The 72,089-nt window shown below is 34.8% G+C and overlaps 2 protein-coding genes across 2 annotated transcripts; one reads left to right on the forward strand and one right to left on the reverse strand.

Moving 5' to 3' along the window:
• The first annotated feature begins 2,845 nt into the window (after nt 1–2,845).
• Nucleotides 2,846–54,451, forward strand: LOC129810382 (uncharacterized). The gene is made up of 3 exons (XM_055860817.1): nt 2,846–2,942; nt 46,659–46,860; nt 49,127–54,451. Exons 2-3 carry the CDS (start codon nt 46,665–46,667, stop codon nt 52,441–52,443), a joined length of 3,513 nt encoding a protein of 1,170 aa, XP_055716792.1. The 5' UTR covers nt 2,846–2,942; nt 46,659–46,664; the 3' UTR covers nt 52,444–54,451.
• Nucleotides 20,450–21,465, reverse strand: LOC129810383 (uncharacterized). Its single transcript, XM_055860818.1, has 2 exons — nt 21,219–21,465; nt 20,450–21,071 (listed from the first exon to the last, which is right to left on the reverse strand). Exons 1-2 carry the CDS (start codon nt 21,408–21,410, stop codon nt 20,802–20,804), a joined length of 462 nt encoding a protein of 153 aa, XP_055716793.1. The 5' UTR covers nt 21,411–21,465; the 3' UTR covers nt 20,450–20,801.
• Nucleotides 54,452–72,089: the final 17,638 nt, after the last annotated feature.

The raw sequence follows: 72,089 nt of genomic DNA on the forward strand, positions 1-72,089 counted from the left end.
ATTTTTTATGTTTGATCTTGGTAATAAAATGAAGAAAATATGCTTAAATTCGCATTGGCTTGCCTTAGTTAAGATATGATTTTGCATTATTAAGGGATTTTTATGACATTTACAATAAATATGAGTATGTAGACTCAATATGTGTATGCAGATGAATAAAAAGTCGTTGCATTTCAAAAAAAATTGTCGCCCGAATTTATCTAATTCGGGTGACATTTTGATCCCAAATGCCCGAATTTGAGAGAGTGTACTGTAGTTCACCACAGCTAAATAAGACTGAAGTAAACACAAAGTACTGTCATATTTCTCGTAAGCAATTGCTCACACTGAATTTTCAACAAAGCAATATCAACTCAAATTATATTCAAAATTTAACGTATTTAGTGTTAAAATCTTCCAAAAAAAAACAAATATTTAGAATTCATTATTCATCAAATATTGGAATAAAAATTCATAATTTGAATCAATTTATTTTTAGTGTCCAATTTTATCCTCAAAGTGTCCAAATTTAGTTGTCCAAAATTATGAGCCTTTCCCCTATATATTTTTTTTTAGGAACCCACAGTCATCCCGTGGACACAGACGGACATTTGGCCTTATAAGAAAATACCGTTGAATAATTTCTAATAAACAAACAAAAGAAATCTCCTGTGGGCCTTGTGGGTATGCAAATTGCCCAATGTATTCGAAAATTTAAACTTAAACATAAAGAGATGACAAAGCGTCCCAACTTTGCGGAATGCTAGAACTCAGGAGATAGAGCTCTCCGTGAATTAATTTTTCGCATGATCTTTTAGTGCTCACTGGTCTACTATAGATCAAATTCCTTCATAAATCACAAAAGTATTTCAAAATCAAAAAATGGGTAAAGAAACGATCATTTTAGAATATTCTGCCATCAGTTACAAGCATGGACAAACAAAAAATGTAAAGACGAGAAAGATAAGTCATTCTCGGATATCTAACCCGTACCGATTTCAAGACCAGTTAAACTTTGACTTTCGAAAATTCAAATTGATGATTTTTTTAGGTTATAGGTATGTTTGGGCGAAATATTCGACTGGAACATCTTCAAAACATGTCCAAAAATAAAAGAAATCGTAGGAGCCGTTATCGATAATAATCAAAAAGAATATGGTTTTGGAGGGAATGGAGGGGGTGGGGGGAAATAAAAATCATAATAATGTTCCTTGAGCCGACTTATAGGGGGTCTTCCGAAGATCGGAAGTTCGTATCTCTTACCGTTTCTCCTCTATTTGGGTAACAAATTTACGGACAGAAAATAGCATATTTAGAAAAGATTGGTCATTTACGGGTACTTAACCGATTAATTACGGATTGCGACCGATGCAATCAGACTGGAAGGTTCAATACCTTTCCAAAAAATCCAAATTTAATCGAATCGGTTGAAAAATAGAACCTCTAAAGTAGTAAAAACTTTTTTCCTTAGAACGATTGATATAGATTTATTGATATTATCGATTCGATAGTATTGAAAAGTTATCATTCCAACTCAGTTTCTTTCCTAATAAGGATTTTATTAATTTTTAAATATAAACTCAAAAAATTTATAGAAATTGGATTTTTTTTTGCAAATTTTTGAGTAAACTCTTGTTCTTTGCGTTCGAAAAATGGTTTCTTTTATGGCCTCTACACACTAGAGAAATTTATGTTCATATTGATTGAAGAGTTTTTCCTAAACAAGCGTAGGGGTAGGGAATTTGCTTCAATATGGACATATATTTCTCTAGTGTGTAGAAGCCTTTAGGTATGATCCTTCAATTTGGCCTCCCCTCTTACTAAAATTCTGGCTACTCTGCGGACATTGTCACGTGTGATAAAAAGTAATAAAATGCACCGCCTTTGGCCAAAAACTATGGAAATGCGAGGAAACGTTCCTGAACTTGAACTGTCTACAATTCTAGATAGGTAGATTCTTCCAACACCTGATACGACATTGTTAATTGGGTTTTGTCGATACGATTAGTATAATAATAATAATGTTTTCAATGAATTCTTCATATGAAAATTAAAATTTAATGTGATGAAATATTTTAATTCCATCGTGCTCTGTGATTGGCTAGGCGCTAGAACTTTAGAAGCTTTTAATTATAGCTTTAATTAAATATTTAATAACGTGTGTTAAAGTGGTTAAAGCTTATAAAAATGATTTTCTTCACAATGCTAGTAGGGGAACGTGCCCATGCTTGATCCCATTGAAAGCTTCGTAATGACCAAATTTTCTATGTTTCCACAATGTATATGTGACTCATCGCAACCATTTTTTAAAAGTATAGGAAAATGGCCAGTTTTTAAAATATATTGCGGAGTCACGTTTATTGAGAAACATAGGAAAAATTTAGTCATTACGAAGCTTCCAATGGTATCAAGCATGGGCACTTTCCCCTTGGTATCTTATCTAGAATAATTTTGCAAAAGGTGTTTCAGTGTTTTGAGTTAAAAGAAGAGTAGATCACAATGGACCTTTTCCTGCGCTCTCTCTCTCTCTCTCTCTCTCTCTCTCTCTCTCTTACTCTTTTTCTTGGTGTTTTAGGCACAGTCCTCTCCTTAGTACATCCTGACAACGAGGTGAACAAACCGATACCAAGTGTGTGAGCGATAGGGATGCACAACAAGTGCGTGAGCGGGTGGAATTTTGAAAGTTAGACAGGGATAGCGTAAATTGGGGTGCGATAGAGAAGACTATTGCACTTAGACGCCGGCGTCACATACACAGAGAAAGTGGCGAGTGAAAGTGATTCGGGCCGGAGGGTGGATGACTGCGAGGGTGGCCGAAGAAGGGCAGATTCGGCTTGTAGTGAGCTCTCGTCAGGCTCGACGATTCAGTCAGAAAAATCGCGTCCGCGAAGTAGCCAGCAGCTACATCCTTAGCGCGCGTTTTGTGTCGGAATGATAAGGTGGTGAACATCTTGTGAAGTTCTGTAAGTTTTAACTGCATTTTTCATTATTTTCTAACTTTTAACTATTTACATTTACCCTTAAGAGGGGTTAGAATTACACGTTCGTGGGATTTAATATGGATATTGCAGAGTATTTTTAACCCCTAAAATGTGCGTCAATTTCTGTGAGATTTTTTTAAATATTTATATCGAAATGGGGATTGGTTTATTTTGAATTAGAAATTTCAAAAAATTTTAAGTTTAGTTGTATAGATGAGGTGGAAAAGGAAAATCAGAGAACCAACCACATCAATTTTTCCTGAAGGAAAAAATTTATCTTTTCATCTTGAGTGAGCCAAAAGGGAAGAGAAAAATGGTGGAGAAAAATCTTGTATGTGGAAAGGAGTGTGAGTTGGTTGATTTCACAGGCCCCCTTCCTGCCAAAGTTCTCAACCCCCTTTCGAAGAAGAAAAATCAATACATTTTTCTTTTAATATTTTTTCATTATTCCTCGAAAGTGAAGTTGTGTGTCTGTCCGACTCAGAGAAATTCTCTTTCCTTCTCGCTCTAGCCCTGCAAAATTTTTCGATTCCGTTGAGGGGGTGGTAGGTTGTGTGAGGGGTTTCCCGACCACTTTCCACTGTGAAGTTTGAAAGAAAAAGTGCGAAAGGGAGAGTGAAAAGTGAAAAACGACAAGCAAATGTGAGGAAAAAGGAGTGACATAGTGATAGAAAGTTTCTCTCTAAACCACCCCACTTTCAAATATCTCTCCATCTCGCTCTTTCACTTTCATCTTCATCATCCGGGAGATTCGAATTTTCCAATGGATGGACTCTGACCAAGGATTTTCCTTTCTCTCCTCAGTTTTACTCTTCAGCGGCCCCAGTGGCTCTTTTTTTTTAATGCACACATACTTACGGAGAAAAATCTCTTGTCCATCCGACTGCTTCTGTCCCTGTGTCAGAGAGAGAGAGATAACTTATAATTTTCCCATATAAGTTAAGCAATAGACAAAGATGGAGGGATGATCGAATTTTCTTTCGAAAGTGATTTTTTAGGGGGAGTGAAATTCACTTGTGTTGGTTTTTGGTCACCCTCGATGGCCAAGCAATTTGAAATTAACACAAACCATGGAATTTATTAAATTCTTTAAATTACTAAGTTCAATGACTAATTATTAGTTTTTACATTATCAATTTTGTCATTGTTATTCTTCTTTTTTTTTCGAGGTGATACTGAATATAAGAATTTATTGAGGGGGATTCTATTGTTGCCCATTAGACCATTTTCACGCAATTCCACCGATTTATGCACTCATTCCGTGAATGGGAATATTTATTGCAGGTGTCCTCTAGCACCTGGATTATTTGTGCCTTCACTGATAACACGAGTTATGTAGACCTTTTAGTCTCAGTATTGAGAAATAACCTTTTTTAATCATTATAAAATTCACCCCAAACTGTTGTTAAATTTATAACATAATAAGTTTAATTCCCTCGTAATTCTAAGATAAAGATTTAAGTTAAATATTTTGTATCAAATTTAAAGATTATCAATTCTCAATTAAAGGCTAATGATGCTTCATCCATTTCAATCTCCAATTTAAAATAAATTAATATTTAAAGGGTTCAAAGACCTCCTCGACCAGTTTTGAAATTAAAGAAAATTAGAAAAAAATATAACATTTACATTTCAACTTACAGTAAAGTCAAATTTGGGCATTTCAAATTCGAAGTCAAAGCTACACTAAGAAAAAACCTAAAAAGTTGAAACAACTCTATGGCAGAGTTGAATTAACTCTACGTTCTACGAGTATCGATGTAATTGTTACTCTTTTTCGTTGTAACATTTAGTAAATAGAGTAAATAATAGAGTAACATTTAGTAAATAATAAATTCGTGCGAATTGAATTAATTCGTCGGATATCGATGTAATTATTACTCTTTATCGATGTAAAATTTCATCTCGACTGAAGTATTTGCTTAAGTGTTTTCGTTTTAAGAATATACTTCAGTCAAGAAGAACTTCGTGTGACAATGTTCATATGGAACATCAACTAGAAATATGCCTAACAGTGTTTCATGAAGACATGTGCGTGCATCATACGTGGTATTTCACTCGGAGTATAGGGAACTTGAGATCAAGAAAATGTTAATAAATAAAATGATAAAATAAAAAAAAAACATAAAATTGCAAAATCTATCCATTTTGGGATTTGAAAGACTTATTTTAACTCCAAAAAAGATTTTTTTTTGACTCTTGGAACTAGTTATTTTAAATCTTAAAACGAGTTATTTTCAGTCTTAAAAAGAGTTATTTACACTTTTTTGTCATGTAAATTTTAGGAAAAAAAAGTTAAAACAACTCTTCCGAATATTACACCTAAATAGATGTAAAATCAACTCTAAAATATAGTTAATCGAAAATCACAACGAAAAAGAGTCAATTCAACATCGATTCGAGTAAGTTTTATTCTATTATTTTTCTGAGTGTAGTAAGGTAAGGTACTCTCTAGTCGGCCGTTTAACAAGTCGGCCACTATGTGTTCTTCAAGTCGGCCGGTGGAATTATTTATTCATATTATATAATTTTGCAATAATATTCCAGGAGTTTTATAACATCATAAGATCAATAATTGTATAAATAACACAAATGACCGAGAATACAAATGAAATTAGACACAAAACATTAAAAAAAATTATTAAAAGTCAGAGGATTCAAATTTACCTTAAGCAATATTGGTCATTTTTCAGCATATTTTGATGTTCTTTATAATATTCACGACATTTTTTCACAAAGAGTTATTCGATTTATTACCTGTACAGATTACTTTAGCAGTCAAATTTTGAGTCAAACCGCAAGTTGAGAACTTTAACTAACTCACTGTGCAATAAATTTATTTTCATTATTGATAAAAATATTAATTTTCTGTCTTAAATGTGAAGATGTGAAATTTTAAAGCCATGTTTCTCAATTCGGCCGGCTAAATAAAAGAATGAAAAGAATTTTTCCCTTACAATTTTTTGTTTTCTTAAAATTACTATTCTTTAAAGGTTTTCTTTCTTTCTTTCTCAATATCCTTTTCTAGTCCGTAAAAACGTTACGGGCTTTTAAAATTTGAAAAATGGGTGGCCGACTAGAGGAACCCCAGGTGGCCGAGTAGAGAAACGCTTATATTGAAGTGGCCGAATTGAGGAACACTCTACATTTTTAAAACATTTTAATTTTTTAATAATCTAAAATTATTTTATCTCCAAATAAAGTGTACAATCAGATGGACAAAGATCTATACTACAACTTAGGGTGAAAATTTGATCAAAACAGGCAAATTAAATGTCCTTTTACATAAGTTTTTCATAAAACCCATCCTTAAGTGGCCGACATACAGCCCCTTACCTTAATAAGCCTAGCTAGATCGGCTTATTGTAGGTCAGATTTTTAACGTGAGCAAATTCGAATTGCATGCAAATTCGATTTGGAACTAAAGATGAGAGATATTATACAGCAGAGGTGAGCAAGAACCGTTTAAAACCGAACAAATGTCAAATAGGGTAGAGTAAGCCCTTTTCGCCACCTTAAGGTTTTGTACCCTTGTAATTCTTACAATTTTTGTCGAAATAAAAAGAAATTTTCTGTACAAGTGCTTTGAAGCATTGTCTCTCTAATGAACCAGGAGACTTTCCGGGAATTTTTGGGCATTTTGTTGAAAAAATACATTTCCTGCAACAATGCATGTTTCAGTACTTTTCGCCACTTTGTAAACACTTTTCCGCCACTGTGTAAGCACTTTTTCGCCACTTGTTTTTAATTGATTTTTAAGAAATAGCAGCTTTCGAAAACCCCCAGAAGTACATTGCACAGTACTTTTCTTATTTAACACCGATATTAGACAATTATTAGAGTATTTCGAATGATTTTTTGCACATTTTTTGTTTGCGACAAAAATCAATTGACAATTACGTCTATTTCAACTAAATTCCGCGAGGTGCGCCACTTGTAAAATGCTTGGAAAAATGAGTGGCGAAAAGTACTTACACAACCGAAAAAAGTAAGCCCTATTTCACCACATCCGTATTTCTTTATTTTTTTGGAAAACATTATTAAATAATGATATTAGAGCGAAGCTTAGTTAATAACAAAGTGACTTTCAGTGAAAAAATATCAAATACTGTACTGCAAAAACATAAAATATTGCAAGACAATTTGTCTGAGCGTTGACAAGTTTATTAAGAACTCCATATTTTTTTGGTGACTGTTCACCTTGTCGACAATTTCTTCAATTAACTTGCAAATAATCTAGTCGGTGGGGCACCAGTTATAGTTTTCTGATTCGTTGGACTAGAGGTTACGAAGTAATAGTCATTTCGTAGTTCCATGAGCACATAATTCCCCGAAAAAGTGATTTTATTTGTAGGTGGCGAAAAAGTGCTTACTGGCGAAAAAGTACTGACTCTACCCTATAAGTAGTACATCAATGTTGAAAAAACTACTTGGACAAGACAAACTTATTTTTTTTATTATTTATTTCAATGTACGGGGCTTTTATTGCCTTTTTGTACATTGTTCACTTTACAAGTTTATTATTCAGTTTACAATGTTTGGTGAAAAATGTCCATTCAGACGCTTCAATCACTTGTACCGGGCGGGACTCGAACTTACAACTGTGACAGTCGAGCCGGAGGTCACATGGCCCAAGAGCCGAAAGCTCTTACCAATTGCACCACGCACCCCCCCCCCAAGACAAACTTATTTTGGCGTTTATTCAGTTTCAAACAATTCTTGCTCACTCCTGTTATACAGCAATTTGGAATGAAATGTCTGAAAAATTGCAAACTTTTTATTTAAATCAGAACATCTAGGATGCAAATGAACTGACAGATAGATGATAATGGAATATAGACCAGAATCTCTCCTATAATTTTGCCCCAAAACTTGATTCTATCGGTTGCTCGGTAGCCGACATAATTCAATTCATTTTTTATACAGTAGAATCTCTCTCAATTGGGCGTATAGGGCAAAATGTCATCCAAATTATCGAGAGATTTTGGCATCAAAATTATTATAAAATCCAGCGCTCAAATATAAAGAATCACGATAAAACAAGAAGAACTACAGTGAATTTGAACAAATTTGCTTTAAAATCAAAAGTGAAAATTGTTTATGAAATTTTGCGCCCGATTGAAAAAGAGCCGATTGAGCGAGAGTCTACTGTAGAACTCGTTTTTTGACCACTTTTGATATTGCCCTGGATATCGATTTTGATTAGTTTTGTAGGCTAAGTTAACAGTTTAAGTCTAGCTTAAAGTGAACTTTTGACTTTTTGAGTAATAAAATTTGGATGGCGTCCGGATTTGTTAATTTTATAACTGGATTAAGCATGGATATGTAGTCTGATCACTGTAATATTAGCCTACGCAATGTTTTTTTTAACCATTTTGTTGGAATTTTTTGCATATGGGAGAGTATTTTGATTAAATTAACCATAATATAGGATGTAAGGGAAAAATACCGAAAGTGATAATGAAAAATGCTTTTATAACAGCCGGATGCCATGATATTGCACTCCTATTAACCTAAATAATCCGTAAAATAAAATTTTAGACCAAAAAGTTGCGTTTCAGAACAAGGGACAAAATTGTGCCAGCGCATCCTTTCTTTAAAAGGCTATAAAAAAACATATAAGTCCTATTGCCAAAAAATTCTTATCAGGCATATTTTTTAGCTTTATAATTTATTTATTTTGAAGCTTTACAAGGAAAAAAGTTTGGTGGCGAAATATGAAATATATCCTGTGATATTAATTATTTTTTATAGAGAACCGTGAAACATTGATACAATTTTGCCACGGTCTGTATTTTGGAAAATTTGTTTGATAAAATTGTTGCCTCCTGTAAAAAGAGCTAAAAATTTAAAAATTTGTGACTCCATATTCTTTCTTGGTAAAAATTTTAAGGTTTAAGGTTTTAAGTTTGTTCTCATAAGAAGATATCCAAATCCAAAATTTGACTGAATAATGACATACGGAAAATTTTGATACAGTAGATTCTCGTAAAATCGGTTCTTTTCAGATCGGAATATTTTTTATTCAGGTGAGAGTTAAACTTGAATAAAAGTATATGTATCTGTTCAAGTGTTGTTGTTCAAGTTTACGGCTTTTAGATCACCCTTTGTAGGTATTTCGTGAAGCTTTCACAAAAAATACCATGTTAAAGACTTAGATCACCTAAAAATTCACATGATAGTGTTTACATAAGCTTGACAAAACGCTTATTAGATACCCAGCTTATAAGGCTTAGCCATAAGGTTTACCATCATTTTAACTTGAATTTAAAGGCAAAATTCTTTTAGATAATTTTGAAAAGGATTCAAATATTAAGAATTAATGACTAATAAGATTTTGAAAAACCACTAAATTGCTTATTATATATTAAAATTTCGAGACCTTTAGGAATAGGGCCAAACTTTCAGTCTCTTGACACACATTTTACATTAATTTTCGGAGATCTCTAATTAAAAATAAGCAAATCCAGTAAATTTTAATTGATTGGTAGGGTTAAATTATTTTTTATCATAATAAGTTAAAGTTCATCAAACAACCTCGTTTTAACTTTTCAATTAAACGAGAGGGGGAAGGAAGTTCATCATTAATTTTTTACTGCTTGAACTTCACGGAGAGAGCAGTATATAATCCCTCGATTTTTTCACCCTTCCCGGAGACCACTTTTCTCAACAAATCTTCACGTTTCAGACGATTTCTGAGAAATGTCGTCACGCTGTTTGTCTCTAGAGGCCAAACGGTAAGAGATAGCGGCTTGAGATCTTCGGGGGACCCCCCTATAAGTCAACCCAAGGATAATTAATATGCCCCTCATTTTCCCCCACCCCTGCCCTTCCCCTTCAAAACCATGTTTTTTTTGGGTTTGCTTGAAAACGCGTCGTGCGATTTTTTTCATTTTTGGATATGTTTTAGAGATGACCCAGGCGAATATTTCGTCCTTAGACGAAAATACCGTTGAATCAATTCCAACGATGTTTCAAGGTGAAAAGTTACAAAGGCTCTAGAGAGCGCTTTTATCAAGCGAATGGGGTCATGTTTGGAATCGTTGGAAAGGTCTTGAAATTTCCTATAAAACTGATTCGGTTCCAATCAGTTTTGAACCGGTAATGAACAGGTTCATAACCGATAACTAATTTTTATCTGAAAATCAATTCTATTACTTTTAAAACTATTTTGGGGGATCTTTTGAGTGATTTATGAATCAGTTCAAATCGGTTGGGAACCGGTAAACGGTAAATGATGCGAAAGTGCTTTAGCGGTATAGCATCTAAGTTACGAGTTCGAGTATTTCGCAAAGCCTGGGACACTTTGCCACCCCTTTTGATCCAATATAATCGCTGAAATGGATATTCAATAAATGAAGTTGTATAGAGCGTTCATTATGTAACGCAAGTATTCCGGGTTCGAGTGAGTTGCACTACACTTAATTCAAAGAAGCATGGAAATGATAATCCCATCCTGGTATAAGGAAAAATTAATGTTGTAGACATATAAAAGCTTTCCTCTATGGGATGTTTTATTAATCTTATTTAATTATCACTCCAAAGATCATATTTAAACGTCCTCAATTCTACAAAGATTAGTAATACATCATCTCTACAATAACTTTAACTTAATGTCAGTGCTCTTTCTTGATGTCGTATAGGAAATTACATTAGAAAATATAGGAAAATTGTCACAAGGACTTGATTGAAATGGAGACACGGCATTTGATGATCCATCGAGCGATATGAAAAGTCGTTGAGAATAGTAGCAGCGGAGAGTATTGTTAAATTGAACTACTCACATACTTTTTCTACTTTTTCCCCTACACCTTCAACAATGCCCATTTATAGAAGAACAAGGGGGTGAAATAGTAGTAAAAGAAGAGAAGGAGGGAAATTTGTTGGTCTCCTATAAAAATATAAAATTTCATATTACACGCAATGTGTTCGAGCATGAAAATTTTAATTTGAATCCTAAAAACGCCCAAATCGACCAAGTTTCTTCTCTCACGCCGACACCACAAGTCGCTCCTACAACAGGAAAAAAAAATTGGTGAAAGGGGTGGGTGCTGCTTGTCCCTTTTAAGTATATGTTGTTGTTCTACGAGGGTGGCTCGTGCCTCAAAATTACTGTTTAAACACCCTCCAAGGAAAGTTTCCATCAAAGTGTAAAATATTGACTGATTTTCATCTTGTCGATTGAATTATTTAGTGGACTCAATGAGTGAAATTATCCACCCCTTTTTCTCTCCTTCTCCCCCACATTTCTCTGTGGTTTCATCCACCCACCAATACGGTAATTGTTGGCACATTTTGGTGGTTTTCTGTGGAAAATCGAACGAATTATTTTACCAATAAGAAAATGGAATAAATTATGTAAATTCTGACGCAAATATTGCGGAAAATCAAATTCTAAGATTATAAATTTAAATTTGGATTTGTAGACTAAGAAGTTTGCTTTATCAGATAAATTATATTTAGAATTGTTTGGTAGGGTTGAAAATGAACATCATCAATTGAACCACGAACTAATTTTAGAAAAAAGTGCCATGCTTTTCAGTTGCAAGATTAAAATTCTTAAAGGATTGAGGAACATAAATCTACATGTAAATCAGGATAATTTAAGAAATTCAATCATGGGCAATTTCATTTGCAATTATGCTAATTCAATTCGTGTCTATATGTTAGTTTCCTATTTATTCAGTAAAAATTCCAAGGAAATTACTTAATAGAATTCACATTTCTCTCGAAATACTTTTCCTACACGTCAGTTTTTATTGGCTCAAGAATACAGAGTTGCTTTAAATCATCAAATTTCAACTCCTTTTTCTTTTGACCTTTTTCTGCCTTCAATTTTACCTACAGCATAGCAATAAAATTTTTCATTTAAATATTTAACACACGAAAATATACAGCTCCCAATTGCAATAATAAAATCATTATAATATTGAAATATTTTTATTAGCTCCCAAAATATTTTTTTGAGTCAAAGAAAAGAGAAAAAAAAGAAAAACATTTCATCACGCAACTTTTCCCGGTATATTTTTTTCATCATTTTTCCATCTTTTCCACCGTGTGTGATGGTTAGATGGAATTTTTGGCTTTTTTTTGGCGCTCTCACAGTGAAAAGAATTGAGTGAAAAAGAAGTCAGAGAGAGGGAGGAAAAATAATGAAGGGAAGAAGTGAATCATAAAAGCAAGGAGGGATTTTTGAGATAGCAACAGCAGTATTGGAAAAAAGCAAATAATGAGGGTTGCGACCAACCCTCAGGGGGTTTTTGGAGAGTGTCCGGTGAGCAATAAACGGATCGCGATTGAGTTCTTTATGGTACAAATTTCGAGGATGGCCTGCGATGATATGGCAATTTTATTATTTTCCACCCAAAAGAGAGAGAGACAGTCGGAAAATTTTGGGGGTGGAAGTGAGAACGATGGTGAATTTCAAGGGTTGGGAATGACAGAGAAAATTGCAATTCAATATACTTCCACTTTTCATGTACCTTTCATCGATTTTGAGAGCAAATTTCACCAATTTCTGCTCTCAGAAAATTGACACGACTTGGCAAATATTCCAACATGTTTTTGCCTTTTCGGGAATAACCAGGGATATTTCACCCTCAAAAACGGACAAATTCTTAGCATAAAGACATTGGAGTTAGCTTTTGGTTTGGGCTTCCAAAAGGAGTGATTGCATATTTTCACTTTCATTGAATAAGGGGTTTGCAGTGGATCAATGTCTAGGCTTTTAGTAAAATAAATAAAAACAATAGTTTTTGTTGCAATTCGAAATATGAATGCTTTCTCTAACTCAATTCATAAAAAGTCCCTATAAAATTTAATATATTTCCAAATATTTTGAGTTATTATAAATCAACGATTTATCTTCCGATAGATCACACTTTCTAAGAATTTTGCAACTAAGAGTTTAAAAAGTGACAAATCACTGTTTATCAATATGTTAACACACGTAAGAAGAAAACGATAATAGATAACCACTTGAGGTCTTCAGGAACATTTAAAAAATAATATCCTTAGAGCTAAATCCCGGCAAAGTGTTTTTTTTTTATATATGGAGCTGTTTGAAGCCAACTCACAAATTAATCAGAAACTCAGCTTCCACTTCTCAAAACAAGACCACATTTAGACAGAATATATAGTATATTTATCCCTCTTTACAAGGCCCAGAGTCTTGTAGACAAGGTCCACCTCAATTTTGACATATATTGTGCAACGGTCACTAGTGCAGAAAAAATCCTATTACGCATTTATATGTGTAAGTAAGAAATTGGCTTCAACTTTGAAGGCCACTCGCCGGGGACTAGTTTTTAGAGACATAAGATGCAAACACGGGGCTTAACTCCTTTAAATTCGCAATAGTATCCAAAAATGTTTTAAATGAGAATTATTGAAGGTAATTAATTAATTTAGAAATTAGATACACACTCTTTGATATTCGAGTGACACATGTCAAATACGAGAAAAAAATCCCTTTTGTCGAATGGGTTTTTATCTGTCATTTTCGGACCCTATTCCCTATCACCTGAATATCAGAGAGCTCAAATATAAATATTATAATAACATAAAATAGTATTATAAATAAATATTATTTTAATCCATTTTGCATATTTATCGTGTCGTGCGTCCGTTGCTGACTTATTGTCGCTTGCAAAGTTTACTTCAATATATTACAGGAATAGAGCATAAGCACTTTGAAATAAAATAAAAGGCTGTAGGTTTGCAAAATTCGTAATAGATGGATTAGATCTAAATAAATCTCAACTCCTGTTAAATCCTAACATGGGGAACTTGAGGGAAATTATAGGAATTTATGGTGCTATTCCAATGAAAAAGTGACCATGTTTTTTAGCACATTACTGTTCTCAAGTACTAAAAAAGACCATGTCTGTTCCCATACGTCATTTCAAGGAAAATAATGAGTGGAGAATATTAATAGGGGTCTCGGTAGCTCAATGGGCAAAGTGTTGGCTTTGTGACGCAGAGGCCCTCGGTTCGATCCTTGATCGAAGCGCGTCCGGTGAATAATTGGAAAACAGTTTTTCACCGTCCTTAAAAGCTACAAACTGAACGCAAAAATATCAAGAGGGAAGTATGATAAAAGATAAGGGAGCAAAAAAAAAAAAAGGATTTGTGATGGAGCAAAAAGAAAAATGATAAGGAGAGATGAGTAAATAAGAGTGAGCGAAATGGCTATATGGACCTGATTGAGTCTGACAGCCAAAAACATAAAAAGAAGAGAGAGAGAGGAGAATATTAATGCTGCTCGTCGACTTTTCACCACTGAGAATTCACGGGAAAACTCATGAAAAACCTGGGAAAACTCGCGGTTGAAACTATAGTTGTCAACTCCCGGCCATCCAACTGCATTACGCCACCAAGCTATGACAGGTTACTCCACACTGACTGAATGTCAGATGGCATTGTGATCAGGTGAAAACTTGCTCGGAGGGAATATTTAAATTCGGATTTCGGTTGAACTTTTCTTTTGTGTCGGTTCCTGTCATGACTATTTCGTGATTTTGAAACAGGACGAGAACTGGGGAAAATATAAAGTTTTTGTGTAGAGAGAAGAACCTTACATCTTGTCAATCATGATAAAGAAAGTGTAGAAAATACTATGAAAGTGAAAACATTAAATTATTCTTGTCGATTTCCCAATCGAAATCCGAATTCGAATATTCCCGCCGAGCAAGCTTTCACCCGATAACAATGCCATCTGACATTAATTGAAATAACATGTGGGAACAGTCATTGTCTTTTTAGTACTTGAGAACAGTAATGTCCTAAAAAAACATGCTCATTTTTTCATTGGAATGACACTATTACACAGGACACTGGCTCAATTCACATCTTTTAAAGTTGAGTGTAGACGTTACCTCAATTTTCAGAGGTTATGGAGAGTCTGGAAACAGTAAAACACATTTTATTACAAATCCTCAAGCCAGGAGAATTAAGATCTTTAAGAAAGAAGTTCTGACTTCTTTCATGTCAGAAGATGTTAAAAGAGCAGCAGCTCAGAACGTTCTACAGTTCAACCAGTTTTTAAAAGAATTGGAGTAAGATTTTTAGGTAAACACAAGGGGCTTAAAGAGGAGCCTCGGTGTTTGCAGCCCACAGATCGCACCATGCTCTCTACACAATCCATCTATACAAACTGTCTAGTGTCGATATCCAGTCTAAGAAGGAAAACGAATGTTCTGAAATGTAGCAAGTTATCAATCATTATTGTACCGGGTGGGTCTCGAACTCACAACCGTGACAGTCGAGCCGGGCATTACACCGCCCAAGAGCCGAACGCCCTTATCAATTGCACCACGGATCCCCTTGATAAACGAACTTCTTTCTAGAAAGTAGAAAACTCTTCGAAAAATTCAAAAACACACAGCGAATTTGTGTTCAGCAGATCCATATTTTTTTAAAAAACACACACTAGGGGAAAGCGCGTTACTTTCGGACGACTGAAGCTTCGGACAATTCAATTTTTTTCTTCCTTATGGATATCACACATAGTTCTTTTCTAAAAATTTGATTCATTGGTCTAGCTGTTAAAATAGAATAGTATAACGGGCCAAATTAATTTATAACACATTGAAATAAATGAATTGTTCGAAGCTTAAATCGTCCGAGTGTAGTGCGCTTTCCCCTAGTATTTATTTTTTGAAAATAAGTTGGTCAAAATGGATATCTGTGCTAAGAAAACAATTTTAAAAAGAAAACTCAAATTTTAAAAATGTACCTTTTACATCCATTGAAATCGTGAACGTTTAAAGAAGTTCACGAAAGCTAGTTAGGGGAAGGCTGTCAGGCTTCGCACATACTGTGGCTTCGAACACTTCTTATTTTTTTCACATTCCTTCAAAAAATCTGACTTAATTTTTTTCAGGAAATGTATGACTTAATATGAGCTATTAAAATATATTGCCATAGGTTAAGATTCATAAAGAGAATATGGGAAAAATATAAAGTGTTCGAAGCCAGAGTACGTGCGAAGCATGAAAGCCTTTTCTTATCTGTGGTAAAAATTTAAAGCTTTGGTTTCTTTCATTTTTGAATTTTCGAATCGGATCGGATTTTGAAACTTTAGATTTGCCCATTTTGCCGGAAATTCTCTTTTATATATTTTTTTTTATTTTCTTCTTATATTATTTCTGATATTTTCATTTTACACTTCATTTCAGTTTGTTAGGATTTAACACAAACTAAATTACGAAAGTTATGAAGAATAAGAATATATTACACAATTTCGTAATATAACATAAAATAAATCTTGTGAGAAATAATTTTATCTTTCTGAAATTTATCATGGGATTTTCTCAAGAAAATGACAGGGATGAATGAAACATTTCGAGTGGATTTTTGCGCTCGGTTCCAAGAAGAATTTTTGACAAAGAGAAAATTTCCGGAGGCCACAACGTGAGAGTGAGTGTGGGTCTTTGTATGTCTTTATTGCAAAGTTTGATAGATTTTTTATAGCTACGATTTTCTTCTTCGCCCTCCGCTCATTTTCTCCGCGTGGATTGTGGATTTTGGGGTGGTTTTTCACGACCGCACGAGTGAGCGAGAAGGCGAAAATATTTTTATTTATGGCTTTATAGCGAACTGTACGGAGGCCTCCTTTTGCCTTGGTCTCCTCCATCATCCATATTATATCCTTCAATATGGGCCATGTGGCTGTGTTGGTAAAATATTTTTCGATTCTGTCGTGGAAAATCGTCAAAGCAACTGAATTTTCCCCTTACCTCCTGCCTGGTGAGAAGGGTGCACGAAGAAGAAAAAAAGGGAATCTTCGTAGAATGAACGAGAAAGTTGCGAATCAAACTCACCCTTATCGGGTGTTTCAGTCTCTCATGCTCATTCCTCCTCACATGAGCTTATATGTACCTTCCTGTACATATTTTTATATAAATAAAAATAATATATGTTGAGATACACACGAGAGGGACGACGAATTCGTTCTCCGGCACATTAATATAAGAAGCTTCTTCCCAAACCCGCGCACAGACTCACCAAGAAAAGCTCTCGTCTTCTTTGGGGCCTCTCCAATGTATGACAAAAAATTTTTCCCTCTTCTTGTCCACCCACCACCAAAACCACCCTCTAATGTGGGAAGCTCTCAATTTTTCGGACACTTCTCCACAGGCTGAAATTTTTCCACATTCTTCTCGACATTTTCCTTTACTTGTCACTTTAGTTACTGGGTGGTTTTGAAATATGACGAGAAGAATTACTCTGGGAGTTTCTTTTACTTCTCCATTATCGCAGATTTTTCCTTATTATTGATTTTGAGGAGTCAGCGGAAATCTTGCAAATCTATCTCCTTATTTTGGTTTATTATAAAGTTTGTCGTAAAAAAATATCGTGAAATATATCAAGATATGAAATGAAGGAAAATACTTTGGTAGAGGAAAATTACCTCAAAAATTCAAAATTGATTGAAGAAGAGAAAAAAGTTTAACATTGTGACTTAATTTTTTAATTTAGGGTAACCTGGGGCAAGGTGTCACTAAATGAGTAATTTATTTTTGCACATTCTCTTAGACGATTTTCGAAATTCTAACAAACTTAGCTTAGCTTAAACTTAACTTTGATAGGGGAAAGTGGGGCACCTTTGGATTGGGATACCTTTGACATTAGACTTTTCTTTCATATTTGGAAAGGAATTAAAGTATATCATAATGTAATTTAGCTTAACTAGGGGAAAGTGCCTATGCTTCGTACGATCCCTAACTTCGTTACTAAATTTTTCCTATATTCCATCGTACCCACATTAAAAAAAACTATGTGAAAATTCCCAGTATTTAAAATATTGCGGAATCACATTTATTAGAAACATAGAAAAAATTTAGTCATTGCGAAGCTTGAGATCGTATAGCATGGGCAGGCACTTTCCCCTATTAGTTTGTGGAGTTAAATTGTAACACGGTAAGGCCCAAAGTTGCTCCAACTTAAGGGTACCACACTTCCCCCTACTGATAATTTTCTTGTATTTTGAAGTGAAGCTTTCGAGCCATTTTCTAAAAGTTGATGTTATGAAAGTTCTCAAAGATGCTGGGACAATTATTGATAGGAATAATCTATTTTGTGCTTTGAAAAAACAAAATGTCTGTCAAAATTTTGTTAAAAGAAGATCATTCTCACATAGAAATAAAGTAATGTTGGTAAATAGTGCGCCAATTGAATATGTTTGTTTGTCCAGTTTGGCATTTTCATTTGGGAAACCTTTGACAAACGAGTTTCGGAAGGTTCTTTAAACACTTGGTTACTTCCAATTTAATATTCTTTTTGGCAATTTTTTGCCATTTTTTGTTAGTATCTTGTTAATATATAAATATCTTATTAATGTATAAAATACTCTTCGTGTAGAAAAGTAAAGTAGAGGTGGGTGGGGTAGTTTCATACCTGAATTGCAAATTGTATTATTTTGCAGGAGTTTTATATAAAAATAGTGAAGAGGAATAAAACTTAGTATATACCTTGATTTATAGTTAGCGTAGGGGGAAGAGGTACCTTTAAATGTGGGGCAGCTTTATATAGTTATGTGAAACTAAGCCATATCAAAATGTAGTTTACCTTGTCAATCTGTTTGTGCAGCTAAATTTTAGCATGATAAGGCTTAATTTTATTTAAAAATAGGTAAAAAAATCCAAATTTCAAAGGTGTCCCACTTTCAAAGGTGTCCTTCCCCCTAAGAACAAAAAAAAAATGGAACAATTATCCTTTAATTTCACAGGTCTTTGTGGGGAACATGAGTTTCATACACATAATGCGTGAAAATTCCTCAATGCGAAGCAATTTCAAGCAAAGGATCGGTTTATAGAAAATAGAAAAGTGCGTTTATTTAAAATTGGATAGGGGAGACTGGGTCAAAAAGTCACAAATCGAAAACTTCAAAATTCCATATCTTCCAAGGTAGAAAAGACAGCGGCTCAAATTTTTTTCTATACATAGCCTCTATAGACCTTCTGCAATGTCGTAAGTTTCTTAGAATTCGAACAAGGAATTTAGAAAATAAAATATATCGAAATTTTTAGCCCTGTTTTTGAAATATTTTCTTTGCAGAAGATAACAATTTATTAATACCTACTTATTTTCCAAAATTGATGGACTGGTGAATATTTTCTAAATAATTTGGATTTTTTGAATACGAATCCGCTATCTATTTTAGAATTTAACAAAAGTCTTTTCTCCAGAAATCCTTTTATTACAAATGGTCATTTGGGGTAAAAAGTAACAAAAGGTATAGAGCAAAAAGTAACAAAAAAGTGAAGCAATTTCTGATGTCTCACGGCGAAAAGAAACGTCATTATCATGTCTCGCCGCTTGTTGTTTGCATTGGTCAAACGATTTGCAGTCTTTTGTGTTTTTTTCTAAAATAGTTTGAAAAGCGCTTTTCTCGTTTTCTCACTTTTCTCGCTTTACACGGTGTTTTACAAAGGTGTAGATGAATAGATTTTCTATGAAAATATGTCCTCTAGGTATTTTTTGTCAAATTTACGGAAGCCTGTAATGAAGCGAATCAAAATATGATAATACCCAATGTCTGGTACTATTTGCCCCAGCATTTTTGAGAATAGTCACAAAATTACCTTTTAGAAATCGGCTCGATAAATGTATTTCCTTACAAAATAGAGCAAAATTACTTTCACAAAGTTGTAGAGCGGTAAATTTCCTATAAAACTGCGCTAATTAGAAATTTTTGAAGCGCTCGAGTAGCTTGTAAAAAAATAAAATATCCGTTTTGTGACTTTTTGCCCAAGTCTCCCCTAGTGTTTTTCTCTATTTTACCTTTTCCTATAAAAAAAATGTTCAATTTTCATATTTCAAATGGTACAGAGTAGGGTGTCAATAGGTCCTTAGTTGTTAAAGTGTCAATAGGTGTCTCTTTCACCCTATATGTACTATTTGGGGGAAACTGCCCATGCTTCGTACGATCCCAAATTTCGGAAAGATTAATTTTTTCCTATGTTTCTGATTAAAATGTGACTTCGCAATGCATTTTAAAAACTGGGCATTTTCCCCTAGTTTTTAAAAAGTGGGTGCGATGAGTCACAATAATTTAGAAACAAAGGACAAAATTAGTCATTGCGAAGCTTGGGATCGTATGAAGCATGGGCGCTTTCCCCTACGCTGCTTTAAACAAATATTTTCGCAATTGTGCATGAGATATGACTGGATTTTCGGAATGTGAAGAATCTAGGGGGAGTTCTTTGTTCATTGAATTTGCATTGGCAGATGATACGTGCGTCTTATTCAACTCCTTCTTCTCAATTGAGAGCAATACAGGATATGAGCAGTTGATTATCTTCGTAGAGTACTCCTCTTGACTCCTGATCGCGATAGATATCTTTAATAAACCATACTAGAGGACGGTATGCCTTAAAGCCAAAGCTAAATTTGAATTTCATAAGATTGTTTTTTTTTTTGTTTTTAATGTTTTAAAAAATAAAGAACTTATGTAAAGGAAATAGAAACCTGCTTTAGGTCAAAACTTTTATTCGCAATGTATACATTAAAATTTTGTGAAAACTATTAAAATTTCCAGTGAGTAGTTTTGGCTGAGTCGTGTGTTTTCACTGACTGTCAATTTTCCCTCTTTCGTCGATCAATATAGTGAAGGCGAAATAGAATAGAATTTGTGGGTAAAGGAGAGGGTGAAGGGAGGGACAGAATAATAAAGTTTATTTATTTATTTTACTTTCCGGGGAAAATTTTTCACAACTTTTAGCCTCCCGTTGTTGCTCTGTGGGTTTTCAGATGGGGGCGGGCGGCTGAGACTCCAGCGGAAGGAGGAATTGTGTTTTGGGGTTGATTTTCTCTCTCTGGCTTCTTCTCGCTCACATTTTATGGGGTGCTGTTGAATGCAAGAGTGGCTCGTGCGTGTGTTCGAGATGGTGGAATGTGGATAAATTTTCCTTCCTTTTTTTTCTGCCCTTGCTTCCAAATGCCCCCCTTTGCCCCTCCGCCCGCTTGACATCTGGACGTGTTCTGAAAACGGAAAGTTGATGTCCAGAGAGATGAATTGTGGGCCGAGGGTGATTTTTTCTCTGCTCTTGAGAGGGCATCTGGGGGCGGGGGCGGTTTCTTGCTTTGCTCGCCACATTCATCTCTTGCCTAGAAAAGAGATGAAGAAGAACAGAACAAATTAACCAAATAGGTGAGTAGATCTGACTGATTTTGCACTCCCTGTGAAAATATCAACGCAATCCACCCTCGAGCTCTTTTTTCTTTTTTTTTACGTCCTGCGCCAAATTCACTCACCAGTATGTGTAGGTTGAGGTCCACAGCTGGATTGGACACTGGTACTTTTCCATTTGACATTGCTTGTAACAAAGCCATTAAAATTATTATTTTTCCAATCCGATCTACTGATTCGCAACACATTTTTATTACACAGAATGTTGAAGTGATGCTCCAATCAGTTTCTAACAACTTCATGTGGGAACGCGTCATTGTGTAATCACTGATAAAACTTATATCGCCGAATGATTATGAATATGAGTAGCTTCTCAGTATAAAACAATTCAGAAAATTAGAATAGAAAGAAAATTGTATTTTATTTTGAATTGGACCCTAAGCTCAAAGAGAACAATATTGTTGCAATACCTAGTAATTTTCTGATCTATATTTATACATATCGTTGCTTGTATGAAGTATCGTCCTATAAGCATTCTAATGTTTTTTTAATCTAATTAAAATCAGTTTATTCAGATTCATGTGTTCTAAAAAAAATATTATTTCAGAAAATTTTTGTCTTAAAAGTGAATTAGGGTAAAATGAAGTAATTTGGAACCATTTACAATTTGGGACACTTGAGATTTTCTCACTGATTCAGATAAGCAAAGAGAAAACAAAGACCGCAAAATAGAAGAAAAAGACGATTAAAAAGAAGAATCTCTGGAACAGTGTGAAAATCTCAAATGTCCCAAATTGTAAATGGTTCCAAATTAACTCATTTTACCCTATCTGTCGGATTTCGCCGTTTTTAATTTTTCTGCTTAGACAGTTCTGATAGCTAGACGTTTTGATAGGATATTTTATGGTTGGAAAGCCTGGCTGCTTAGTGTCCAATTAAAGTCGGGCTGGTCTTCGAGAATATTTAGCCTGTAAAATTTGGCAGTAAAGGATTATACGGGCTTAAGACCTAAGGCTTAGCTAACTTCTCTAATATCTTATTAGTCAAGATTTTTTGGAAAATTTTGACTTAGACTTGGATTATTAAGGGCAAATGACCTATTACATTTTGAAAAATCAATACAATCGGTTGCTGTTTAAAGTTTTGAGACCCTCGGGAACTGGGCTAAACCTCTAGTCTGAAGACGGTCTTAGGTAACAGAAGTTTATGTTAATGACTTAAATCGATGATCTTAACACTTGGAAGGACCCTAGTGGCAGCCGCTGCCAATTTAGTTTTCAATTTAATTTTTTATAGTGAAGAATATATCATTTCGCCTGGAGGCCTGATTGAATGCGTGCAGAATTTATCTGGCTATTTTTTCGTTATAAAATTTTTAATAAAAATTAAATATTAATGTAAATATGTTGCAAAAACAAAAAACTGCACTCGGAAGGACCAAGTGGCAGTTACTGCCATATGCATTTTATATGGGAGTTTGACGTTCTGCAGATGTAATTTTCTTGATTGATAAATGTGTAAAAGCCTTAAAAGAACAAATTGAAAGTGTTTTTGCAAATTATTGAGAAGAATTTTGGGGGAAAGTGACATGCCTTTGAATGCGTTGATACGAAAATCATTTTAATTTCCACATCTTCCTTCTAAATCCTAAACATTCCTCATATCAATTCCTCTCCCTATTCCCAATCCTTCCTTCCTTCCATGGTCCTTCCGTCGGGGGCAGGGACTATGTCCCACGCTCCCCTGTGCCCTCCGGTGAGGGCACTCCATCGGTGGTTGGGTGCATGGGATTGGGGGAGGCTTCCAAGTTTGAAGGATGATCCAGGCAGCTCTGGTGTATAGGGAGACCCCTGGGTGGCTCAAATGGGTGGCTGTGGTGCTGGCGGTGGAGTAGCCCACGGACGGAGATGTTTTCTCCTCGAAGGTCCGTGGTGGAAGAGATGGAGCTGGGCAAATTTTTCTCTTAGCACTCCGCAAGCCCTCCAATTCTCTCCGCTTTAGGCGACCTCGTCGCCTCGTCATAAAATCACCACCAATACACTCCGAGAAATTTTGCACACGCAACACACACCCCGGAGTTACCAAAAAAAAAGAAAAAAAAAAAGATTTTCAAACCCCTAAGGGGACCTTGTCCATATACAAATAACTCAAGTTTCTTGGTTAACAATTTTAAAGATTTTACAATTAAAGATCTTGATAGATAAAGAACAAGGAAAAGAAAACAAAGGGAGTAGCATTGGTGAGCAATTTGTTCCAGAGAAAACGAGTAAAAACAAATAAACTAGCGACTTAGCGATCTCAATCTTAAATAGCCGACTAGGCAATAAGGAATCTCGCGATTAATGGCCGACCTAAAACTTTAGCGCCCGCGAAAGAATTCCATTATTCCAATCGTCCAATTTCAGACAGAACAGGCGCATTCAACCAGACTTAATATTTAATTAAGGGAAAGAAAGGGAAAACAGACTCCTGATTCCAAGTAAGTGACTAGAAGACATCAAGGATTTCGCCTTAAGTGGCCGTCCTAATAATTTAGCGCCAGCGATAAAACCTGCATGTTCCAATCGTATCACCCAAAACAGAAAATCCATTTTAAAGGAGAAAAATTAAAGAACTTGAAGATAAATATGCTATTTTGTGTGCTAAGATAATAAATATTTCGAACATAAAGGCCGTCCTAAAATTTTAGCGCCATCGAAATTTCCTAATTATCTCAACAATTATTTTTAAAGTGAAAGAATTCATTAAGAAATTAATTTAAAGATGGATCACCTCAAAATCCGATCACCAAGGATCTAATACGATCTACAAGAAAATTAATAGGACAAATAGTCGCGGCCTAATTCCCCAGTCATCCCGCCTCGGCACCATTATAATTAGAACAGGTACTCAGCTATTCCGCTGAGAAACACACCGCGTACCGACTTCGAAGCGGAAAGGGGAATCTCAGCCGAATTACAGTGTTGGGGAAAAAGAAAGCCTGAAGGGCAAAGAAAAAACCCCTCTTTCCACCGACACTGCCCTAACTGCCTCGAACAATAAATAAAAACGTTCTATTCGAGATTTACAACCTGCTCCAAGGAATGTGGCTGCCTGCAACTGCGGAGACGTGGGTAAAAATTCGCGACCATTAAATTCATTCTAGTCAAAGAATTAAAAATTGATAATCGTTTCGAGGTGTCCAAAATATACGTGACGTCAAATGACGTAGGAGGAGAAGAATAAGGTGTTGGTCAGAAAAAAAACTGATTGGTATGGCTCTAATGGCAGATACCTAATCAAATCTGCATGTAACAAAAAAAAATGTCACTACAAATTAATTTCCCACAAGAGACACTAGCGCGCGAAGATGTCCTAAGAGGGATAAAAGGATTTAATAATCGAAATGGACGAACTAAGTTCGGTTCAGCTTAAAACTGAATCCATTTAGGTCGATTATCGACGATCAAAATGAACACCCTAAAGGTGGAGGACTTTATTTTAATTAAAGTCTTTCCAAATTGATCGGTGGCCTACCTAACTAATCCTCCGTTCACGAACAAGAAAGTGATGACAAAAAATTAAAAAAAACAAAAATTAAATTTTCTCTGTTCTTTGCTCGCCCATGCTCTCTTACAAATTGTAAACTACGTTAATTACAAAATACTATGAAAATTATTTTTGGAAAAAGAGTTGAAAAATTAAATTATTGACCATTACTTTATAATAAGTGCAAGTATTTCTTCTGGATTTAGAATTATAATATTTATAGAATTTAAAAAATTGAAAAGTACCCTCTATACACGATTTAATACCAAAGACGAATTTCTCCCCGTTTCCGACGACTAGGCCCTTGCATTAAGAACGCATTATAAGACATGCACACCCCCCCCCCAGCTCATACCACCAAGACGAGAAATCTCTCCCTCCTCCCGCTTACGAAACGACCAGAATTGATCTAGGCTAGATAGAGGACGACATCCCCCCATATTTCCCAACCTGCTTGATCTTGATAGCAGATCTTGGCCAATGGTTAATCCATTAATGGGGAAATGAGCTAGGAATACTTACATTTGGGGGTTAAAATTTGCTAAGCCACAGCAGAACCAAGCTCACCGGAAAACGAGAAAATCTCAGACCTTCCACCGAGTCCCAAATATACCCTTGATTTTCCTAAAAAATTTTGTTTTGGGCAGTCTGGACTGTACGATTATTTAATTAAACACTCAACCGTAAACTATTCTTGATATATAATTAATAAAAATCATTTTTAGACGTAATGCAAAAAAAATTGAACTTTAATCAAAAGAAAAAAAAATTAGAAATTAAGAACTACTATACCCCAATCAAACAAAAATGCATTAGCATGTGTACCCCCCAACTTGTACCGACGAGGTAAGGAGTCTCTCCCCCCACCCACTCTCGAAACGCCAGGACCAATCTAAGTAGAGGATGATGTCCCCCCACTTTCTCCATTTTACTCTGAGGCCTAGGTAATAGATCCTAGTTAAAAATTAATGGAAAACGAGAGCTTTTTTTGTAAAACTTGGGGGTAAAAATTGGCCAAGCCATCTTAGAAGAGGAAAAGAAAGTTTCAGCCGATTTCCCAAGTCCTAAATACACCCAAGTTTTCTTAAAATGTCCCATATTCTACTCTGAGTTCACCTGACTTTGGACTACAAACTGCTTAACCGTAACGAACAATGGCTTACATCAGCCTAGGCACTATAAATCCAATATTTGGAATGCCAAAAATATTCTTACGATCGAGCAAAAAAAAATCCCAAGACGGTGAATCAGTTTCTTATTGAAACTAATAACTAAATTCCAACGGAAAAATTGGGTATGAATTTTTGATGAATTTGTTTCTCTGCATTGAACATAAAAATTCAAAAACAGGAAATTCTTTCGACCCTTAGGTCGCTAAATTGTTTTTCCAACTAAAATAGGTCGGGAAAGGCTATCCTTCAACTTTAAGTCTCTCTCAATGGAGCAAAAGAAAACGAAAAAAAAGATCTCAAAAAAAATTAAGAAGAAAAAATAGAAATTACTCATATTCGAAAGAAAAAAAAGAAAATCTAGAGAAAATCCAGAAAAACTACTTGTAATAGAAAACTTTACGGAAAAAATCTAACTGAAAAATTGTATGAATATTTTACGCTAATTAATTACGCAGAAGGCGTAATAAATACAACGCTCTTCACCACGGACGGGCTTATCAATGACCACCGTTAATCCCTCAAAAAGTTGCGCACCAAATTGCCCAAAAATGCACTATTAAGAGCCAACAAATATTCCATGGGATAAACAGAAATACTCACATATTTCATTTACTCGGGCGCCAAAATGATACGAAAATCATTTTAATTTCCACATCTTCCTTCTAAATCCTAAACATTCCTCATATCAATTCCTCTCCCTATTCCCAATCCTTCCTTCCTTCCATGGTCCTTCCGTCGGGGGCAGGGACTATGTCCCACGCTCCCCTGTGCCCTCCGGTGAGGGCACTCCATCGGTGGTTGGGTGCATGGGATTGGGGGAGGCTTCCAAGTTTGAAGGATGATCCAGGCAGCTCTGGTGTATAGGGAGACCCCTGGGTGGCTCAAATGGGTGGCTGTGGTGCTGGCGGTGGAGTAGCCCACGGACGGAGATGTTTTCTCCTCGAAGGTCCGTGGTGGAAGAGATGGAGCTGGGCAAATTTTTCTCTTAGCACTCCGCAAGCCCTCCAATTCTCTCCGCTTTAGGCGACCTCGTCGCCTCGTCATAAAATCACCACCAATACACTCCGAGAAATTTTGCACACGCAACAGCGTCAGTTTTTGAATGCTTCAATTTTTCTCTTATTTCCCAAAGCTAAAATTCCATTTTGTTAAGCGAAGTTGATAGAAAATAGTTAATAGTATTAACTATTGTTCATAAAGTAGAATTTTTGCTTTGAAAAATAAGAGAAAAATTGAAACATTCAAAGACTGCCGCATTCAAAGGCAGACCACTTTCCTTTATTTTCAGTTTTTTTTCAGTTATACCGCTCATCATCGTAGCATTTGTATATAATACAAGAGATAAATGTGTCTTATATTAAGTCGTAAGAAAGATTTTTCATACAAATCAAGAATTTTTCTTTTATAAATTACAACAGTTTAGAGGCCAATAAATTTAAACTTAATTATATTTAGTAAGTGTGACAGTTCTGTTCAGTTGAAGAGTCGAAACAAGAGGAAGAGATCAGTTTCAATTCGGTCGGATTACTTTCTTGTCCTGATAAGAATATTCCGAGTAACTCGTTGTCTATCTGTACTGACTTTCGGCTGCTTTCACGATCTCTAATAAGTAATAACGATTAAGTTGTAAAGTGGGCTAGTATTGCCCCTTTGTGTAGACATTACTAATAGTTACGTATTATTTGGATGTTTGACATAAAATTAGCCTAAACTATTCCCTAGTTTTTAGTTAAACTGTAAAGATTTAAGTCAAATATTTAAATCAAACTTTAAAAAGTGATTCAGATTCACCTATGAAAATATTTATTTATTTAAAGTGTTAAAAATCTTTAAGTTTTGCAGGTGATATAAAAAAGTTTTCATAAAGGGATGATATGAAAACGTCACACTTCTTTAAGTAGTTTTTAATTTTAAAGCTGATCCTGATGATGATGAGCCATAAATCTTTTAATGCCGAAATATTATATATCAGTTAACACTAAATATTCAACCTAAATTTAGTTCTTTCTATCTTAGAAATAAGGGCATAGGGTAAAGTGGTACAAGTTGGACAGTGGTACAAGTTGGACAATGGTACAATTTGGACAGGGCTTTTAGTCTTGATAAATTTAGTACTTCATTTTTATTTGTATATTTTTAATGCTTAATAATTTGGTTCCTTGTGCTTAAAAACAAATTTTGTACTGTATTTATCAAGAAAAAAGTCATGTCCAACTTGTACCGGAGAATTGTCCAACTTGCAACACTATGTCCAACTTGTATCACTTTACCCTAGTTCTTAAAATTGTCTTTATTTTTAAAAGTTATAAATGCGTATAGATGCAAGGTCAATTGGTCTAAGAATTGACAAGGATATACGAACACTTTATTAAAAAAAATCATATTTACATACATACACGGAGAAAAAACGGGGGTACGATTAACTTTTTTCCTCATAACTTTAACACTTTTTAATGTTAATTTTACACCTTTTTAAGGGTTAAATTAACATAAAAAAGGGTAACTTTAACCCTTAATACAAAAAGCGTAATATTTACGTCGATTTTGGATCAATACTGAAGGGTAAAATAAACATTTCCGGAATTTTATTTTAACTTTTTCGGATTTCTCTCAGTGTAGTGGTTGTGTATACAAATTTTTCTGGAGAGTTAAGGTGTCTTTCCGTACTCTTTTTATCCGAAATGGCTTAGCAGAATTATAATCAAAATAATGAGTAAATTATTATCATTAATTTCTCATTAAGTCGTAGGTCTGCTGAGGATCTCAAAGATCAATCGATTTACAATATAAACTTTGGATTTTCAATGGACCTAAGACAAGCTTCGATAAAGTAGATTAATGTTTTTGTTTGTTCATTTCTAATCCCATTTGAATTTTCGCTAAGAAGATTCTTCACAATGTCGTTTTAACGTATCCAATGCATAATTATGTTTTAACAGTTTGTGTCTCATAACAGTCTCTAAAAGAAGATATTAGAACACTCATGTGCAATTTTCTTTTAGTATACCAACTAGCTCATTCGTTCTCTGGCTATCGAAGAGTACACACTGTGTGGTCGGATAGAGCTTGATCGTATTCTTTCATATTTGAATTACATTCTGTTATTATTAATATTATTATTGGATTATTATTTTGAAGTATCTATATTTTTTGGGTTATTATTATTTATTTAGGGTATTTTTATTGGGTTTTTTTGGGCTTTTTCTGGAGCTGATTTGAAGTGGACAGCTCGAGAGCTAGTCGGTGACTGGATTAAGTCTAGTAGTAGTGGTGGGCACACATTTAAACGTGTGTTAATTATTAGGCTAAGAGGGGAGCGTCTATCCGTGTATCTACACACAAGTATCCGAGTATGGAGTTGAGTGGGGCTGCGAAGCCACCGGATCCTGGTGGTATTAGTGAGCCCACTGGAACTGATAATGGGATAACCGAGATCACACAATTAGGTGTAAATGAGATGGATGTTGTTGATAATCAGGGACAAATGCTTCTAAAGAGAGTGAGAAAGTATGGCGATAAAGCCCTCGGACCTTATGTGGTGTATTTGAGAGGGAAGGAGAGGTACTCATTGAACGTGCCTAAGGTATCCGCGGAATTATTCAAAAAATATCAGTCCATCGATTTAATAGATCCTGTGAATAGGGATAAGTTGAGAATCCTTTTTAAGAACAAGAATGAAGCAAATGAATTGGCTAATAACAAATATTTTGGAGAAAGGTTTTTCGTTTACATTCCATCGGTTCAAGCTGAAATAAGTGGGAAGATCTTGATGAACGATTGTGCTGAAGTTGTGGAACTAGTGGGAGGATCTGCTTATGGCATTCTTGAAGGATCAGATGAGAAAATAAAAATTATCGAGGTTTCACGGTTGGTAAAGAAAGTATTGATCAATGGAGTGGAAAACATTAAACGGACCCCTTTCATCAGGGTGGTTTTCGAAGGGACAATACTTCCAGAATATGTTATTCTAAACAAGTTAAGAATCTCTGTAATTCCCTATGCCCCGAAAGTTATGCAATGTAGGACTTGTTTCAAACTGGGTCACTCTGAGTCTCATTGTGGAAATAGAAAACGATGTGATCGATGTGGCCTCATTCATGAAGAAGGAAAAAATACCTTCCCATGTGTTGAAGGATCTTTCCAGTGTCCTAATTGCAACAGAGTCTACAGGGATAAAAATCACACCTGCCCTAGAGTAGATGAAATCAAGGACAGAGTTATCGAAAAAATTATTGCGAGGAGAAACGAAGCAAAGTCCATATTATGGCGTAAGGATACATCAATTAATGTTGTAAAAAATAATGGATCGCAAAATTATAAAGAAAAGGGGAACTATAAGAAAGAATTTCCTAAAGTAGGATCTCAGAATAGGTTCAAAGGATTAGAGGTCGAAGATGATATTTCAAGTATTTTTGTATCAGATGAGGAAGAACCTTTTGAAGGAAACTCTCGGGGTAAGAAAGGTCCATTAAAAAGAAAGAGTAAGGATATGCTTGACGTAGAAGAAGAGAATGCTTGGTTCAAGTGGGCTTCTGACCATGACAAACTGTACGGGAAAAAGAATGCAAGGTTTAAGAGCCCTCCGAATACTCCTGAAGTAAAAAGAAAGGTGTCAGCACTTCAGAAAGACCAAAATAAACAGGAAAATCTAATTGATGGCTTTAATTGGAAAGACATACTTTTATGGTGTATGAGCAAACTAGGTTTGAACGAAGAAATTCTGAAAATGGTAAAAGAGGTAGTGTTGCCCTTATTGGAAAAAATCTGGCCGAAGCTTCTTAATTCACTTTTGGGTAATAATCATGGACAGTGAAAACTTAAGTAGACTCAGGATTCTCCAATGGAATGTTAATGGGATCCGCTCCAAACTCCAGGATATTATTTTATTGTGCGAAAGAGAAAAAATTGATGTTGTTCTTTTGCAAGAGACTAAAGTAACCCCAAGGTGTCACGTAAGGATTCCGGGATTTAATCTTTTTAGAAATGATCGCACAGATAGGGGTGGGGGTGTTATGATAGGAGTTAAAAGTAATATATCGGCAACACGCATCAATATTCTAGATTCTGATGAGACGGCATGTGAAATAGTAGGTGCAGAGGTTAGGTGGCAAGAAAAGTGTTTTGGGTTGTTTTCTGTGTACATTCCAAATACTACTCAAATTAGAACAAATGACCTTAACCGCATTATGAGTACCGGAGGTAGAAATATACTGGTTGGTGGCGACTTTAACGCCCATGCAGAATTATGGGGTTCAAATACCACGAATTCTAGGGGAAGATCGGTACAGGGTTGGATTGAAGATAATGGATTGATAGTGCTTAATGATGGTAGACCGACAAGAATTGCATGCCCACCAAACACGAGTAGTGCAATTGATATTACCCTGGCCACTCCTAATTCTAGTATGTTTTGGAATTGGGCCCTTTTAGATGAATCTTTTGGCAGCGATCACATTCCCATAATCACTACCTTCAGAAATCCTAGGGTGAGAATCGGAAATGAAGAACACTTATATGAGACTCCCATTAGAGATGCACGGACAGACTGGAATAAATATAGACAAATTGTCACTAGATCCCTAAACAATTGCATGCATGAACAAAGTACTCATATTCAAAAGCTAGAGCAATTAGTAAAAGTTATGTGGGAAGCAGCAGTTTCAGCTCAAAGGGCAGTGAATAATTCTAATGGTTCTTCGACTAGGGATAAGGTATGGTTTGATGCGGAATGTTTGAATGTGTGGGAAGAGAGAAGACAGAAGTTTAGAAATTTTAGATCCTTGGGTACAAGAGAAGCTTTTTTAGCTTATAAAAAAGTAGATGCTAAGGCCAAAAACATGTTTCGGAGAAAACGTATTCAGAGTTGGAGAAAAAGATGTGAGGGATTCTCAAATTCCACATCTTTATGTGAACTTTGGAACATGGCAAGATCTTTCCGTGGAGAAAACAGAAGGCAAGGTGCTCCCATGGACAGTAACGTGTTAGAAGAATTTGCAGATAAGCTAGCTTCCTCCTACGTGAGTAAAGAGTTTCATCAAGAGGTTGAGAACATTAACCATTTAACAGGTTGGAACAATTTCTCTAAGCTTGAATTAATGACAGCTTTAAATAGTATCAAGAATAAAGCTGCTGGAGAGGATAGGATCACAGCGAGCCTTCTCAAGAATTTGCCGCCAGACGCATTGACAGTAATCTTGAATATTTTTAATGGGATTCTTGATACAACATTGATTCCAGAGTCATGGCTGGTATCGAAAATAATCGCGATAAAGAAACCAGACAAGGATGGGACGCATTGTGACCATTTTAGGCCAATATCTTTACTATCAACAGTACGTAAGCTCTTTGAAAAGATGATTTTGGGCAGACTGGAGTCGTGGGCAAAACAGTTTGACTTGGTTCCGAAATCCCAAATGGGATTTAGAAGCGGCGTAGGTACACAAAATTGTTTATCTAAACTGCACCTACAGATACAATTATCATGGGCAAAGAAAGAAATGCTAGGTTGCGTATTTTTAGACGTGAAGTCTGCATACGACAACGTGTTAATAGACATTCTATGCCGAGATCTTATTACCAGTGGTTTGCCATTAAAGGTAGCTGTTCTTCTTAGCCGACTCTTGTCAGAAAGAAATTTTAAATTTTATTGTAACAGAATGGTTCAGATGATTAGGACAGGGTATAGAGGGTTGCCTCAAGGGTCGGTGTTGTCCCCCCTATGCTACAACCTTTATGTCCGTGAATTAGAATCAGTTATTCCGGGTTCTTGTTTCATTCTGCAATACGCAGACGATATAGTTATAGGAATTATTCACGCAGATCCAGTAATCATTCAATCTACCCTATCTAGAGCTTGTAAAGATATTCAAACTTTCTTAGAAAGTAAAGGCCTAGCTCTATCAATCCCTAAATCTGCCTTTATGTTGTTTACTCGTAAACATAATCCACCGGACATTCAAATAGAGTGCGATCAAAGAGTAGTGCAAAGGGTATCGTCTTTCAAATACCTTGGGGTTGTTTTCGATGTGAAATGTCTCTGGGCATCTCATATAAGACATATTATGGCTTCCTGTAGCAAAAGAATTAATTTTTTGAGGGCTGTATGTGGACAGAAATGGGGAGCTCATCCTTCGGTGCTTAGAATACTGTACATAACCACAGTAAGATCAATACTGGAATATGGATGCATCGTATTCAGCACAGCAGCCAGGGGTCACTTATTAAAATTATACAGGATCCAATGGAGATGCCTCAGAGTGTGTCTTGGTCTCATGAAGTCTACCCATACATTAACAGTGGAAGTTTTGGCTGGAATATGTCCCTTGGAATTGCGATTCAACCTAATAATAGAAAGATTTCTAATCAGGGCAGCAGTACGGCAACCAGACCTCTGGACTGACATTGATCAATTGCAAAATATTAGAGTGCAACATTCTCTCACTATGCCTGTAACGGCGCTGAAGGAAATGGGATGGAGCTCTAGACTAGAACAGGAAAGACAGATAGAAGCAACGTCTTCAGAAATAATTAATATTGAGGTTTCATTTAGTGTTTGGGAACAGCTCAGGGGATTCCCTAAAGATCTCTGGAGCATTGCCGCGGATGGGTTCGTAAGGGATCTTCTATACCAGGAGCGACACTCGCAATCCCGTGTCATATACACTGATGGGTCAAAATGTAGTCAAGGAGTTGGATCAGGAATATGGGATTCTACGACTGATGTACAAAGGTCTTTGCCTCTCAATCCCAATTCATCAAATTATACAGCTGAGGTAGTAGCAATCAAGTTAGCCTTGGAAACAGTGATTGAGGAACCGTCGAATCACATGAAAATATGTATTTTGTCAGACTCTATGTCGGCCATGCTTAGTATAAAGAGTTATAATGGAACTCACGAGGAGTGGCATGTTCTTCGAGAAATTGCAAAACTCTTGGAAATACTGTTACATGGAGGAAAATCGGTGTTCCTGGCGTGGGTTCCTTCGCATGTAGGTATCTTGGGGAATGACAAGGCGGATGAAGCAGCTAGAAGAGGTGCATGCGCCTCAGACTCTTTGGGAGAAATTAGGAGAACGGACGACTGGTTTGCTGTGGTCAGATGGGAATGCTTAATGCAATGGAGATGGTCGTGGCAAATTGACGATATGGGAAGATATTGCTATTCTATTTTGCCAAACTGTAAGATGCAAACTTGGTATAAAGAAATGAAAGATATGAATCGAGAATGTATTACAACAATTAGCCGTATTCTATCAAATCATAATGGACTAAGGGCTCATTTGAGCAGAATCTCAATAGTTGATGATCCATTGTGTTCCGAATGTCACACATATGAGGACATAGATCATGTCCTATTTAGGTGCAGCCGTTACACAAATGGTCGGGAGGAGCTTATAAACTCTTGCAGCCCTATATGCCCTAATCTAAATGTTAGGGACATTCTAGGCCTGTGTTTAGAGTTCAAGCATACCGAACCCCTTAAAAAGATCGCGCGATTCATTAAAAACAATAATGTCAACGTGTAAACCGAAAGAGTACAGCAAATAATGTGCTAGGTGTTTGTCTAAATATCGGGAACTATGGTCAAAATAGGTCTCATGACCTAAGACCTGGGTAAGGGGGGTTAGGGAAGGGGGGATACAAAAAAAAAAAAAAAAAACCAACTAGCTACATATAAAATTTTCCTTTTACATGACTCAAAATTGCATTACTGGCATTAACAAGTTTATAGTGAAGGATAATCAAGCCAATTCGTCAACTTCTTGGTTTTGGTCTTAACTCTCTTTTTTCTTTCTTTTCTCTTGTTGAAATAATAAAATTATCTCGTAAAATGCCAAGTTACGACTTTTTAATGGACCTAACTCCACCATCTGGATCATCTTTCTCCTTCAACTTGCCACAATCAAAATTCTACCAATTTTCATCCCCGCCTCATCGGGCTTTTTCACTTTTCTCAACCCCCGCCGCCCTTTCGTTGTGGCATTTGAATCAGACAGATAAAAAAATGTTGCGGGGAGGAAAATATGACGGAGTCTTGACGAGTGTCTCAAGAGATTTTGCTATAAAGATTTCCGCAAACCCACAAAGTTCTTGTGTGAGAGGGAAATGGAAATGTCAGAAGGGGACATCTATCACGGAGAAAAAAAAGTGTAGCGTCTTTTTATTAAGTCCCCCTGATTTATTGCTTTTCTCGTAAAATTCTTTGTAGTCATCCACTTAAATTTACATAAAAAGGAAACTAACTGATAGAAAATATCTTTATAATTTAAAGATACAACAAATCGTTTATTTTTAACTTTAAAAGCTTTGTGGTAGGTCATAAAAATTTAAATGAAAGTGTCTTTCGATTTTTCAATTTTCAAAATAAAAATTTTCATGCAAAATTTATCAGCATGAAAAACAATTAAACAGACAAAAGTGATTCTCAAAGCAAAAGCTCAAATGGTGGATGAGCTTTGAGATTTGTTAACTTCAGTGTAATTTATGTGAAGTCCGAATCAAGTTATGTAATACAGTGAGTGTGTGTTAGTTATGTACATATATTGAAAACCAATATCGCACAAAGAAATAATTTTCCTCCCATATAATATTGCTCACGGCGAAAAATCAAACTTTTCCCTTCTTCCGTTTCCTCTTCTCTCTCACTCTCTGTATTTTATTTCTTTTCACATTCCACCATGATAAGGGAGGGTTGAGGGTGTTCAGAGAAGAGAATCAGTCTTGGCATTTTTCATCTCTCTCTGTCCATCTTTATATTGCCAAAAGCTCCCTGAGCCACATCCGCCTTTCTCGCACTCGAGGAAGAGATTTTTGCGCCACAAGAAAGCTCTGAGTATGTGAAAAAGATTTTTTTTTCATTTTGGCTTCAACAAAATGGAAACTTTGGGGTTTCCTCCTCCGGTGTTCACTAGTAGTATAGAGAATAGATGTGAGAAATATAGGAGTGAAGAACAAATACTCAAAATGTGAGAGTTGAAGTGGCGGCAAGGTGAACTTTTGTAACTTGGTTTAGACTTTCAGGCAGTGTATACCATATCTGGATGATCCTATGTATATAATTTCCAGTTTTTGGAGATAAAATTATACAAATATTTTGGATTAGCGCTTTAGTAAAAGCACTAATTAGTTGGTCGAAAACTTTAAGAGAAGGCTTTGCCTTATAATTATACAGATAGTGCCAAAGAATATTCAAGTTTCGTTGTATTTGGTTGTATTTTATAATTGCCAATAGGGTGGAATCACCAGTTCTCGCCAGTGCCTCACTTCTCGCCACTTACATTGAAATCGCTATTTTTCGCAATTTATGAAATAAATGAGTCGCAATTTTTTTGTATTGTTTCTGCTTCTACGCATAGAATCGAAAAATAATAATTATTCGTTTTGGATTCACGATTTTGATCACTTTTTAGAGCAATATTTTAAGCAAGTTCATCGAATCCAACATCTCTTACCAAATGTACTAAGTGTCGTCAAATTTTCATCAGGCCAAAAATACCTATTTGGGTAAATAATTTGTCTATTGAATATTTAATTGCACTTGTGGAATACATAAAATTTGTATTTAGTCAATTAATATTTCATTTTATATTATTTTTGTATAAAAATGAGGCATGGCGAGAAGTGGTAATATTCTGGAATTGATTTTACCACCTGTCGCCATATCTTTTCAATAGGCGACGCTAACTTCACTTCGTACATTCTCAGTTGTCAAATCTGCATTGTTTACTTTCTGCAAAAGCCCCATAATTTGATTTCTCAAAGAAAAGTGAAGAAAAATCATTTAAAGAGAGTAATAATAAAGTGATCACAAGGAAAGAGAAATGGTTAATGTATTCTTTTCATAGCATTGCCTAAAATAACCGAGTGTGGTTCTTTTCAAGTGGGTGGCGAGAAGTGGTTACAAATTTTACAAAACTGGCGAAAAGTGGTAAAAAGTGGCCACGAAATGGTTATTTTTGCATTATTAATAAAAATCAGTTTTTTAAGTAGTCCAGCGTTATGTTCTAGGATTATTGTTTTCACGTATCTAGAGCCAATACATCTAAGTAACTTTGTGTCAAATTTGACTTATCTTGTAACAAGGATTCAAAAGTTATGATTAAATGAATTTAATTTTTTCCTAAACATGGCGATAGCCGGTTATTCCACCCTACACCTGGAAAATATAAAAGGCGTTTTTAAGCTTTAAAGTGGTCTACAGACTAGAGGTTTATCCCATTTAGCCCTATTCCCAAAAGTTTCAAATTCCTAAATAGCAATAAATTTTTTCGGTTTTTGAAAATCTTATGGATCATTTACTCTCAATATTTAATCCTAAATCAAATTTTCTCCAAAAACCTTTACCAATAACTAAGTTAGAGAAGTTAAGCCATTTGTCTAAACCTTAGGTCTGAAGCCCGTATTAGCCAATAAGAAAACTTTCAACATTCTTTACGTAAGAAATACCAATCAAATATCGAGAATTTACAAAAGAAATTAAGAAAAGTCATTTAAAAGACTTAACGAGAATATGAAGTTGCAGAAAAATTGTACTTCTTTGTACCTCAAACTTTCTACAAAGAACTTAATTAAATGAAAGTGATCTTACTGATTTTTTAAAGAAAAAAATATTTTGCATTTTTTTTTTAAATGTTCTTGAAATCAATCGGAATTTTATATCATGCCCGTGAATTTATATATAACATACTTAACATTGTTTGCAATATGATCTTTTGATCTACATTATTTCTGTTTTTTTTACAAACACTTGTTTGTGAATGTTCGTATTACAAATAGCACAATTTTTTGTAATAGATATTTTGTCATTTGTTCGCATATTTTTGTTTGTCCGGCATAACTTTACGACCAAACAGCGAAATATTACAAAAAATGTAGGTATTTGCATTCCGAAGAGACAAAATCCCGAAAGCCAAAATCCTGAATGGGTCAAAATCTCGAAGAGCCAAAATTTCGAATGGGCCAAGAACTCGAAAAGCCAAAATCACGAAAGATAAAAATACGGAAAGGACCAAAATTCCGAAAGCCAAAATCTCGAATGGTCAAAATTCTGTAGGGACTAAATTAAATTTTAAGGAGGACGATCTGTGGAATAATTTACTATAATTATACTTCAAAAAAATGCAAAATTTTGTAATAAATGAGTAATTTGCCAAAATATAGAAAATTTCCAGTGGAAAGTCCAGGCAGTAGTAGTAGCTATGATACTTTCAAGAATTCAGGATTATGGACCTTGAGGAATTTTGCCGTTCGAGATTTTAGCTTTTTGGGATTTTGGCCTATTCGGGATTTTGACTTTTACCCGTTCGAGAATTTGGCGTTCGCACTTTAGGTCTTTTCGGATTTTGGCTTTTTGGGATTTTTAACCATTCATTCGGAATTTAGGCTTTTCGGGATTTTGACTCATTCGGGATTATGGCGTCCGGAATTTTGACTTTTCGGGATTTTGACACCTTCAGGATTTTGGCTATTCGAGACTCGGACTTTCGGGATTTTGATCGAGACACATTTGTCAAATAAATGCAAAATTAAGGACAAATTTAAGTGTTGTATTATTTGGTTGTAGGGGGTTGTTAAAAGTATATCGACTTAAAAAGAAATTAAACGCTAACGTTCTTTCAAAAATATTTAACTTATTTTTTTAATCTTACATTTTTTTTGTTTCCCCCGCCCCTTACGTAACCCCCCCTTACTAGGTTTTAGGCCTTTAGGCCTATTTTGACCAGTATCCTATGAAAAAAAACTGAAAAGATCTATAGAAATAGATACCAAAATCATCAATCTATAAAATTATTACCTGATAAATACTGAGGAAAAACAATATATAGGGGAAAGTTGGCATGGTTCGTACAGAGTGAACCTTCAAATAACGCAAATTTTCTCTTTATTTGCAAAGATCTAGTTCGTCATTTCTTAGCCATAAGATAGATAATTATTAAGCTCATGAAACGAGATGAAAAATGGTAAGTCAGCTCTTTGCAAACAAAGAGAAAATTCGCATCGTTTGAAGGTTCACTCTGTGCGAACCATGCCTACATTCCCCTAACAAAGACGGGAACCTTACACATTAATAGCTGTACTGTTTTAATCTTACATCAAAAATTGAACTCCTTCTATCCAATACATTTTTCAATTTCACGAATTTGTTTTTCTCAATATGTAGTACCTATATAATATTGCTTTAAAATTTTACAATATTTACCCATTTTTGAGTATTTACACGAAAACACTAGAAAATTATTGGAATTATGTTCTCTGATACACAACTACAAAGGTTCTCAAATTGATGAAAATAAAAAATCCTATGAAGTTTAATTTTAATTCAGTTTTACAATATCAACTACGAAAATCAAACTTTATTAATATGAAGTATTTAACTCATACCTTTCAAAGAGATAGGAATAAAACGTATGCAATATAAAGAATATCAGCTAATTGAAACTGTTTCTTCGTCAAATTGCCCTACGCTTTTGTACATAAAATGTATCACGTACATACTAAAAGGATGAAATAAAAATAAAAACAAGAACAAATTGCAAAAAAATTGTCTTCGAATCTGATAAAATATCAATCTTCGGTTTGTCTAAAGTTTTAAAATTTCTTTTACGCTTATTAATTCATTATAAATTATTCTCAAAGATGCAGACTTTTTTTTAAGTTAATTGGTTTTCATGTTTTGAGCCGGTATTTTTCCAATTTTCGGAGTTTTTTTTCGTACTATGCCACACACAGACAGACACTTTCCTCTGAGGCTTAAGTCAAGCCGGAGAAAAGATGTATGATAGTTAGAAGAGGTGAGAGGGTGCAATTTGATGAGACTTGGACATTCTCATGCGGCAATGGGGACGCCTGGTGGTGGGGAGAAAGCTCTCTGCACGACGGGCGTGCTTCAAAAATTCCATCATTTTTCCATGCAAGACCATATGGGCGGGTGAGGGAAGATCATGAGCTTTCTGGGAAAATTATTACCTCGTATCACTAAGCTATGAATTTCGTTTTTGCTCAATATTTATATATATCATATTTTATATATCTACTTTTTTTATTCTCAGAAATAATTCTATTTCATTTTCACTTTTTACTGTACAATACAAAATTCCAATATTGATAAAAGTTAATGAAAATTCGAAAGTGAAAGCGATAGTACAAATTTCTGCCTTACATTCACTTCCTCCCATTTTTCATTTCCTCGACCGCCCATTTCTGGTCTATACTTCCTGAAAGTGTGGGGGGTGAAAGTGAAATTCTGACCACAATGGAGGTAAAATGCCAATTTCAATGGGATTCTGGGTACAAGACATTATTTGCCACACACACCTTCGTTCACTTTCCTTTCTCCTTTTTTTGCCAGCCACCCTTGTGTGTTACTGTGTGAGAAAATTTCACTGGATCTCCTCTTAAGGATTCACATTTTTATAGATTTCAGTGAAATATTTCACTGAAAATTCAATATATAAAAATTTTTAATTGTCAACGTCAAAGATTTTGTCTATGTTTGACTTTTCTTAACTAATTAATATAAGATTTTTTAGTATGGGCTTTTAAAAATTGAATAAGTGTAAAACACATTAATTGTAAAAACAAATATTATTTGAGTGGATACTGTGAGAATATTGAGACATATTGCACATTTAATAAAAAAAATCATCGGAGATCATTGCAAAAATACCGTGGCTCAAAAGGTGCTTTTGATTAAATCAATAGGATAACAATGGTCTTTTTTTTAAGTATTACTTCAGATCTCAAGTAAATTTTAGCGTGCATACTTGAATGTTTTCTCGATTCGATTTTATGGTCAATTAGCACTTAATCGTATACTTCGGGTGAAAAAAATCATAACAATTTTGTTCAGTAGAACATCTGAAAAATCTCCAGGTTCTTGGTTTTAAATTTATTCAATTTGCATATGGTCGAAAGAATACATATTCAGCAAGGAACATCTATTGGTAATTTCGTTAAAATATTAAATTTATCTAAAAAGTAATCTTATAAAATGTAAAAAATAATTTTATCAATAATCTACAACTTCCTATAAGAATAGGTCTTCAAATTTCATATCCCATATTGTATAAAAGCGGATTTGAAATAGGTCATGATACGATGTTTTAAATTAACTTCGACCCTATCATGTTTATTTTGGGAAAACATTTTCCTCTTCGAACATTTTATATTCACAACATGCTGTCAAATACAGTTTGAATAGAACACTCTGCCAAGACAGAAACCAAGTTCAATTCTGAATGTTAAAATGACATAAATTCAATTTAAAATAGGGTAAATTAAGCTAATTCAAAACCTGTTCCAAATGGAAACTTTTCCCTACTCTAAATGGAAACATAATTTTTTCCATGATAAATACAGTATTAAATTTTTATTTATTATATTCTATACCTCAAAAAAATCCTAAAAAAAATAGTATTATCGACGAAAATTTGACGTTTCCATCTACAGCAGTGTGGGATATTTCCTTCAAAAGAACAATTTTTGATGAAAATTGCTCCCAATGTGTTGAAAGCTGTGTCGAAAGCTCTGTAACTTTTAGTGTTTTAATTTTTAATTAAATATTCTCCCCAACGCTTTTCGGAAGGACAATTTGTCTTGAAATAGCAGAATAAGAATTTTATAAACTGTTATGAATGAATTTTACGCCCACTCAATGGATCAAGTGATAAAGTATTTCCTCTATAATACAAGTGTTCCGGGTTTGAATCTCTTTTAGATCGACAGATTTTTTTCTGACTTCAAAGATAAAGCTTTCTGGTAAGCTTCACTGCTCTTGATTCCACTGGAATCATTCCACGGAACATGGGATTTACAACTGCATCACTGAATAAAAATTAATAATGCACGCCTAGAAATTTCGCTTTCAGAAAAGCCTAGGAGCCTTGACAGACTTGAGGATTAGCCGAGAGACAACTTAGCGTGATTATATCGGAAATAATGGTTAAATCGCATTTCTATCATTTTCCACTAAGCCGTCTCTTGGCTTAAGTCGTAAGTGTGTCTAGGGCATAAGGGATGTTATCCTGCATTATTATTTAATATTATTATATAATTTCTCGGAAACTTTCAATGCTTTGTGTAATTTTCCAATTTTGCATCTTTTTATCAATCCCACAATTCACATCTTTCAAATCCAGAACGATGTATGTGCGAGTGTGATAAAAGAAATGGTCGAGAGTTGGAAATGAGTGAGAGGGAAAAATTAGGACGAAGGGAAAATAAATAAAAATTTACTAATACTTGAAGAAAATTTCATGTGTTTGAGAAGTCTTCTTGTGTGTGTTGAACTTTTTTTTCCTCTTCTTCCTCTTTTTGCTTTTTCTCTGGGTAAGTTGGGGTGTCCGTTGGGGGTGGTGGATGGGCTGAAGTGGGTGAAAGTGGACAGGGTCCAAGAAAAAGCTCTCAGTCTCAAGAAGAGGATGGACGAGAGCATGTTCTTGTGTATGTATGTGGATTTTAGTCATTTCACCCATCGAAATGTCCCCCTTTTTGTCAAGGGGATGGGACGCTGAATTGCGAGAAATTTGCGGAATGGGAGAATGGGGCGGGTGAAAGTTCAATTGAACCCAGAGATATGAGTGAGCATGTGCCTGCTGGTAAATTTTATCTGTGGTGAATTTTTTTTTCTGTCCAGTATTTCGAGTGACTGAATTTTCTCATCTTTTTTGCCTGGACCTTCTTTTGCCATCGTCCACAGCTCAAAGTCTCGTCCTTCCCTTCTGTCCAAACGGACAAAAATTGTGGTGGAAAAAGCAACTTTTTTTTTCTCTCCACCACAGGCCAGAAATACTGGATGACCAGGGCAGGAGGGCGAGATGGGGGATATAAAACTTGGAGTATGAAATATATCGAAGAAAAGAGAGAAGAAAATTGTGCACAAATCTTCAGTTGGTGTTTCTGGAAACAATGTCAAGACCACGCATGTGTTACCACCCTCATCATCCTTCCGGATGAAAATACTCTCACATGGGGGTGACCAAGAGGGGTGGCAACGTGTGTGGGTGGCCGGATACCAGCGTGGCTGGGGGAAAAGGAAAAATTTAATTACACTCAATGTTCCAGTGACCAGGACTTTTCACAAGGAAATTACATTAGAATCTTCTTTCGGATATTGCGAATACAACTCAATGGGGGGATGGGGAGAAGACGCACAAAGAAAACAAAAATATAATTAAGAGAAAGTCACAGTGAATTTTTCCCAGTCTTGAAGAAAATGTTACTTTCGCGATTAGCTTTCTTTCCAAACTATACATACATATATCATTTCGTTATTTTGAGCTTTAATGAAAATTGTGACAAAATATTTAATGAAATTTCAGACTGTTTTTGTTGATTTTCTAAATTTAAAAAATCCTCATTAGGATTTGCCTACCATATTCTGGATATTATTAAAATTTTAAGCTTTCTTGTTAATACAGAAGAAAGCTCGTATCAAAACTTTATATCCCTTAGGGAATAAACCCTAAAAGTTGAGAAAACTTGAAAACTTTCTTCAATGCATCATAGTTCAAATTGTATTCGAAATGGTTTATGAGGATCGAATAAAAGAAAAGAGTTACATAAAAAGAATTTTTGGCTTTATCTACTTGGGATACATAAAAAATTATGTTTTTTGAGATTTTATTGCTTAAAGGGTAAAGCAATATATAACACTATGCGTCTATTTTAGACTACCTTGGTATCATGGCATTAATCCAGGAGAGGGATACTTTACGGTGATAGTTTAGCAGATCTTTTATCCGTTTTTCCACATTTTATGAATCAAGAATTCAGACGGTGAGAGATACGAATTTTGGTTCTTCTGTAACAAATCGAAATCCCGTCAAAATAGCGTTTATTTCCCTGCTGACTCAGTGGATTATTTTTTCCGGATATGTTTTTTTGAGTGGTCCTGTCCAGACAAACATATTTTCTTAGCTTATCAATTGATTTGAACAAGGGTGGATTAAAGTTGTCTCTACTTCTTTGAGAATGGGACGGACTAAGATCTATTATGATAGACTTTCGACAAATTGATTAAACTTGTTTTCAAAGACATGTGATTTTAAAACGAATAATAACAATAAATAGGGGAAGTGAAGTATGAAACTTCGTATTTTATTACATTTCGTATTTCGGAAACTTCATATTCTACGACATTTCGTATTTTGTCTTTTCGTATTTTACATTTCGTCTACCATACATTTCACATAAGCATATCAACGAATAAAATAATAAAGTAAAGTACCCTCAAGTCGATTGGTTCCTCAATTCGACCGGTAGAGTTATTTATTCAATTTATTTATATTTGCACTAATATTTGGCGTATGATCTAACATTAATAGGTGAATTATTCCATAAATAAATGTGAATCAGTGCCAATTTTATTTAAATTCATCATCAAACATTCAAATATTGAGTCGAGGAACCGGTCGACTCGAGGGCACTTTACCTTAAAATTGCAGTTTTACAAAGTCAAGGGTACTATGCGCATCGGGTCTAAGTTTAAAGATGATAAAAGTTAATTATTCCGTTTAATAAGTTAATTCTATTTATTCAAAATTTCTTCAAAGATTCGGTTTGAGATAGAGATTTTTGGGACCTCCGGGGGGCCGACCCCCTCCATAAGGCCGGCTTCAGGTTCAGACCCGTGACTAATGCCAGTTCCTCGCTAAGATGGATTTGTTGGTTACTGAGGGTGTATCAGAAATCTTTTCAGATCTAAATTGAGACTTTTAGTGCTTAGATTCTGACAACATTGGAATCTGGCAGACTTCTTGGTATATCAGTTTTTCGTTCAAATAATCATAAAACACTACGTGAATATGCGTATAATTCTTTTTTCATCTCTATAATGACTGATTTTATGTTTCATTGTGTCACTGCAAGGGTGTGTCATCATCGATAAGCCAATAACAAAGCATTAAATCTTCATTTAAACGTGGACCTAGCTAAGTCTCCTAATTTTTGGGCTTATCCACAAACCGACGTTTTCAGACTATGACTTAAGCGCTAAGTCTCAGCCATAAGTCTCTAGTATGAAGCTTGTATAAGTCGATCTTGGGACCATTGATATGCTCCTCATTTCCCTCCACTCCTCCCCTCCCACTCCACAACCATGGTTTCTAAGGATTTCTCGAATATCCGTCGTGTGATTTTTTTCATTTTTGGATATGACTTTAGCGGTTACCCAGGCGGACAATTCGTCCTTATACGAAAATACCGTTGAATCATTCTTAATACTGGTTTTTCAAGGTCAAAGGTTAAAAAAAAACTTCAGAGAGTGTATTTCTTAACCCAATGGTGTCATGCTTCGGATCGTTGGAAAGGCCTTAGAATTCCTGACTATCCTGAACCGATAATGAACCGGCTCATAACCGATAACTAATTTTTATTCGAAAATAAATTATATTATTCCTAAAGTAATTTGGGCGTCCTTTTAAGTGATTCAATCTGTTCAATAAATCTTTTGATAAATGGTAAACAGTAGATGATTCAAAATACTTTTGAGGTACAGTAGACTCTCGTTAATTAGGCTCTTTTAAGATCGGGCCACTTTTTAATTCGAAAAAAGTTTGTTGACAATTTTCAAGTTTGATTATGATTATCAAATGAAGCAAATATGCTCAAATTTGCCATGGTTTGTTTTAGTTTTGATGTCATTTTGCACTATTAAAGGATTTTCATGAAATTTAAAGTATGTAAACTCAATATGTGTATGCAGATGAATAAACAATTGTTGCATTTCAAATAATTTGACGCCCGAATTTCTCTCTAATTCGGGTGACATTTCGGTCCCAAACGCCCGAATTTGAGAGAGTCTACTGTATTGCATCTAAGTGAATAGTTCGTGCACTTTGCCACCCTTTTCAAAAGACCCATCTTTTATATACAAAAATTATCAATATAAAGCAAATAATATGGAATAAATTGAGGGACACAACTTGTTAGTATGCTTGAAATATCTCTGTAATTTTTCATAAAATGAGTCATTTAAATGAATTCGTCCTCTTTATCGCAATATAATGAAATTTCAAAATTTTTATTTTTATTTTTATTAACAGTAAATGCAACTTGACCTCAAAGTAACTAAGTTCTGGTTTTGTTTATTATATGAGAATTTTGTAAAAATCCTTGTTACTTTGAATCATTTTTATCGCAAGTTATGAACTGTTTAATTTCTGTTTAATTAATGAATATTAATTTTAAAAATTATTTTATTTGACTTTCGTCTTTGAGACAAGTGATACCAAATTTGAATTTCGAGTGAAGCGAAACAAATTGTAGGGTAACTTCAGTTTCCCTCTTTTACCAAAAAAAAAGCATTCCAATAAATTGGAAATCATCAATCGGGATCACAAAATTTAGGGGTTCTTTTTGTGACTCACTTCATCTCTTTTATTCATCCAAAAATTCGAATTTTTCTCAGTGGTGGGGGAATGAGTTTTGTGGTGAAATTCTCAAAATTTGGTAGGATTTTTTCCAAAAAACTATCCCATCGTCAGTTTGGCTTTGATCTTCCAAGCGGTTGCTTACATTGCTCATGTTTTTTTGACAGACACATCGCGCGTATATTTTTTTGATAAGATTAGACTCTTTATTTTTTTTGAGAGGTGCATGGAATAAAGGGGAGAATTGAAAGGAACAAACGAGATATAAAAAATAACATTTTATCGATAAGTGAAATTTTTTGCGTGGGTGAGTTTGATAAATTGACGATATGTTGAATGTAAAATTTGTAACTTTTTTTTTGTGTGTGACTCAGAAATCAATAAAGGGGTTTCGATTGAGATAATGTTACGGAATATTTACGTATTATTGCTATGTATATTTTTGTGGATTGTGAAATAAAATTAACAGCATATTTTTTTCATGTTTGTGTTGCAGATCGTGATGGCAGCTTCTGTTTACGCCACTCCACCACCTGATTTAAGTGGCGAAGACACAGCCCTCAGCGATATTTCAAATTCTTCACAAGCCAACAGTACAAATTCAACGTCACAGAAATTAGCCACCAAAAGAACTTTGTCAACATCATCCTCATTTGTGAATAATTCACCAAATTCATGCAACTCATCATCAACCACAGGTTAATATCTCTTTTTTTAATTAAATTTCACGAAAACGCGCACTTTGTTTCAAGTTGTACTGAAGTTTGAGCATTATGATGGGTGGATAAAGATATTTGGAGAATTTACATTAATTTCATTAGGCTTTTATTACATTGAAAAATGTTTGGAGGGTGTGGTATCAGTGGGATAATGATGGATTTTTGATGAGTTTTTACATGAAATTTAAATAAATTTAAAAAGTGCCATTAGGGTGAGTGTGCCAAATTTCGGCATACAGTCGAGTTCCTCAAATTTGAACTCCTCAAATTTGAACGACGGTTGTATTCAAAATGTAAAATATGAGGTTATGTAAAAGAAATTTTGCATGGAGTCTGAATTAGAACTATTTTTCTCTGATGTTTCCTCAATATTGTCGTATTTATATTAATTTCTTCAACAAATTCCAACTATTTAACCCATTCCTTACCATGGTATTATACATCATAAGCAAATTGAGTGATTTTAGATGATTTATTCCAGGGCAATTGATATTCGAGTTTCTGTCAGGAATGGAATTTTAGTTACTTTAGTTCTTCAATTACTTGGAAAAAATAGTCCGACAGAGATGGAAATACATTATGTTGTTCTTTTCTCGCTCCGCGTGAAGTCATGCAAAAATTTTGCTCAAAATGGCGGACGGAAAATACGACATCCCGTCGAATTTGTTAAAATTGACCTTCATCCTCTTTCCTGATTTTAATTCTGGTTACCAATGTGTTTTCTTGGATAGTTACTCTATCTAAATCAATAGAGTTTGTATTGAATTATTGAACAGAATTTAAATTCAGTGACCGTTAAGACGCGTGTTTGAGGGCGGCTCCCCGCGCCCCCATTATGGATAAAAATTATTTCTTTTCAGAAAAATCATCTATTAATCTGTAGGAAACTAATCCCAAAATATGAGCATTCTATCTCAAGTATTTCTGGTACATTGACTGAATGGGTTAACAACTAATTCAATTGATAAAATTCTCTAAAGTTATTTTTCTTAATTTAGGAAAAGTGAATTTTACATGAATTCCGTTACGTTTTTGAAAATATTGTTCAAATTTGAGGAGTGAGAAATGTGATCCATACCTCCCAAATGTTCAAATTTAAGGAACTCTACTGTAGTTGCATATAAACACCGAAGTCCTAAGTTTGAAATGCAATATTTTTAATTCATATTGATATTTTTTGTTACTTCCTTTTCGGGAGGGTTGTGTGGAGCCTTGAAAACCAGTTTATCATCTTTGTTTTCTTTAAGTCACTTCCTAAAATATAGAAAAATTAATAAAAATGTGGACATTGCTTTGGGTTGTATTCCGGCCACTTTGAGTGAAATTCCGGCCACCTTTTTTCTGGTCACCTTTTGTAACGCAACGGATAGAAAATTTCAAAATGTCAAACGGAACGAGTTTAATATTTAGTTTAATACGTTTATATAACCCACAAGCCCTGAGACGCCTGAGACCTTCCGTGTAATTTGTCCTGAAGACCTGAAGAGTAGCATCTCAAATTTACGCGCAGATTCCCGTAGCAATTTGCCCTTCCTGAACTCTTCCAAGGCCTTTTCCACATCATCTTTTTCATAGAAGCGATGTTTTTTCTCTGGACATTATAGAACTCAGAAATTGTAAAAAACATAAAATAAATAAGTAATTTAGAAAAGCAAAAGATGTTGCCGGAATAGGCAACATTATCTCACCGGAGAGACGCTCACGAAGTATATATTTTTTACGCGAAATACAGGATCCAGCTGGGAAATTTTACCCGAAATTTCAAGATTGATTTACTATTAACATAAACAGAAACAATCTTTAATGAAAACTAATCAATTTTCATGAAAAACACCGAAGGAAAACCTTTTGCACTTCACCACAAATCACAAGACTGCTAGAAACACAATCGATCTGTCACATTTTTTGTAAGACTCTTTCCACACTGAGTTTTTACAACGCAATTTATATTAAAATTATACCTAAAATTTAACGGTCTTTGTGTTAATACATCCAAAAATGAATAAATATTTAAAAGCAAAATGAATTCATTGACTATTCGAAGATTACATATATAATTTTAATAAATTTATTTCCATGGCCGAAATTACAGTCAAAGTGGCCGAAATTTGGCACACTTCCCCTACTCAAAATATAAAAACTTTTTTTTAGAAAATTGCAAAGAAACAAAACAAATTTTTTTGATTGGCAGATGGGCATCTGCATCTTAATTGACTTCACGAGATATTATACGTCTTTTTTCTAGGATCAACGACAGCTGCGGCGGTTAACAATGGCGGAGGCGGTGGCGCGGGAGAATCTTCGGCGGCGGATTTATCGAAAAAGCGGCGCAAACAGTCCACACCGATTAGGATCTCAGCCCTCAGTAGCGATACAGGGGGTGCAAATAATGGAGTTGGAGAGGAAATGATGTTAGAGTCTCTCACGGAAAAATCCGTGGATGTTGTACAAAAGGCAGCTTTGCTCTTTGGGCACCTGCAGCAGCTTCAAGAATCACAGAGTCCACAGGATCAATCGACAAATGAGATAAATTTTGCCTCATTTGTTGTGACAGAAATGAAATCCCAAAGCACAGATGCATCTGAAGACGATGAAGAGGCGGCAAATCGATCGCCAGGAATGATGAATTGCACAGAGTGTGATGCAAAATTCCAATCAGAATTAAAATTGAAAATTCACTTGATGCACGAGCACAAGATTGTATCCTTCAAGGAGACCACAGGACATCACAGGGGATCCCCCGAAGCGGGGGAGAAAGTCAGTGAAACACCCATAATCAGGGTTAAAAAGGAGCCATCAGAGTGGGATAGTGATGATCGTCGTACAGAAGCTACAAATTCCTCCAAACAGGATGATTGGTTGGCATCCTTAGCCAATGCTGGACTCCCATTTCCCTTTCCACCGGAAGCCGCGGCGGCACTCACTGCCGGAGGATATTTGCCACTGCTGGGAGTACCACCAGTAGCCCCTTTCACTACAAATGCAGACGGCCTACCTCTGCCGCGTCCAACTGCACCTCAGTTGCGTATTTTCAATCCTGAAGCATACTGTGACTTGTGCAATAAGGAGTTCTGCAACAAGTACTTCCTGAAAACGCACAAAGCCAATAAGCACGGTATCTACGAAACACCCGTACCGACTGTGAATGACGTGGCTCAGGCAGGAGAACGTCAGGCTCAGCAGATGCACCAGAGCATGGCTCAGGTGTTTCAGCAGCAGCAACAACAGCAGCAACAGAGTCCACAGAGTCTCATGCCGCCGGAGCCTACAGTTTTCTGTGACATTTGCTACAAGAAATTCACCAATATCTTCGCCATGAGACGCCACAGAGCTAAAGTCCACGAGGTGGATGATGGGAAGATGGAACAAGATACTTTTGACAGCGACACCCAGACATTTCGTCTGCCAGATGATTTTCGTCAAGATTTTACAGTCGAACAGGAAGACACCAATTTTACACCTCAGCCGAGAAAACTTTCACCAGCATCGAGTCAACAAGCTCGTGAGGCCAATTTCAGCGTGGAGAAACTCAAGCGATTGGGCGTGATTAATCCCGAGGCATTTTGTGAGCTTTGCTGCAAGGAGTACTGCAACAAATACTTCTTAAGGACACACAAATTGAAACGTCATGGGATACTAATGCCACCAGATGAAACTAAAGAAAATTTTGGTGATCGCAATCCCTGGCACTATGTTCAAACTAGTCCACTAAATCTCATCATGGGAACGGATTTTGGGCAAGTTCAGCAACTTCAGCAAAAGATGCTCAGTGAAATTGCCGAGAGGCCCCTCAAGTCCCCAGCTGACAAAGTACCAGCAGCGTCAGATGGAAAATTTTCCGGTGATTTGATAAAATCCGAGAATGAAGAAAAGGTATCTGAATCAAAATCACCTAGACGGACACCAACTTCACCTCAGAATACTTCTCAAGGAGACACTGATGCCATAAGCGTGGATCTTCAGAAATTGCAGTCTATGATCCTCCAACTGAATGACCTAAATGCCCAAAGAGCTACTCAGTGTACGGTTTGTGGCAAGGAACAAGAGAATCAGTATATGCTGCATGCCCATATGATTGCAGAACATGGAAATATCGCATCAGCGGCAGTAGAGAATATCAAAACAAGTCGGAGCTCAACTCCAGCCCCATTGACCCAGCCCTCCATTACTAGTCAAGGTTCTGCGGAGGTGTGCAAACAGTGTGATAAGGAATTCCCATCATCAGGAGCTCTCAAACAGCATATTGTTGAGGCACATACCTCCTCTGCTAGTCCACCTCTGCCCAATCGTGAAGGTTTTGTCACTCCAGAACGGCCCAGTAGTTCGGTACTGCAAATGCCAGCTGCACCACATCAAGCAGATCGCCGGCCACCGTACACCATTACCCCAACTTCGAGTTATTGCGAAATTTGCAATAAAGAATTATGCAACAAGTATTTCATGAAGACCCATATGCAGAGAATGCATGGTATTGAAATTGAGAACGGTGCCCAGATTGGTGGTGTCATCTGCAACATTTGCAACAAGGAGTTGTGCAGCAAGTATTTTCTACGTGTCCATAAACACAACACACATGGCATTGTTGAGGAAGGCTCACCACTACCTCAGTCACGACAAAATGGAGATCATGTCAAAATGGATATCACGGCTACGGATGAATCACCTGGCTTTAGTGGCGTTGATGGTGGTGGCAACATGAAACCCAGTGACCTGGCAGATCTTAGCAATCGCTACTTCTCTCACTTCACTGAAGTGTGTCCTCTGTGCAGTCGTCGATTCCGTAGTTCCAAATGGCTGCGGGCGCATTTGATGAGTGATCATGGCAAGGCCGGAACGGACAAACTACGTGACATTGAACAGCGATTGAATTTGGCCAAGGCACAAAGTCCTACGCTCAAAATCCCCAATGGGGCCTTTGGTCTTGCTGCTGAAGCCAGTGCCCTGAAATCTTCGCTATCGGGGCTATTTATGACACCACCAGGACCACCCAATGTGGCTACAAGTATGGCTGATGAGGCTACCATGAACAGTGGTGGTAGTGGACGAATGAAGGAGTATCAGTGCTCTTTTTGTTCCTTCTCTACACCCTACTATGCTTTTCTCTTTATCCACGAGCGCTCGCATACCCTCATCAATCCTGCCGCCGTTGCTTCCCTCACGGCCGCGGCGCCACATCGCAACCCGCCAAGTAGCCATCAATCTGAGGCAGCTGTATCACTTGCAAAGGAGCCACCAAGTATGTCACGTCATTTTCAACCACCTCCACCGCCCCCCGCCGCCACTTCAAGCGACGCCGCTTCGGCTCCGCCCACCATGACAAAATCCGAGTCCAACAGCATGCTCACTGACATGGCGAACCTAACGCAGCGTCCGGCGATCTATGCTCTACCCCAGGACTCAGAACCCATGATTATGCAGTCATTCCTTCTCGAGGAAGCCGCCGCAGTTGCTAGTGAATCCACCAAGGACACAAACAGGTTTGTGCCGGCTGTTGTCTTTTTGCCTGTTCGCGAACGCATCACAACCTCCATCACTGTGTCATTTTCATTGACGCCCGCCTAAGAGGTTTTTACACCTTAACCTACCTTATTCTCCAGATTTTTTTTTTAATAAACCTTTTTAGTCTCCAGAATTTTTGTCCCATTCCCTCCAAAACACGACTTTCTAAACCTCGCGAATAGAATATACGGGATATTCCAATTGAAATACTGAGCATTAAATTAAATTTCCGTTGCAACACAAGTAACGAATTTTGCAAAGGAGATCCCCTTAAAAAGAAACTGGAGGGTGATAATAAACAAGACGTAAATGATAAAGATAAAAACAAAACACATGAACGGAAAAGACTGAGGGTAAGAAGTTTTTTTTTGTTACCAAAAGAATGAAAAAGAAAACCTTGCATGCATAAGATCACAAAAGAGGCAAAAAGCTTACAAATATAGCCTCTAAACTTGGTCACTACATTCAGAGGCTATGCTAAAAAGATTAACCAAATAAAAAAAAAAGCTAGTGAGGAGGCGAATCGATCAAAAGAATTGAGCACAGACCTAACAGCTGAAACATATATCGAGAACATCTTGTTAAATAATAAATTGTAGTTTTATTAATGATTTTTTTAAAGAAAAAAAAAGATGAGTATGAGGAAATTAAATAGAGTCAAATAATAAATTCTAGTTATTAAAAAAAAGAAGAATAAAAATTTAATTCTTGGTGATGTTCTAACAAAGTTCCTATAAATAATCTAAAGAAGGTAAAAAAAATGAGGTAAGAGTAAATAGTGGAGAGATGATGAGGAAAACAAGTTAAAAAAGTCTTTTTCCAAGTAGAGATTACTATATTCTCGATATAGTAGAAGTGACGCGAAATCAAATCACTTGTCTTTAAGTAGAAGATGGTAAAATAGAAAAGTTTTCTAGGTCAGAGACGTAGCACCGAAGGTATTTTATGTATTTAGAATTTATCAAGTTTTCAGCTTTGCTCAAAAATAATTTGTCTAAACAAAAAACAGGAAGAACCACTTATTCAGTTAATTCCAAATGAGAAGATTTTTTTTTCAAAAATTACAAAATAATTGCAAAAACTCTCTTGCTATAAGGGATTTTTTCCACAGTTTCTTTTAATTTTTTTTTAAAGACTTTTTGGAGGGTGAGTGGCAATAAAATAAAATAACAAGAGCAAGATTTTTCATATACCTCTCATAATACCAGCTCCATCGTGTACAAAGAAATAAGTAAATAAAGAATAGTAATAAAATCTCAGGGCTTTATAGTACAACCAAACTGTATGAAAACATAAAGAAGAAATATTAAAAAATAACTCCACCATATAAGTATATAAATATTGTAAATTTATGTATATAGCTGAGAACAGGTATTCATTTGAAGAGTCTAAAAGGAAGAAAAGTCTCCAAAAATCTAGTCACTCACTAGTCAAAGAAGTAATATATTATTCTTTAGAGAGATTTTTCTTAATTTTCATTTTATAGAGACTTTGAAAAATACTAAAAGTATTTGATAGTAATCTACCTAAAACTGCAAAGTCTCCATTGTTTAATTTAAAGGACAAAAGGTCAAATTTTAAAGTGTAAAATTTCATATTCGTTTCTCTGTTTTGTAAAAAAAAAAAACTGATTTTTTTTCAAAAAACGAAAAAAAGAAAGAAATCAGAGGAAATAGCTGAAAAAACATTAACATTATGTAAGAAAATGAAAACTAATCAAAAGGTAATGGAAGCCCAATCGGTAATTGCTATAAATGTTAAAAAAAATATTTGCTGTGTGCCTTTTAGCAATTGCTGATGACGACAAATTAACTTTTTATTATTAAAAAAAAACAACAAACAAGAAAACAAAAATTATAAAACTATATTTAAATTCATTATTAAATGATTATGATTAAAAAAAAGGGTTTAATAAATTTTAATTATTTGGTAAAAAAATTGGAACAAAAAAAAAGAAGTGAAACTAACAAGACATTGACTAAATATTTCATATATTTATAATAATAACGGGTGATATATGAAGTGTTTCGAGGTAAATGATATAACAAAAGGAGGTTAAAAAAAAGAAAAATTGTGGTAAAATAACTTTGATATGTTTCATTGGCGGTCAAATTACAATACACCATGGCGTTTATTACAACAACAAAAATACGAAACTATCATCAAAGTTCTCCCGGATTTGTGAACATGAAATAAATTTTAAGAGGCGAAAATACTACAACAAAAAATTAAATTATTTCATTGGCAGTCAGGCGGATTGTCTTGAGAATTACATTTGATACTTGAAAAAGTCCAATTTAACAAAAATTCTCAGAATTGAGATTGTTGAGAAAAGACCGGAAATTTTCTATGAATAAAAATCCTAATTTCTCCACTCATTCTCCCAATCAATGAAATTACATTATTTTTTTTCTTCAACATACCACGATGCTGGTGACAATTACAATAAAATTTGAATTTTTCTAAGCGTTTGCAGCATAAAAGATCCATAGTGAAATACAAAAACTCATCAAATCACCATTATGCATATTTTTTTCCAGATCTTTCTCCTTTCCCTCATTTCAAAAACTTTCCAGAGGGATAAAATCTATTGAAATTATTTTTCTCTTTTTCGAAAAATTGCCCTAATTGTAATAACAGAGTATGTAAAAATTTTGTTCGACCGATGGTTTTTAATATCGGGATACAAGGGGGGAGAATATAGAAACAAAATCCCTCCCTTATGTTGTATATCGAGAAATTCGTTTGAAGGGTCAGTTTTAATGGGATTCAATGCGTGTCCTTCTCAAATGTATGAAATTTTTCTGAATATCTAATGACTTTATTCATTTCATATCGAATTCATCTCTCCCTCTTTTTTTTCTCGGTTTATATCAATTTTTTGTTATGTGCTTTCCATCTATCCAAATTGACAAGAATATTTATTGATTTTCTATACACCAGACTTCACAATCCTCTTCCCCAACCCCATAGATTTACTCACAGTTGATTTGATAAGGAATTTGGAGATGCAATAAATTTATTTATGATTTTTGTTACTATCGTAAAAGACTCCCCCGCAGTGAAAACGATTTGTCCTTTAAAGTAGGTCATACTGGCGCCATAACCTCACAAATAAATCGCACCTTTACAATCGAAGAGGCTTCTTTAAAAATTAAATCCATAATCTCCAGAAAATCAAAATTTATTCAAAAATTTATGAATTCGTGGCACAAGTCTGGGGTAGTATTGAACAAAGTGGTCACTTTTATGAGGCGAATAAGTATGGCTAGCGAGTGAACCGTGAATGACAGATCGGCAGATCGCGACGATCAGTCAGTGAGTGGCAGACCTGAATATCCTAAATATTTATCGGCAGTCACATTCTTACCGATCTACACCATTAAGTGTAATTTATTTATTAAACTGTTGTGAGTTAGGTCAGAAAGAAAAACAAACTGCATTCATTTTGAAGTTTTCTTTGAGGGAATGCCTATCAACCTACTGAAGCGACCTACGTGTGTATTGTTACGATTTTGATGGTGTGGTAGAACTTTTCAATCCCTCGCACCTATCTTCAATTGTTTCACAACCGAAGAAAAGGCGAGAAGAGTCCCTACGTCTAGAAGAAATACCAGAATTCATCTTGTAGACTTTGAGGCCATTTACACTGCCGCATTGTATTGAGATTGAATTGTCCAAAAATCAGATTTAAGGAGAATTTAACCGCAATCTTCGGTGTAAATGGCCTCAGTGAGGCCTCTCATTGAGACCATTTACACCAAATTTGGACAATCACAACCAAATTTGGTCAATTAAGCCTTCTGCACACCTTTTAGACCAGAAAAATTTCATGAAGTCGAAATTTGAATCCCTTTATTTCCTACACCTTTTTGCGTATGTCTATCTCATTCTTTCGCTCTCTAAATTCGATTGAGCCAAATTGAATTTGGAATGATGTTCAAAAGAAGAAGAAGAGTGCGAAAAAATGTGATAGACATATGCAAAACGTGTGAGAAAGAAAGTTATTCGAATTTCGACTTCATGAAATTTTCCTGAACTAAAAGGTGTGCCGGAGCCATTACAAACGATTTTGCGATACAGTAGAGTCTCGCTATAGACCATCGCTCTATAGTCTACAATTTATCGACCGTTGATTTCAAAACACTGATTTTAAGTTAGGTTATGTTTTTTAGTATGCGACATGCATAATTATTTTAATATTTTTGGCAGTAGTTGTGATAATTGTGATCCACAATGAAGAGAGCAAGGATAAGTACCACAATCGCAAAGAAAGTGGAAGCCGTCGAGCAATTTCAATACTAAAAATCGTTGATAATTTTAAAAAATTACATGGACTATAGTGCGACCCAAGTGTCAAATTTGAAACCAAATATGGACTATAGCGAGACTCTACTGTAATTCAATCTCAACAAAATGCGGCGGTGTAAATGGTCTCTTTCATTTAGCATCACTACTAGGTTTTCTATCATTGTCCAAAGGCCATATAAGCCACTCCATTAGCAAGATGTTTTAATTCACAGGGGTCAGATGGACGACTTTTGAGGGATAAAGGAATTCTCCCCAACTAGATCACCCTCGGGCAAACCAAAGTGGATCTTTCAGAGATCACCTATAGACGAACTGGGGCAGATCTCCAGAATTTTAGTCTCTCAAATTCTAAAAATCTATCTAGTTTCTCGAAGAACTTACGAGTAAAATATTGCACTTTCTTACGCATTTTAAGCGTGCAATTGTATATGAATTGCTAGCAAGAATTATATAGACGACGATGATTGTATGGAGAGTAGAACCAAAAAACGGAGATGACAATAAAATTCAATTTTGTTCAATTATCCAGAAATCTTACATTTAGATGACCTGACAGTTTTTATAAAAAAAAATTTTGACAGAATTTTGAAACTTCCCTCTACAATTCGTTTCCTCAAAATGAAACAGTTCTAAGTGCATTTGATGTGTATCAGCATTTGTTGTTAACGTCGCATGATCACGCGTCATTTCCTACGGCTGCAGATACAAATAAAATGCAGTTAAAACACTTTCATAAAGAACGGTCATTATTAATTGTACCGGGATATTTTGTTACAATGTAATCATATTATGTTATATTGTTGTTGATCCCGTGTTGGAAGTATCTACAAAGTCCATTGTAGACCGCCAAGAGCCAACGGTCTTGCCTATTGCGCCACTGATTCCCGGTGATTGACTTCATCTTTCAAATATGCATTTAACAACATTTTAAATTTTCTACACTAAAAAAGAATTTCGTCTACTTAACAATAATAGTTTTGCAAAGTGATGGTCTTCTAAAGGATGCTTCTTCGTCAAAAGGATTTTGGGATTATTATTAATCGTATCGAGATATTTGTAAAACGTAATCATGTTATATTGATGTTTTATCCCGTGTTGGAAGAATCCGCTAAGTCGATTTGTAAGACCGCCCAGGAGCACTTTTTCCGTGATAAGGATGCTTCTTCCATGCTCCCAGAGTTTTTTGGGCAGAGGCGGTGCATTTTTATTACGTTATATCACAGTGAAAATGTTTTTTCTAAACATTCAGATCTTTGCACAGGGCGGGACTCAAACTCACAACTGTGAGAGTCGAGTCAGAGATCTCATCCGCCCAAGAACCAACGGTCTATTGCGCCACTGAGACCCCCGATTTTGGGATAAAAACCAGATCCATAAGAATTAGAGTAGTATTGATAAATCATGCCTCTCCTATTCTATCCCTTCAGTTGTACCACTATAAATCATGTTAAAAGAACGCACTATTATTGATATAATTATTATGTTCTACTTAACTCTTAAAATTTACAGGAAATTTTGCAATCATTTGCCAAAATTGTTTTTAAAATTCACGCTTCACACAAAAGTTGCAATTTGGATACGTTATGGTCCGGAAAGGTTTATCCTGTCCTATGATAAATAGTTTTTATTCTTCCTTATGCAAGTTAGTGATTAGGGATTTAAGCTACCCCGTGTTTTACTCAAAGTTTCCGATATTATAAGCTGTCCGATATAATGTTCTTTACCGTAATTGAAAATTAGATGGTCCATTTTATGTTTCCTGAAACACTGCTCAAAAATAAGCTGCCTCTTCGATTGCAAAAGTGCGAAATGACAATTTCAAAAGTCTCCAAAAAATGGCGCCAACCATGCTGTTAAAACTGACGCGTGTATTTAAATTAAATGGATTGGTTTAGCGATTTCGGAGGATTTTGTGCTGTTTTGAAGAAAAAAAAACTATCACCGTAAAGCATAATAAATTTTGAGAGGGGAGATATTCAGTTTTCTCTCATATTCATATTTGTCCTTACTGTTAGAAAAACATGTAAAATTTGTGTGTGAGTGAAAAAGGCAGTTGGCAGCGATTTTATGCTGATTTTTCATATTTTTGAAATATTCACCCCAAAAATCTATTGTTATAGTTTCTCTCTTTCTCATTTATTACTCACATGATGGTGGGTAAAAGGAAGCCATAGGAGGAAAAAAAACTCCATATACGATAGTTTCAGTTTTGCCCATTTACATATCCTTCAATAACTAATATAAAATTTCCATGTCGAAGCCCACTTGGAAGGAAAAATGAATTTCAATGCTATTTTGCTTTATTGTGTACTCTCCCTTTTTGCTATTATTTTTTTTTGTCTAGACTAAAATTCGCAATTTTCAAAAATACCACGAATTTTTTCTGTAATTTAATTTTATACATTTCTTTTAAACTACGCTTGAAAAGAGGAAAAGAACCCCCCTAATAGTTTTAGGGCAACAATTGAAGACATAAATTTCTTTTGGAGACATTTATCACACATTTCAGTGGTGAGATATAATTGATGGGTGTTAATTAGTAAACAATTCATTAAATATTCAATCGAACGCGTAAAAATACTTTAATATTCCACCACGATCACGCGCTTCTGATTAATTTTCGAGCCAACAAATAGAGAGAAAAAAAACTCTTTTCCTTCATTTTCCTCACCATCAGAAAAAAAACTTTCGAAATAATAACAATAAAAAAAAACCTCAACCCCCAAATATCGATTGAATCATTCACTTTCGTTCTCAATTTCTCGAAACAAAGGGAGGAATAAAATTAAATGTCTCTTTTTCTTTCTCTATTGCATGTTTCACAAACAATTGTCATGGTTTATTAAAATCTACTCAATTAGTATCAAATTGGAAAACTTTTGGAGAATTTGGAGAGTTTCTTGTTTAATAAATGTCATTGCTAATCTGTTAAATTGAATATGATTATGAGTGGAGAATTTTCATAGGAAAATCCATCAGAAAAAAATGAGACAAATTTGTCGCTGTCGTCTTCAAAAATTGCTGTACTTCTTGCAAAAAAACACTAATTAAAAAAAAATGTTTAAAAAGTGCAGCAAAATTGCGTATAAAATATTTTCTGGGCGTAAAACTACATCAAAAAAACATATTATAAATTACTAGGAAATAGATTTAATAAAAAAAAGATGGAAATTAAGAGAAATTTAAAAGTATTTTAAGCATTTGATTGTGTAAAATATGAAATTTGAGTATTTTCAAGAAAACATATTTAATCAAAGAAAAAAAGATTAATAGAAAATAGTAAGATGAAACATAGCCATTAAAAGAATTACAACAATCACATCAGGGAGATTCGATGTTTCTATTAAAGTGACAAAAAATACAAAATAAATTGCTAAAGTGTAAGTGGAGACAAAAAAAATCCTAATAGTTGTATTGTAAATGAAACGTATTGAAATTGATAGAATGAAAAGTGTGAAAAAAACAGAAGAACAAAAAGGATAAAAACCAACAACTATCAAAAGTACCTTTATAATGAGCATAAAATCAAAAAATGTGGCATTTAGAGTTTATTTTAACTCTAAACCACTCCTTATTGCATTAAAGAAGATAAAAAAAAAACTAAATTGAATATAGGAACTAATAACAATATACAGAATAAGAAAATTTTGAACAATAGAGAAACAATATTTTACTACAAAAAAAAGAAGAAATGATTAGATCAAAAGATAGAAAAAAAATAAAACGATTTAATGTCACTCGAGGAAATTTCCCCGATGCGATTTTCTCGCGATACAAAGGAAATTACAAGAGAAGAGAGAATGGAAAATATGTCAGGAATGTTATTTTTCAAAGCTAAAAAATAACAGGCATCAGTGAGCTTCTATAACATTATATTCTTTTTTTCTTCCTCCAAACCAAAAAATCTACCCCCAAAAAATTTTCAGCTTCATTCGACAATTCTGACGCTCACACAGCTCACGAGGGTTATAAATTGGGTTGTTGTGTGTGTTTGAAAACATAATCGATATTTTACACATTAAATCACGGATTAGAATGTAAGCTTCGGTATATACATAAAATTATTATTATCGTTTAAATATAGCTACCAAACACACGAATTCAATGAAAATTCAAGGGAGGAACACACTTTGACTTTTCACCCCGTTTTCCGGGCCTCCCAGTTCGGGGTGCTCCTTTTTGGTGGTCGGGGGGATGAGGCCAGAGAAAATTTGTATGAATTTGGAGGGTATTGTATAGGTACCTAAATTTCAACTGGAAATAATGCGGTAGAAAATTACTGAGGAAATTTTCACGTACATGCCTCAATTTCTTCGCCTAAAGACTAAGATGGGCGCATTGTTTACCTTTTTGTATTGATGACGGTCATTTTTTATGGGCAAAGTAAATGCTGGAATTTGATTAAGAAATTTCGACCAAGTGAAATATTTTATATGACATGGAAAAGGAATGGCAAAATTCCCCCACTTCGGGTAATACTTGAACTCGTAACGTATCTGCTATATATCAAAAGTAATTTTGCATAATTTATTTAGATTAAATTGCTTTTCAGTTCAACTAAGAGACCATACATAGACTTATGCTAATCCTTCAGAATATTTAGCATGTGAAACTTGTCTGTAAAAATTTATCCCAAACTGTCATATACACTTAAGTTCATTAGTGGCACTATGACTGTGAGGTTTCGGGTTCAAAGCTGAGCAGCAGCAGAAAAAGATTTCTCATGTCATATCGGCTTTGAATTCGTCCAGTGAATGAATGAATAGTAATGCCAATGGTGCATATTAGCAAAAAAGTAAACTGCCTAAACAATAGAGGCTGGTACGAGAACGAGTTTCGACATGAAAGTGGTACTTCAGTGATACAAATATTCACTGTCACTGATCCCAAACACACACCGAGAAGGGCTGCTGTGATATAGTACCGACACTGGCTGCCCACTGAGCTGTGATATGGAGCGGCTACCCGTATCGGGGGATAAGAAATAATAAGAAGTGTGGAAGCATAATGGGCCCAATTGTGACCTGGATGCATAGGTAATCCGAAATTGAGAACTGACCCCTGGCAAAATCTTATCTTAGGTTCATCGAATAGAGGTCCCGTACATCCTTTACTTAATCCTCTATTGCCAAATTTTACAGACTAAACATTCTCCAGGATCACCCAAAGTCTATTTGGGCCCTTAGGGTACTCATGACGAAAATCCACATGATTATGAATTCGAATTTTACGTAATGGTCTTTTTTTTGAGTTAGTATGTTTACCGGTTCACAGCCGATATTAATCAACTTAAAAGTTTTCCCAAAATAGCGTGAAAATGAATTATACAATTCTCAGTAAAAACTTATAATCAATAAATAGATTCATTGTAGGTTGGAATAGGTTCAATTGTTTTTTTTTTAGTGATTCCAAAACCTTTCCAATAAACTCAAACTTGCTTCAATCAGTTGAGAAATAATCGCTTTACACTCTTTTTAACCTTCGACTGTAAAAAAACGTTATTATGAATGACTATAAGTTATTTTTGTAAAACTCGAAGTAGCTGTCTAACCGTTTGACTTGTTTTCTTATGTCCTAGACACATTTACGACTTAAACCGAGAGACGACTTAGTGGAAAATGATGGAAATGTGGTTTAACCATTATTTCTAATATAATTACGCTAAGCTCTCTCTCGGCTAATACTCAGGTCTGTCAAGGCCTTTATATTTGACCGTGAAGAAAATTGAATAAATATAATTAGTAGGATATTTCGTAACACTTTTAGGTGCAACGATATAATAATGCCATCTAATAAATATCTCTGATTTACTTTTACGTGAAAATACGGAAAACCACGAGAATATTTGCAGTTTATTTGAATATCTTGCAGTTTATTGATGTTTATAACTGGAAATAAATTATAAACTTCAAATTACGACTTTTTACAAAAAAAAAAAACACTATACAAAAAAAAGTTTTAAACACAAAAAGATCAGAGCTGACTTCAATCCTTACGTTTAGTAATAACTTTCTCGATTTGAGAGCTCTCTACGTTTGAGGTTTATACTGCAGAGATTCGAAGGTATATCAAGGAAAACATACGTGAAATCCTGTTGTAAGATTGAAAATTTAAACGTACAGTTGCAGAAAATTGAGTAAATTCGTAAAAATGAGATTTATTTTAATGAATTTCAAATTAAGATGTTCTGACAACCTGAAATTCCGCAAAACTACACAGAAATTCAATGTTCGCACAAAACATTTTGAACTGTTGTTGACGTTTGTTGACAATTAAGTGTCAAGAATACCAATATATGCGGTGAATATGTGGACTTACATTTTAGACTTCCGGTACATTTTCGAATGAGTTTGGCTTGGCATTGTCTCTTCGAGAGGTTATTACCGAGGAGAGCCAATAAGTCGCTACTAGGACAGTAATGACACTTCTGTATCGAAAATATATGAATTCATGATTTTAACTTAGAGTTTTTTAAAAGACATTTAGCGAAAATCCTAAAGAGGTTAAACAACCTTGCTGGCAGTTTCTAAAACAGGTGCAAAAAGAATTACAGTAGAACTCCGCTATAAGCCACCGCTCTAAAATCCACAATTTATCGACCGTTAATTTCAAAACACTGATTTTAAGTTAGGTTATGTTTTTTAGTACGCGACATGCAATGTTGTCATAATTATTTTAATATTTTTGGCAAACTTTATTGAGTAAGTTGTGATAATTGTGATCCAGAATGAAAAGAGCGAGGACAAGTACCACAATCGCAAAGAAAGTGGAAGCCGTCGAGCAATTTCAATACTAAAAGTTTTTGATAATTTTAAAAAATGACGTGGACTATAGTGCGACTCAAGTGTCAAATCTGGAACCAAATATGGCCTATAGCGAGGCTCTACTGTATTGTGTATACAGCGTAATATAAGTAACGCACAATGACTTTTTTAACATTTGTTTGACATTTCAGCGAGAGTATATGAGTGAAATCTATTTCTACTCATATTTTTCTTTTTGTTGGCAATTTTGCAAACATATTTGCAAAACAAGTCATTGTATACATGGCATTAGATCGCTCTCATTAATTTTTAAATGTCAAAAAATTATTTACAAAATTAAACTCATGCCCAACGGACAAAAATTTTTGTTTTATAAATATATTTTTGACATTGCAGTGTCAGTGAATGACATGTAGATCTACTCATCTCAATCACTCATTTGGACAATTTAAAAAATACGTTTACAAAACAAAAAGTATTGTGATCTTGACAGTATAAGTGACACAAAATCACTTTTGTGAACATGTTTTTAACATTTAAATAAGAGAGTTAGAATCTAGCCGTCTAGCTCGCTCTCATACGAAGTTCCGAAACCATGTTTACAAAATAAAATCTACTGTGAGTACATCATTATTTTGTATTTTTTGCTCCGTCAACAATTTTATATTGTTGACATGTAATGATTTATGAAGGCGTGTCATCAATCCCCATATCACATCTTCAAATTTCTGGTGTTGAGCTTCTATACCAATTGAACTGAGGTGGTAATTAAAATGAAATCACTCCTGGAAGGCAGAAAATTACTGTGAGAACTTCAATTGATGGTATATCGCTTGTCGATTGAATTCTAGACAAAAAAAAAGTGTGAGAAGCATAGGCCTGATTGGATGAAATATTCTTCATTTCATTCACACTTGAATGCTCTCAATGAGAGTTGACTTATCCTTTGGCGCATTTTTACGACTCCTTGACAACTGTGGCGATTATGTTTCCTGTGTGTCCTGTCGCTTTTCCTCAAATCCATTCATCCAGAGGGAGAGAAGACCCCCAAAGGCAGCCTCGTGCCTTGCAAACTCCTCGATTTCTTCCCTCATCTTTCAAAGGACGCAAGTCGCGTGTTTCTCCCGCTTCTTTCAGATAATTTCCAAGAAATCGGCAAAAAAAATCTTGCGTAAATCTTTTCCGGGTGTTGTACGTTTGGAAAAAAAACCTTTGAAAATTCCTGGCATTTCGGAAAAACCTCAAAATCAACTCTTGTTGCATTCATGAGAAAAAGGAAAGGAAAAGTCATCAAAAGGAAATGTTATTGCTCTGTTTTCTCTCCCCCGTATAGTTCTTTCTCCACCGGATCTGTTTACTTCTATCTTTATTCATTTTTTGCTCGATATATTCAATTTCCTTCCACTTCGATGGCGATTCAACTTCGAAATTATAGATATTTCTTGTATAGATATTGTGTAGGAGATATACAGTATAGGCGGAAAAAATTTGGAAGAAAAGATATAGGCAGACACTTGAAAAATATTTTCTATTATAAGGAAAAATTTGTTGTTTATTGCCTTTCTGAAATTCTGAAGAATCATTAAATTCTGTTCAATGGAAGTTTTTCTTTAAAAAGTTTTTAGTCAATTTTTGGGAGACTTTTTACAATAAGATAAGAAAATTTTATTTATTTTTTTGGCAGAATTCTTCCTCGGAAAATTTTCCCTTTTTACAGAAAGTCCAAAAGGAAAGTTGACTGATTTAGGGGGTGTTTTGAGATAGATTTCCCCATTCTTTTCATTATGACTCTCTACTTGGCATTCTTTCACTCGAACAATAGGTCAAATGTGAAAACTGATGGAAACTTTTGTTCAAGCCACCCCGTCGAAAATTTAATTTTTACGCACAAACGCATTTCTCTTGGGGTTTCTCTCTCTCTATCATACACTCCATCCCTTTTTCTCTAAAGTCTGCACTATTTTTCCATTTCCAATGTGGGTGGGCTTTTCTCATTTTGGTTTTCCGCATTTTTCTTCAGCACTCTCTATATTTTCTTGGGGGGTTATATATATAAATTTATGTTTCATCCAAACTCAACTCCAAAAACCCATCCCTGCAGAATGAGGCAGAAGAGAAGGAAAAAAAATCCCCTCATGTGTGGAGAGTTTGTGCGTTATTGAAAATCAATATTAGAAAACCCCCCACGTTTCAGAGAAAACTCAGGGGGCGAGGAGGAGGGAAAAATGCCCGAAAAATATAATGAAAGAAAATTTTTCTTATAGTTTTTATTACACTTTATGTGTGTGAATATCTTTTGGGGAGGTTGCCGGCGTTTTTCTGTGTGCGTCGGAATTGCGTAGAGAAGAAGGATGAATTGATTGAGGGATGAGGGTTGATTATTTGTTGTGTGGATTTTTCTCTTTCTCTCCCATCCACTCTTATTCGTGCAGAAGGAGATGAGTAAAAATGGGGTTGAAATTCGTATGTGAGTGACGTTGGAAAAGAAGGAAGATTGAGATCTTGTGTCATTTCTACTCCCAGCCTTTAATACTCAAAAACAGGCAAAAACTGAATATCTGTGAGAAAGTGGACAAAACTATTGAAAGAGTTCCTACCATAAAGACTTTGTTACTAAATTAAAAATATAACGTAAGAAAAACGTAATTTTCACGTATAATTCATTTTAGTAACATTGACTTAACATTTTTCTTACTTTGATTTAAAAAGAAAATGCATTGTCTTGTTAAAAATGTTTTCTCACAGAAGCATTGTTCCCGAATCACATAGTAAAGTGGTCTTCAGATTAGAGGTTTAGCCCAGTTCCCGTAGGTCTCAAAATTCTGAATAGCGTGCAATCTAATTGCTTTTTGAGAGCCTAATAGGCTAGTTATCTTTAATAATACAATTGATTGATTAGAAATTAGAACAGTTAAGCTATTTGGCTAAGCCTTAGGTCTAAATCCCGTATAATTTACAGGGAGTTCCGGCTTAAGTGAAAACCAATTGAATGAATTTGATATGAATAATTTTTGAAATGCTCCTTAATGCATGCAATTTTTTTCACTCGGTAAATTTAAAATACATTTCGTGTGAACCGTATGAACCTGTGCGCTTTTTGAGATGCTGATGTGAACTTCAGTATCGATCATTCCAACGCTCCCATGAAATGAGATAGGGGAAACTGGGGCACCACCAAACACGGGGTAGCTCCAAACACTAATTTTTATTTCTAAACTATTTGGACTATCTCGACCATTTCTTCAGTGGAGAAGCATTCTTATAATGCCTAAAAATTTCTATAAGTCTTGTTCTCTGAAGTCGAATATTTTATTAAAAAATTGCAGTGTTTGGTGCTACCCCGTGTTTGGTGGTACCCCAGTTTCTCTTAAGTGTCAACATCAGCTATCAAACTTTGTCGATCAGTATTGTGGTTTAAAATTTAGTTGCGCTTTTCTACATAAAAAAAGGGTTCGTGAGATTGTATACAATTTGTCTCTCTTCTTTTTTCAACGCAGTGACATTTGTTGTCAGTACACTCGACTCTTCGTTATCCGGCTGACTGGGGGACAAAATGACATTTAGGTTTTTTGAATGATCAACGGTTTTCCTATTTTGAGCTGTGTGAATTATTTTCTGTCTGACAAAGAATAAGAGAATTTTCTTCATGGTGTGCTAATGTTTCATTTTTTATCACAATTATGTATTAAAAACTTCGATACAATAATAATAATGCTTTAATTCACTCTGAAGAGACTTCATGTTTAGTAAAAATAATTTTGAATACATCAACCGCCAGTGTTTGGCAGCTGTCACCCGGATAACGAAGTGCCGGATAACGAAGAGCTGAGTGTATAGATGTCAAATTCAATTTGTTAAACTTTATTACTCAGAAATTAATTTAAATTCAGGTTGAGTTTAAGTTTATCTACATGAATCATTAAAGTGTAGGAATTTATACAACAAACTACTTTTTCTTTACTCTTTTACGATTTCTGAGTTTGTTTCCGTTTCGTAGTTGTCAAAACACAATTGATTGATAAGGGTTGCCATATTACATATGCAGGATATTACAGACTCAAATTTCTTACAAGAAAATTCAATTTTTATTCAAAATTTGTGAATAAAAATATAATAATATAGACAAACAAATCTCAAATTTGAGTAACAGAACAAGATGATCAATTTTATTTTAATTAAATTTATTTAATTTAATTGAAAAGATATGGGAGCAGCATTAGTATCCTCGATAATTTCTCCTCAATCCTATTTATGGATATAACTTCTTTCGTGTTAGTGCTCTTGAAAGCATATTTGAGCAGGGTTTAAAGAATTTCATACTTGAATAATTCCATTTTTTTTCTAATCACTTTATCGCTTACGGTTGCCGCCGTCTTATTATAACGGATCTCATCAGAATAGCCAAAAACTTTTGGGATGGCATTATAACATGAGCCATATACTTTTAATAACGGTACAGGTATTCGTCATTCACTAAATCTAAGAGATACTATCGGTTCGATGGTATCAAAAAGTTATCATTCCACCCTGAATTCTCGTGTATTTATTTCACAAATAAATTTTTACATGTATTCTTAAGCTTCCGCATTTTTAAACAGTTTCGCTTCAGAACGCACTCCTTTTATAATTTCTAAAAATGCTAAAATATCATTTTCATAATAAGGTTTTAATAAAACCTATATTTTCCCGGAAATGTCACTAATATTATATTTTTTTAGTCAATATTACTCCCCTTTAAAAAATTACTTCTGTAATCCCATCACTTGTTGGATTAGAACTTTTAATCTGACAGTAAATTGCCAAAATAGAGGATTAAATGATCAACATCTGGTTAAAATTAATTACAGTGTAAATTTATTTAAGATTTTTCAACTAAATTTATCAAAAATTTACCAAAATATTCCTAAAATTACTTTCAAGAATGCAGGCAAAAGTAAGCAAAAGCAACCGAAAAATAGAAAACTAAAATTCCTTTCTGTCCTTTTGCCGATGAAAGTGAATTAATCTGTTAAAATCCCATTAGTGAAATGCTTGACACATGTCAGCTTCATTTTCCCTGCACGCGTGCAATGTGCTCATTTACCCCATTTTTGAATTTTTTTTTCCACCAAAATTCAACATTTATTGTGCCCGTTTATTGCCACGGACACACCTGGAAAGGATTCACAATGAAAGGATTTCGGCAAAATGTTGAAATTTTTGGGTGGATTTGAAGACGAAACACGAGAATATCGTCTGGATGGGATTGAAAAAAAAAAGCTCACCCAGCGAGGAGCCTTGTCTTACACGGGTTAAATTTTAGGGGTGATTTTATGGCATGTAGTACAGCATGAAAAAAAGCATTTACACAAAAAAATGTAATTTAATGTTAACTCTTTTTTTTTTCGAAACAAAAAAAAATGCAGGCGATTTTGGCACGTGAAGGGCAGCTGGTTCAAAAAATTGTCAAAGAGTTTTTCCTCCCTTAACCCCTGTGAAATTTTCTGGTGATTGAAACTCAAAATTTTACACATTTTTGGTCTTTTTTTTTCAAAATACTCTTTCACCCCAAACATTTTCTATATGTCTCTGTGTCAATTGAGGGAGAAAAATATCTCTGTTATTTGTGGTGTTTTGAACAAACTTTTATTGTAAACTATTGAACCCCTCTGATTTTACTGTCTGCTCCCTTTTTTTCAACTCCCTTTAATCCTTTTTCCTTTTATTTGTGTCGCAAAATCACTGACTATTTTTTGATATATTTTGGATTTTTTTTTTCGAAATTTTAGGGAGGGTTTTGAAAACGATTTTCTGGTGGTAATAAATTTTCATACCCTTAACTCTGAAGCAGAAAAACAACTATTTATTGGACCTGAAAGGATACCATGAAATTACATCAAATGGATTAGATGTAATTCCTATGTAAAATGGTGTATTAATTTATCAAGATCTAGGAAAATATTATTATTTTGAGTGTTTTATCATTCATTTTAAAATCTATTTACATTTGGTGCAATTTTCGTAAAAAAATAGTATTTTTTACGAAAATTTATCCCAATTTGTATAAAATTTTTGCTGGCAAAAAGTAATTTTTGATTAGTAAGAAATTAAAAAGTTTGTGCAAAAATTTAAAGATAGAAATTTTTTCCAATTAGCAACATTATATTTTCACGTTACAATGGTTTAGAAAATCTAAAATTGTAAAAAAAACATTCAGCATAAACTCGTCGAAATAAATCTGGATTCTGAAAGTGCACTAAATTCTCTTTCTAATTCTGTATTGATGGAAAAATCCCCAAAATGCCATTAAAATAGCGGTAGTGTAATTTCGCAATAAACTGCACAGAAAAAGTGTTCCGTAAAATTATTCGTAAATGTTTGTAAATTCCTACTGGGGACTTACGAAAAACTCATAAAACGTATAACCTACAAATAAGTTCGTAAAAGTTTGTACTTTTTCACAAATATTTGCAAAATGAGCACCTAACGAGCATATTTGTTCTTTTACAAACATTTGTTCGTAAATGTTCGTAAACACGTAGAAAAAACTTCGTAAAATTTTATCATTTGTTCGTGAAATTTTGCCAAAAAAAATGTAAGAATAAATATTTATAGAAAAGAGGACAAACAATGTTTGTTAAGTGATTATGTTAGGAACAATATTTTGTAAAAAAAAAAACAAACTTACAAACTTTTTAGTGGGTTTTACGATTTACGAGCATTTCGTAAGTCCCCAGTAGAACTTCAGTAACATTTACGAAAAATTTTACCAAATACATTTTTCTATCTGGTAAGCCTAGTTCATACTCACATAGTATTCTCTTTCTAATTCTGTATTGATGGAAAAATCCCCAAAATGCCATTAAAATAGCGGTAGTGTAATTTCGCAATAAACTGCACAGAAAAAGTCCCCAGTAGAACTTCAGTAACATTTACGAAAAATTTTACCAAATACATTTTTCTATCTGGTAAGCCTAGTTCATACTCACATAGGGTCTAGGACTATTAAAAAAACAGTCTAATGACCTCTACACACTAGAGAAATTTATGTCCATATTGAAGAAAATTTGTAGGACAAACTCTTCAATATGGACATAAATTTCTCTAGTGTGTAGAGGCCATAAAATAGTAATTTTGTTCATTCATTTTTTTTTCATTTTAAAAACGACTAGTTAATCAACACAAAGTTTATACGCACAAAAAAGAGGAGACTCCTTTTGTGAGTAACAGAAATTTTTCAAAAACATTCGTAGAGCAGGAAATATACAGTAAAATTTAGAAAAATAAATCTCAAAAAAACCTTCCTGAAACTGCCCACCTACTACACTAATTTCACATGACATTACGATAATAGGAACAATAGTACGAAAAACAACTGAAACGAAAATGAGAACTTTTTACGCAAAAACGTAAAAAATGCATTAAAATAAAAAAGCAAATCACCTGTATCATGGGGGAAATTGGGACACCATCGAACACGGGGTAGCACCGAACACTAAATTTTATTTCTAAACTACTTGGACTATCTCGACCATTCCTTCAGTGGACAAGCATCCCATAGTGCCTATAAATTCATATAGGTCTTATCCTCTGAAGTCGAATATCCAATTAAAAAATCGCAGTGTTCGGTGGTGTCCCATGTTCGGTGGTGCATTAGTTTCCCCTAAACCGTTTTCTTTTATAGCGTTAATGTTAAAAAAATGTCTAGAAGAGCTAAAATTGCATTCTCAATTCAGATCTACTTTACTGACCTTATAAGGACAAAATAACCTTTTTTATGATAAAGTTTACAGGAATTTAAGATTTCTTTAATCTTAATATAAAACTGTCTTGAGACCCTAAAGTTTATTCATATGGTATAAGTCTTATAAGTATTCTAATTTTAAAATATCCTAGGTTAATTCCTATCTGATTCCTTTCGACTGCGCTCTCTACGTTAAATTGTATTGTCATTGAAGTACGGCACGTGCCTTAATAACAAAAGCACCAGCAACATCTAGTTTAAACACTTAAACTGGTTAAAAGTTTGAGCGTGATTTACTCATTAAAAATAAGGATTGGTGGGTGGAGTGGGTGTAATCATCAACTGGGTTAACAATTGTCGAGCTGCATCATGCTCTACGTAAGTCATTTGTATCGATCGCTGTCATATCTGCATTTATTTTGCATTAGGTTGTGATGCAAGAGGTGTTGTTTCCCAGCGGACACCAAATGTTGACCGATTTCAATTTAGCTGAAAATATTTGTATTTTCAGCTGAATTCTGCTAATCTTAAACGAATATTCGCGAGGCAGTGCCATTTCCATATATTTGGTTAGCACTTTTTGTTCGACGACTGCTGATCGGTCAGCACATTTTTGCTGATTGATTCAGCAAACATATGCTGAACATACACCTTTTATCAGCTAAGTGTGCTCGCTGAGTGTGTCGTCGTTTGAATTGAATGCAGATACGACAACGGTCTATGCAACCGACGACGATATTTAATTCGTTGATTATTTTTAGCTCAAGGACCATTAGATTACCGGTGACCCCAAAAAATATTTCCTACTTGGTACTGTCATCTAAAATTGTGCTTTCTCCATTAAGTCATTTTCATTTAAAATGATACAATTTTGACCCTCTCATTTTTAAAGATTTAATCCTGGTGTGGAA

The sequence above is a fragment of the Phlebotomus papatasi genome, chromosome 1, assembly GCF_024763615.1.
Source record: "Phlebotomus papatasi isolate M1 chromosome 1, Ppap_2.1, whole genome shotgun sequence".
NCBI classification, from domain to species: Eukaryota; Metazoa; Arthropoda; class Insecta; order Diptera; family Psychodidae; genus Phlebotomus; species Phlebotomus papatasi.

Excerpts from the sequence above, each read along its gene's own strand:
- LOC129810383 (XM_055860818.1), bottom strand. The coding sequence starts at position 21,410 with ATGACGCGTTCCCACATGAAGTTGTTAGAAACTGATTGGAGCATCACT. Across the intron at positions 21,072-21,218 it reads ACCTCAACCTACACATACTG|GCAAGAGATGAATGTGGCGA; the intron begins GTGAGTGAATTT and ends TCTCTTTTCTAG.
- LOC129810382 (XM_055860817.1), top strand. The coding sequence starts at position 46,665 with ATGGCAGCTTCTGTTTACGCCACTCCACCACCTGATTTAAGTGGCGAA. Across the intron at positions 46,861-49,126 it reads CAACTCATCATCAACCACAG|GATCAACGACAGCTGCGGCG; the intron begins GTTAATATCTCT and ends TCTTTTTTCTAG.